This window comes from Urtica dioica, chromosome 8, assembly GCF_054948205.1.
Source record: "Urtica dioica subsp. dioica isolate 48M chromosome 8, U.dioica_male_clone48M_v1_H2, whole genome shotgun sequence".
In the NCBI taxonomy this organism is placed as follows: Eukaryota; Viridiplantae; Streptophyta; class Magnoliopsida; order Rosales; family Urticaceae; genus Urtica; species Urtica dioica.
In genome coordinates, this window is record NC_142763.1 from 36,611,178 (window position 1) to 36,683,266 (window position 72,089).

The window sequence follows — 72,089 nt, forward strand, 5'->3', positions numbered from 1 at the left end:
CCGACTACTAACTCAGATCATTTGCGATTCCTGAAGCGAACAAAGAGCATTGTCTAGTAGCAGATAATCGCTCAATATTGTCGCCACATCGAGAGCCTTCAAGGCACTCGGGCCTGATAAGAGACTGCACATAAACTTTCAACCAACATCCATTTTTTTTTTCTTTCTAATAAGCCTAACCTTTAACTGTTTAACTCTAACACAAAGAAAAAAAAAAGCTCATAAAGTAAACACATCTAAACATATAACACAAACTACAGTCAGAACTAATCCAACAACAAACCACAAATTGAAAGCCTAAACTGAACATCGAAACTAAAAAACTGAAATTAAAAACCTCACACAACCCCTCTCAATCCTACAACCAGTCCACTCCGGGGCGAGGCGCAGCGAAGCTGGGAAAGTCACCACATCAACACAACGGCGTAGAAAAGTCACCATCGGAGTCACTACCAATCGAATCCGTGACAGAACCACCAAGAGCATAATCCACGATCGATTCAACGCTCAGACCCATCGCCGGCGAAAAAGTCATATCCGAAACAAGTTATGCATGGGCACCGACCGAGAAATATTCGAAGCAGAGACACACTCTTCGAGCGCGCGGTGTAGAAACAGAGCTCGAGGTCAGAGCACTTCAACATAGCTCGGCAGAAGGAAAGCACCATGGGATTGTCTTCTAAAGTAATGTGACACGATGAGGACGCCAACGGAATGTAGTCCGACGCGTCTTGGTGGAAAAGAGGTAGAGTCTAGCTTTTGGAGTTGAGCGGAGTCAGACGAAAAAAACGCACCGGAAGAAAGTCGGCCTCTTAAATGCAGAACTGGAACACCCTTCGCGAAGGCATGCAAGAAACATCCTCATCCCAAGCCGGAGTCGTGCGAAACGACATCCATAGTTAATTTTCCCTTAAAAAGTGATAATTATTTTTATAATACGGTAGAAATTCTTGTTTTTGTTGATGTAACAGTAGTTCTTAATAAATATCATGATGTATCGCTATAGATTTTATTATTTCAGAGATAATTTTTTCGAGGGAAAACGTGATGATATAAATAAATTTTTAGCGTTGTCTGAATTATCCCACTTATTTTCATCTTGATTGTTTCAATGAATAATAATTTAATTTTCTTACAAATTCAATACCCAATAAAAATATAAATAAGTAACTATAGTGTAGGATACTTTTTTTTAGGTTAGTTAATTTTCCCTTAAAAAGTGATCATTATTTTTATAATACAGTAGAAATTCTAGTTTTTGTTGATGTAATAGCAGTTCCTAATAAATATAATGATGTATCGCCATAGATTTTATTATTTCAGAGATAATTTCAATTAAAAAAAAAGAAGTTAAGAGCCAATAGTTTACAACTTTACATTTACATCCAAAAATGTCAACAATGATTAAACTAATAAAGTTGTTTTTTTAGATATATCTTTACTCAAATAAAGCTAGTTCATTTCATTTGTATTTGACTTTCCTTTGTAATCTGTGAGAACCAATAGAAATAGTTCCTAGCTTTTATCATTCGATAAAATTGAGTCAAAGACTTATTTTACAATACACAAGACACGAGTGCTAAAAAAAAGCCTTTGTTAAATAAATATATAAAAGGGAGATTTGCGTCCATGTCACAAATTCGTTGGGTTTTTGCATTTGTGTCACAAAGTTGTCAAAATTGCATTTGTGTCACGTATTTACATTCGTGTCACATGTGCAAATTTCAAATTACTCTCTCTCATCATTTAATCTTTTTATTAGTTACTCAATGTCTTCCGAATTTTTACAATACCTCATTATAAATCACTTCATCTTTCATTAAAACTTTTTAAAATTTTTGCGTGTGACTTATTTGCAATTGGATTGCCAATTTGTGACATAAGATGCAAATACCACTATATAAAAAGCATTCGTTAAATCCCCCCACCCAAAAAAAAGCCTCGGTTTTTTTGCTGTGAAATCTCCTTCAATGTTTAAACTTTAATTTAAATTCTAAGAATAGTAAAATATCTTTACTATTGAAGTTTAAGAAAATTGTTTATAATCTATGCCTTAGTATCTAATATAATAAATTATATACTATATGTGTAAATATATGAATGAAAAAAAAAGTACTGACTTGCTTCATTCACTCCAAATGATTGACGCACACAAGTTTTTTATCATTTCATATTATATTTCCAAAATCTTTTTGTTTCTAGTGAGATAATTTTATTAATGATATCCACAACAATTAGCACTTGGCAATCAAATCCACGACAACTATAGTTGCATTCTTAATATTTGCTTTAATAACTTGATGAATTGGTTAACAAAAATCTGTCACAGAACAGAACACCCAAGTTCACATTACAATATTATTATTAAATAATGCCGTCTAGTTTTGTAATAAGAATCTCTATCTTTAACTATAAGATATGGTTTACATTCATTCTCATTAGACACCAAACCCATCACATAATGATTCTTGAAAGTAGTCGCAATTTTTAAATTCGCAAAAAGTCTTTAGCTTATTTTATAAACTTAATTTATCTAAACCCAAGTCTCTTAATAAAATATCGCTTACGAGTTCTGCTCCAAATTAATAAAATAAAAATAAAAATAAAATAAAATCCTTTTCAACATCTCAAATTCTCAACTTGACAGAAAATACCAAAAGAAAAAAAAAATCAATAGCACGAGTATATAAACAAATCCCTGAAATTCGAGATTCTCTCTCTAAAGTCTTCCATGGAAGAGAACGAGCTAAAAAACCGCCGCGAACCGGAGCTTAACGGATTTCACACGCCGGAGATTCGTTTCAGGCGAAAAGCGCGGTCGTACGGCTACACGAGCCTGAGGGATTTACTTCCGTCGTCGTCGGAGACGACGGCGATGATTGCGTCGTCGTCTTCTCCAGCGGCTTCGTCGAGCTGGAACGAGGTTCCGATCAAGAATCACCTCGTGAAGCACGCGGCTATGGCGTATCTCCAGCCGATGTCGGCTCAGGCGGCGCCGGGCGGAAAGAGCCTCCTAGCCAGGCTCAGGGGCACGTGTTGCGGCGCCGGAGACGGAGCCGGCGAGGATCTCGGATGTGCGTCGTGGCTCTGCGACGCCGTTTCTAGGGTTTCCAGATGGCTGTTTGGCTCTGGAAAAAGCGACGACGAAGAAGAAGACGACGACGGTGAAGTTGAGAACGACGATACAGAGATTGATGACGTCGTAAATAAGTTGGGTGAGAATTAGAGAGGGAAGGGTATTTTTGGAAGTCACAGTTTTGACTGGTAGATTTGGATTTGCTGTTTGGATAGGTACAGGATTTTTTTTTTTCCACCTTTTAATTTACACATATTTTTCGGTTTTGGTTTTCACGGTCTGTAAATAGATAACTCAGCGCTATGCAGTGTCACACAAGCACAATCAATCACATTCACAATAATTCTTTGCTTGTGAATAGATTCTTTTTTATTTCTCGTTCGTCTGTTTTTTTTTACATGAAAAACACGTGATTTATAGAATTTGGCTGTTTCTCAGATTTCCCCTACTCTATTTTTTTAAAAAAAATTTATTTATGGAATTTCGAAACACCTTTTTAGGGAGTTAGGTAATATTCGTCTAACAAATGCAGTAGTTAGTTACTCCGACCAAAGATAAAAAATAACAAAGAAATGCAGTAATTTTTTTTTTAAAGGCAAGAAATGCAGTAATTAATTAGTTACAATATCGCGCGATAATCAAATAATTGTTTAGATTTATTTGTTTTACCATTACCATTATTCTAAAGACGGAGTAGGCATTTAGTTCAAACAGTCCCCTGTTTTAATTATAATCCAATTATTAACATATTAATGAAAATAGCTAATTTGTTATAATAACATTCCAATATTTCAATAATACCCTTAAGAGTTGTTATTATTAACTGTCAGAGTAAATAATATTAACGGCAACAAGAAAAATAATAAATCTCATTAACTGTAACAAAAACAACAGTAAATCTTATTAACTGTAACAAGAAGAACAATAAATTTTATTAACTTTCATCTCCGCCATCTCCGGCGCCGGAATCCGAGTTTTCATTAAAGTTTCAATTGACGAAATCTCAACCCTACTTTCAAACGGTTGGATCTGTGCAGTCGCAGGACTCGTTGATGTTCGAGATCGTTCCGGAGGAGGATCGTCACGGTTAATCGAATTAACCTTCATAGTAAATCTGATTAACTATCACAGATTATGCAGAACTGACCTTGCAACATTCGAACGGCCGGATTGGTGCAACCGCGAGACTCGCCAATTTTCAAAATCATTTTCGGAAGAAGTTCGTCGCAGTTAATCAGATTAACTGTGACAGTTAATCCGATTAACTGTCGAACGAAAACCCTAAAATCTGAAATCGCACCTCCACCACCACGTGCGGAGGCCCTACCTCCGCCGCCTTCGAGTTCGACATGCGATTTAACTCCGAATTCGGCGACCCGAGCGACAGCCACGTCGGAATCAACCTCGAAATCATCAGTGCGGAGAACCGATGGGAGCTTCTCCGAAAGGGACTACAAGAGGCGATGGCGATCGAGTCCGAAGCTCCTTCTTCGGCGCCGATGACAGTGAGTCTCCGACGAAGATTCGGTGGATCGCAGAAGAAGATTGTAGTGTGGTGTTTGAGTTTGGGTGTGGTGTTTGGGTGTTTGGGTATGTGAGAGAATGGTATTTTTGAGATTTTAATCAATGTTGGCTATGTTTTAAAATAAATTGATAGTTTAGCTACTATTTTAATCTCATATCTTAATAGAGACTAGATACTAATAAATCTCTTATTCTAATGCTCATTCATCGATCTTCAATTAGCAAGAAAAACTGACAATTCAAAACAAAAATAAAGAGAATCGTTAACAACTAAACCACTTAAAACATATTAATTTTATTATAACCAACGTTTAGTTAATAATTGATAATTAGCCAAATTGATGATGTGGCGAGTGAAACCACTTATTTGTACCGAATATACCCTTATTAGTTAATTAATAAAATTGATTTTCGTATTAAAAAAATATCATTATTCTTTGAATTCCTTAATTATAGGATCTGGATTTTATGATTTCAAAATAAACTTAAAAAAAAACCGTTATACAAAGGACAAGTTTCATTTTTATGTTTTTCTTCAAATTTTTGCAGTAATAATTAGTAATATATAACAGTTAATAATCAATAATAATCGTTAATAACGTACTGGTCTCAAGATTATATGTTCTTCACAGTAAATAATCGTTAATTTTTGTTAATAAGCGTTTGTTTATCTCTTTTCGTCAATATTTTTATGGTTTTGTTCAGAATTAATTATTGTTAATTATCATTGATACGTGGCTTTTATCTTCTCCAAGAGCTTTTTTCTGCGATTTTAATGTGTTGAATGGCTTATATGTTTTGGTTTTCTTTTTTAAATTGTGTAATTGGTTACGTGTACCATTAAATATGCCTTATTAATCGCATCATTAATTTTTTTATCTTTATTTTCGTTTTTTCATTATGAATTAATGCGCTGGACAAAATTTAAATTAAAGAGTAATTCAGTCTATATCTGATAGGAAATAATGTTGTGTGGCTAATAAATAATAATTATCTAAACGGTGGCTATTTTGCAATTTCAAGTTTGAAAATGGCCATAAATCTACACTGCCCAAAAATAAATTAGCAAAATCTATTTGTAAAGGTCATTTCATTTTGCTCAACACAAAAATATGAGCAAAACAGTTACAGATTGGTTGGTGAAGTAAAAAAAAAAAAAAAAGGTAACACTATTATCAGTTTTTGTCTAATCCCATAACCAAAAAATTTTATAAAAAAAATGACCAAAATGAAACCACGAAAGAATCGCTGGACATCACGATACAAATAGAAAGAAAGGAACCATATTATAAACCCTTCCATAAAATCTGGCTACACCCTTGAACACACTCAAGTGAAAATAACTAATATATCTAAATTTTAAATAATAGCCACGACTTACAAAACAAACACAAAGTGATTACAAAAGTACAACAAGGCAATGCCAAGAGTTCATCAATGGTTTACTACCATAATCTTTGTTCATCAATAGTATTTCCATAGCGTCTCATACTTCATCTGGCACTAGTCATTTTTTCGACACTACTTTTCAAGAATTACATTCTCTAACCTGTCCTCGCCACTAATACCGAATAGTTATTGGGCAAGGGAGTTAGTGACATCGATGGAGCAAATCGTATGGACTTCGTTAGGATATCTCATCGCCTTGAAGATGTTGAAGCTAAAGATGTTTCCATCAAACTCCATCGAGAGGGTTCCGCTATTGTCACGACCCGCGAGCGTCAGCTCACCCACGAGCCGCGACTGATAAACTCCAATCATACAAATCTCATATCATATTTACACATTAACCCATCGTTTATCAAACGTTTAGCGGAATATTATTTATAAAAGTAGTTTATCAAAAATCCGGGAAAAAGTTTCGCTTTTAATAAAAGCTTAGAGTCTTACAGCGACTCATATACATATACCTCTCGGAACGTTTTGACGAATAAATCAAATCCCCGGTTCGTAGACCCCATAGCCCATAAGTCAAGGCGATACGCGCTCGGTCTCGCACTTCAGAAGTATAGTAATAATTCTAAATTGGTAGTGTATGAGTAGAATCCTGGGTAGGATACTTAAAAGTCATACCTTATCCATACTCAGTGACGGAGCCAGAAAAGCCCATCAGGGGGGGGGGGGGGGGGCTAATTTGAAAAAAAAAAATTCGCGGGGGGGGGGGGGGGGGCTTGATTGTAAAAAATTTATAAAAATTGGGCCAAAAGTATAAATTTTCAAGGGAAAAAAATGTAATTTTTTTTAAAAATGGGCAAAAAGTGCAAATTTTTTTTAAGGGGGGCTTAAGCCCCTGGGCTTATACTGGCTCCGTCACTGTCCACACTCATATAAGTTTGAATGAATAATATCCGTACCTTACTTATTATCCATTTATTCGGTTAAGATTTACTTATGACGGATAGAGTCTTGCAGATACGTGAGTAAACTTTTCATTATAGTCGTGATCGTATTTGATGAAAATGAAAAGAAATAGTCTATAAATAGTAATTTAACATTGTGATTTATTATATATATATATATATATATTCACCTCCTGTAATTCCTTCATTTAAATTATTTTCCATCAATATTTTGTTTCGCTTGGAATTTTGAGTGATCAAGAAAAGTTGTGAAGACTAGGGGGAGGGTTGTTATCAGTGTTGCAATAATGCATGTTATAATCATGGTGTGTACGCTTATATAGAAATATAATCTTTAATGCAATATAATTATTGCAAATATATAAGTGCTATGAAATGAAACTACCAACTCATTTATGAGCTATGCGTAGGAAATATCATCCACATTCCACTAACATTTGTATGTCTGTGAGAGAAAGAGTGTGTAATGTATATCTTTGAAATTATATATAAATAAAATAATAGAAAGAAAGAAAGAAATATACACAACCTGTTACTTCAAAACATTGAGTGCTTATTTGCAAGTTTTGGATAAAACCATTCACTGTCACTGACGGAGCTGTCATAAAGCCCCGTCAATTTGTTTGCCAGTTTTGGACTATCACTGACGGAGCTGTCATAAAGCCCCGTCAATTGTTTTGTTCACAAACCCATTTAAAACGGTAAACAAGCATAATTTAGTTACTAATTTTACGATACTTTTATAGTGCAGGATGTGAGTTCAATTCACAATTGCAGCAAAGTTGTCCTTAAAAAAATGGCATTATAGATTTGTAACAAAAAATAAGTTATAAAATTGGAACGTAGCCAACATTTGTAAATTTTTAGGAAAATAGTCAATAATAATTATATTTGACTTAAATATCCTCATTAAACATGCTCTAATTAACAAAAAAATGTAAATAATTTAAAATTCGAAAATTAATGACAATTGATCTATTTTTGAAGCTCTCCTCGCAACGAATCCGTATATTTGGAATCACTCAACTTCGAGCTCATATAAGGAAAATATGAATTTTTGAAATTTTGATGATGAAAAGAAAAAACTGTATGAAAGAGTGTGTATGTGTGAGACAAAAAAAAAAAACTGTTGTAAATAAATAACAAAATGGAAAATTCAAATGGATTATTCAAGTGTCACATCATCTGTTTGACTATTTTTCCTAAAATTTCCAAACGTTAGCTATATGACTATTTTTCCTAAAATTTCAAAACGTTAGCTATATCTCAAATGTTAAGTTTATAATGGCTTAGTTAGTTATAAATTAAAAAAAAAACCATTTAATTTTATTTTATAGAAAAAAAAGATCGTATGAAATAATTAGATGGTTTAAATTAAACATTTTCAATTAAACTTATAATCTGATTATATTAATATAAAAATATAATATTATTCATGTTTATATTTATCGTATTATGATATATACGTCTTATCTTAGTTTGAGTTATTTTTTAATTATTAAATAAAAAATTTAACGAAAATAGACGCCTAACTCTCCTATACAAATAATTATTCATATAGGTAAATTTATATAATCTCCTTAAAAGATACTTCAATTTAAGCTAACCCTAAAAAAAAAGTTCATTCTGTCAGTGTTCACTATGAGTCATAGTGAACACTTACAGAAGGATCCTTTTTTAGATACTCCATAGTCTACGTATAATTATATTATAGACGACGACTTGATAAAAAGATATATACAAAATCTTTTGACGAGGTGCCTTGATCAACTTGACTAGTCATACACTTTTTTTTGTAACATGACGGTCATTCAACTTTAAGAATGTTGAGCCTCCTCTTTTCCTTCTTTAATCTGCCGTCTCCAAAATTTGACCTGCGTTTACGACTTTCGTTATTTTTTTTTTATTTTTTTTTCATATATGCAATTCAGGTGACCTTATTTTAAGAGTAAAATAATTAGTAGTTAAATTTGAGAATAACATTGTATGAACTGACACTTTTACCAAAAACAGCAAAATAGAATAGGTTACATATTTGTGATTTCATTTAGACCAACTCCACCGGAACTGGATAAGTATGATTTGGTGTTCTCATTCACTCCAACCGAACGTTATATACAATGCCAATATAGCGTGAACTGATTTTCATAATTGTTTTGCGCTATATATGGTGCATTACTATTCATCACGCTAAAAACACTTTTTACTTGTTATTTAGTTCTTACAAATTTTGTTATTTACTCAATTATCATTGTTTTATAAAAGTATTTCATATTTATCTCAAAAATTATTTATATATATTAAATATTTTAAAAGACCACAATATTTTAAAATACAACATTGACATTTGAAGTTTGAGAAAAACTAAAATGACATTAATATTAATACCGAAACGAAATAACATTACAACGACATCGAAATGCAAAACTAAAAAAAAAGACATTAAAAAAAACACAATACAACAAAATAAAATTACAATACATAAACTAATACTCGGGGAGATTAGCGTCGGATCCTCCAAGACCGGTGAAATATTGCGAATATGAATCGGAATTAGGAAGTGGTGTTTGAGATTGTTGTTGTTCGGCTCTATTTTGTAAAACATTGGCTTGTTCAGCTTCCCAAAATGCACGAACATGAGGATCTGATACTCTATTTAAATCCATTTTCATTATTTTATTTTCTTCTCTTATTGTTTTCAAATTATTAGCCTTATCTATACTTTCCAAGAGGCGTTCCCTCATATCACTTGTCTTCTTCAGCTGCTCAAGAAGTAGTTTATTTCCTTCATCAAGCTTGCTGATGGAAGACGCTACTTTGTCATCCGTTTTCATTTTTAGTTTGGCTTTTTTCACTCCAATCGGTCGCTCAGAAGGAGATGGTTGTCTAACAGACTCAAGAGTTTGTTGTTCGGACTCCAAAAAAGAACACGAACCTCGAGATGTTTGTCTGGCACTTGAGGCTCCGTCTTGAAATTTTTCAAAATTCTTAATGATGTTCCACACATGACCAAACTTCCAACCTTTCTTGAATTTTTCATCATCTGCCAGCAACAATTTAGCTTGATCCATCTGCAAGTCGATATAACCAATTACAATTACGTAAATTTAAAAAAGAAGATAAAAATAGCTAAAATACTCACAATATCTTCAGCTGAAGCACCGCTTGGGTGTCTATTCTCAATTTGCCGAATGCATGCATGCATTTTCCTTGTAGCTTTCTCAATTAATTGGATTTGGGACTGGATTGATCGCTTTGAACGCATCTTCGAAGTTGGTTTTCTTGTATTGTTGTAGTTATCTTCAACACGACTCCAAAAATTATCAGATGATTGGTATATACCAATGATATGGTCTTGAGAAATCTCCATGTAAACTCGACAAAGAAGTCGGTCTTCTTCATGAGAGTATCCAGAAGCTCGACTAGTCATTTTCGTGTAATGTATCTTACTCGGAAATTTGTTGGATGAAAACACAACTTATGGAAGATACTATTTATAGCAAATTTTCTCACTGCAAAACTCATACAGATGTGACCACTCAATGCCATCACTCTTACAAGATTCTCAAGCTTCCCGAACCGGGTCTGACGTGACCACTCAATGCCATCACTCATCAAGTTTCTCACGCTTCTTGACCCGGCTCTGACGTGATGTGACCACTCAATGCCATCACTCATCAAGATTCTAACGCTTCCCGAACCGGGTCTGACGTGATGTTACCACTCAATGCCATCACTCATCAAGGCTCTCACGCTTCTCGACCTGGCTCTGACGTGATGTGACCACTCAATGCCATCACTCATCAAGTTTCTCACGCTTCCCGAACCGGGTCTGACGTGATGTGATCACTCAATGCCATCACTCATCAAGGCTTTCACGCTTCCCGAACCGCCTCCAACACTCAATACCCCATAAATAGTAGTTCAAATGAGCTTTAATTCACATTCTCTCAACACACTTAATCTCTCATCACTCATATCTCAAAAAGAATTTTAATTCATCTTCTTCCTCTGATGACGATATTCTACTTCAAATGGCTCAAATTGATGAGCAAGAGGATGCTATATGTCATCAAATTATCCAAAATAATCTCACGATCATGCAAATTCTTAATCAACATGCTGCCAACCAAATCACCAAGCGCAACATAGGAGGCTCGATTCCAGGACATGTTTTCATCAATCGGGATCGACAGAGTGCAGACCGAAGATTGTTCAACGATTACTTCTCAGAGGCCCCGTTGTACAATGAGACTATGTTCCGTCGGAGGTATCGAATGTCTCGCTCTTTATTCATACGAATAGTGGATGCCGTTAAAAGTCACGACAACTATTTTGTACAACGGGTGGATCGCGCTGGCAGACTTGGGTTGTCACCACTTCAAAAAATAACTGTTGTATTTCGGATGCTGGCATATGGCCTTTCAGCAGATGCCACAGATGAGTACTGCAAAATAGCAGAATCGACGACAATTGAAAGCTTGAAGAGGTTTTTCCGAGCAATGGTGGAGGTATTTTCTGAGCAATATTTAAGATCACCAACTCTTAATGACGTTGCTAGACTTCTCCATATAGGTCAACAACGTGGCTTTCCAGGAATGTTGGGCAGTTTGGATTGTATGCATTGGAAATGGAAAAATTGTCCTACCGCGTGGGCCGGACAATATAGGGGTCGTAACGGAAAACCTACAATTATTCTAGAAGTTGTGGCTGATTATGATCTTTGGATATGGCACGCTTATTTTGGCATGCTGGAAAGCAACAATGACATCAACGTGTTAGAGTCTTCTCACCTATTTTCCAATCTCACTCAAGGTACTGCTCCTCCCGCTCATTATGTCATACAGGGAAATGAGTATAATATGGGTTATTATTTGGCTGATAATATATATCCAAAATGGTCTACTATTGTTCAAATTATTCGAGAACCCCGTGGCCCCAAAAAACAGTATTTTGAAATGAGGCAAGAATCCTGTAGAAAAGACGTAGAACGTGCATTTGGAGTTCTCCAAGAACGGTTTGCAATTGTGGCGGGATCATCAAGATTTTGGAGAAAAGATTTCTTAAAAAGATATAATGACTACGTGCATAATTATGCATAACATGATAATAGAGGATGAGCGTGATCTTAGCGTGCCCATTGAAGTTAACAGAGAAACGTCACAATTGGGGGTTGAATTAGAGGAGAATGATGATACACGATTTCAAGAGTTTTTCACTCGCTACAGAAAAATAAGAGACATAGATGCACATATCGCGCTTCGAAATGCATTGATCGACCATTTGTAGGAGGGATATTCTAATTCGGATGTGTAATTGTACTTTTTATTTTATTTTATGTTATTTGTTTTGTATTGTATTTTGTGTTTAATAAATATTAAGTTTACTTTGTGTTAATTTGTATTTTGAATAATTTTATGGAGTAATACTTTATTATTAAATAATGAATAAGTGGTATAATTGAAAGATATTAAATAAATATAAGGGTATAGAAATAAATAAGAGAAAGTTGAATATAAAATTAATATTTTAATTTGGTGTAAAAAATAAAGTTCGGTTGGAAATGAGGTAGTGTTTGATATGACATGTACCGTAAAATAGAGTAGAAAATGGTGTTATCAGGTGGTGGGGTTGGTCTTATAATTGATGGAAATTAGACAGAGGAATCATCATGCCAAATTTTCAAAACTTACCAAATGTTAGTGAATATATATATATATATATATATATATATATATGGTTAATATCCTGTGACTTTGTACGTTTTACTTTTACCAACTTTGAATCACCAATAATCAGCACAAGAGCAAATCCCAGCTGTGAATCGATGAAAAACATTGGAATCCCCAACAATGATATCTCTGTTCGTCACCTCGGAAATCCTCTTCAGAGCCACATGACAAACTCCACACACTCTCGTGTTCTTCCGTACAACCACCGGTTTCCCAATCTCCGTCGAGATCAACCCGAAAGAGACCGCCAGTCTCACGCTGTGACTCTCCACAGCGGAGTACGCTCTCTTCCCGCTCTTGAAACCCTTCAAAACAATGCGCAACGCGTCGTAGATCACGCTGCTCCGCACGTGCGATCTGTCCCCATTGGTGAACCCGTGAGGCTCACCGACACTACTCTGAACAAAACTACACCCGATCGTTCTCTCCATCCCACGCCCCGCCATGATCGATCTCGTCCGTTCAAACCCGTCCCACATCTCCGCTCCCGCGTAGAGATTCGAGAGCAGGACGAAACTGCCCGTGTCGTCGAGGTCGTGATCGAGGGCCGAGATCTTCTCGGCCGCGAATTCGGCGGTTGCGATGTCTCCGTTGTTCCTCGCTGCAGCGAGCAGCGAGCCCCAGATCCGGCCCGTGGGCTTCAACGGCATTTGATCGATGAAGCGCTTTGAGCGATCGAGATCTCCCGACCGTCCGATCAGATCGAGGACGCAGCCGTAGTGCTCGATCCCGGGTTCGACGCCGAAGTCCCTCTTCATCGACTCGAAGAACTTGAAACACTCGTCGGCCAATCCCGAGACGCTGCAAGAAGTGAGGAGCGAGACGAACGTGGATCGGTTGGGCTGGAATCCGGCGCTTCTCATCTCGCCGAAGAGCCTGATCGCGTCTCTACCGAGGCCGTGGATCGCGTAGGCCATGATCGCCGTGTTCCACGAGCTCGCGTCTCTGATTTCGATCCCGAGATCGAAGATCTTCCGAGCCGTTTCCAATTCGCCGTTCTTCGCGTACGAGTTCACCAGGGAATTCGATACGAAAGTGTTTGTCGAATAGAGGCCTGATTTCGTGACGAGGCCGTGGATCTGCTTCAGCTCGCGGATTGAACGACACGCTGGCAATACGCTCGCGAACGTGATCGAGTCCGGTTTCGAGGGTTCGTTCATCAGAAGCTCGAGGAAGAGTCTCAACGCCTCGCCGTTCATTCGACTCGCGGTGTAAGAGGAAATCATCGAGTTCCAAGTGATCAAGCTCTTCTCTCTCATCTGATCGAAGATCCGCTCCGCTGATCTCGGCTTCCCTAACACTCCATAGGAATCGATCAGAGCGGTCTCTAACAATAGAACTCGATTGGGCACAAACCCTTTTCGAAACGCGAAGCCGTGAACGCTTTTAAGGCCCGATAACGATCCAATCTGAGCACAAGAGGGCAATAAATTCAAGAGGGTGACCGGGTCAGGGATCAAACGGTGGGCTTCTTGCATCGTTCTCAAGCAATCGAACGACTCAGAGGACCTCAAATTCGAGCTGTAAGCTCCGATCATCGCGTTCCAAACCACAACGCTATTTTTTGGAGAGATTCCAAGAAAGAGCCTCTCCGAGTATTCAACATTGCCGCACTTTCCGTACATGTCGAGAAGCGAGGTTGTGAGTTTGATGTCCCAATCAGACTTTACAATCTGGCAGTGAAGCTCTTTGCCGGTCCGGAGAAGAAGCTCGACGGAGCAAGCTTTGATAGCTCCGACAAAGCTGAACCGATCCGGCTTCATTCCGGATGAAATCATGTCGGAAAAACACTCCAGCGAGGCTATCCCATCGGCGTCCAAAACGTGTCCTGTTATCAATGAGTTCCACGAAACGAGGTTTCTTTCAGGCATTTCGTCGAACACCCTCACTGCGCTACCGACACAGCCAAGCTTCATGTACATGGAGATCAGAGAATTTCCGACACAGACAACCGAATCCAAGCCCGCTTTGAACACCTTCGCGTGAATTATTTCTGCGTCGGTCAACGACGACAAAACCCCACAAGCCTTTAGAACTACAGGAAAAGTGAACTCATCGGCTCGAATCCCTTGGATCGCCATTCGACGATAGAAAATCAGAGCTTCCGAGAAAAGGTCGTTATCGACGAGTCCTCTGATCACAACATTCCAAACGTACGCCCCGGAACGATGCTTATCGGACATTTTGTCGAACACCTGCAGTGCTTCCCTCATATGCCCTGATTCTACGCGTCCCTGAAGTTCCCGAACCAGCGACAAATATCCCGAATTTTCGACCGACTTATTTCTCGGGGTTCTCGACAGCCTCGAAGCAGTAACGTTGGGCTTGAAAGCCCTCGGACAAGTTGCGGAGAGCTTTATTGAGTTATGGTAGTAACAGAGGTGACACGATGTTGTCACGGCCATTTTTTTTCTTTTACCGTTCTCTATTTCCTCCCAGAGAGTCTCGGGGTTCTAGAGTCAAGACTTGGTGGTCAAAGCCATTTTTTATGTAATTAAGCTCGTGTTTGGATATCCAGGGTTTAGGGTATTGAGATTAAATAGGTTATTTTTATTCAGGGAAATTTTGTATTGATTCTCGATTGCATGGCAGACACGTTTGCCGAAGCGTTTTGTAGGACAATGACAATCCCAATGTGCTGACATCTATAGGGAAGAAATTTCATAATTTTTTTTTTGAAAAATGCGAAGTTTCATAATGATATATCGAGAATTTTTCTCGTGGAGCTAATGATGCGCTTGTTACATATTTCATAAAGATGGACTTGTTATTTCAAAAATATTTAAAATTAAAATTTTAATTTATTTTTAGACTAAAATATTAATTTCGATGAATTTTGAATTTTTTTATTTATAAATTAACGAAATTCAATATTTTTTTTTTCAAAAATAGATTTTAAAATAAAATAAAGTTAATTTTTTAAAATTAATTTCGCGCGTGTTTGTTGGAGAACGTTGGAGATCATCGGAGATTGTCATAATGAAGGCCGACTATCCATGATGATTTCTGATGATCAACGTGTAAAATCTTAAAAAATTATTTTTTCGATTTTTACTTTATCATTTTTCGTTGCTGCTGAAAATTTTAATTTATATACGATTATTTGTAATGAAATTCGATATTTTATGCACTGATATAGTCAAAATTAAAAAAAAATGGTTGTTTACAATTTCGCGAGTGTTCATTAGAGATTGTCAGAGATCATCGAAAGTCATTGGAATAGTGATGAACGAGAGAGACAGTGTCGAAATCACAGTGACGTGTGAGTCGATATGCCAAATGAAAAACTCTTCACGTTGACGAGCCACTCGTCTTTCCACATTACCACTAGCCCACAACTTTTTCCTCTACTATCCACCGGCAAACAATGGGAGAATCCCACCAAACCACCAATGTCGCATGCTTTCTGGTCAGAGAGATGCGTTTCGCACACAAAAACCAATCTCGGAGATAGTTGTTGAAGCATCTTTCGAAGCTTCAAGAATGACTCAAGGCTCCCGAAACCCCGACCATTTCAAACAACATAATTCATTGGTCCTGGCGGGGCTGGGTGACAGCCTCTGCCGATACCATGGTGGAAGCATCATCCACAATCTTCCTTTGTTTTCCTTTTTGCATCATAATCAATGGTACTCTCTTTTCTTTTAGCCACGGTAGTGAAAGAGCTCGCGATCGAGGGTGGGCTCGGAGCCACCACACGTACCCTCTTCTTTCAGGTCGTCTTTCGCACTTTTCTGAGCCCGTGAAAAGAGCCAACCACAAACAGCGGAGGAGAAGGAAGGCCGCCAGTGGTTGAAACAATCTCAGGGACAGAAGAAGCAGACCCAAAGGGGCTAGGGTTTCTAGCATACTAGGATTTTCATTCAAAACCCGGAGGGACGTTGGGTCTGGCCGAAGAATTTTCAAAACCATATCCAATCAAATTATGGTTGTGGATCGGGTCCTGACGTGGCTTTTGAACCGAAGGGAGATTTGGTTTTAAATGGGATATTTTTGAAATTTGAGAATCCCAAAAAATCAGCAAGGGATTCGACACGTCTCCCATCACACGTGCTTTCCCCTAGAAATCCGAGGGAGTTCATTGCTGGGATGCAAAAATCTTGAGAGTGCTTGAATTCTTGTTGCTGAAATCACGTTCTTTAGCCGACAACATGGGAGCTTACGGCGTATCAAAGGAAGTCGCTACCGTCAAACGAGAGGAATCGCCGGAGGTCACCGACGGAGGCAAGGATGGAGACGATATTGTTACTTTTGAGGCAGACAAAGTCTTTGTAGCCGAAGGCATCGATTATGATGACGTGGGAGACCCTGTTGGTTTGAGTCCGATGTGAGAGGGTCTGGATGGAGGGACACGTTTAGTATTCCCAACTCTGAAATTGGAACCACACAGGTATGCGCCAAAAGGAAAATTTTAATTATTCTTTAAATCTGGTGCAAAAGAGGAAGTAGATTCCTTGACAAGGTGGGTAAGCATACACAAACAAAACAAATCGTCCACCTATTTGACCTCACCCTTAGACCCTAGTCTGACCTTAGTCCCTAGTTTCAAAGGAAAACGCACATCAAACTGAACCCATACACGGAGGAAGCGTCCAATACAATGACCCTTTTTATGCACGACGATCTCCAAAACCTCCTCGATCTGATTCCTGATGTAGCGACCAATGGCATCTATCATTGCAAAGATGGGGAGGGAATGGATCTGAACCCACAACTTAGTGAATCGGAAGACATCCGACTCTACTCCATGGTCCGTCTGCTTCAAAATTAACAGCGCCTTGTCGAAATGCCAGGGTTCATTTGCGAGAACCCAAAGCTTGTTTGATTCGTTGCTGAAATTGAGCAGAAATTTGTCTGCCTCCACTTGGAAGATGTCGAGCCGGCCTTTTGGATTCAAGAGAAAGGCTACAAGGTCCTTGAAAAAATTTAGCTGTACCGGTTTAGCTGTGAGAATTTTCCCCAAGAGGCTGCACCGGACCTCATATAATTGCATCTTCTGCAATAGAGAGACGCCTTGCAGTTTTCCTATCATAACATCCATGGTATGTGAGAATACATGACGACAAGAGAGCCTACTACGGTGGTGGGAAGCAAAACGCTCGTAGAGTTCAAAGAGAGAAAAAAAATAGACTCAACGCGAATGTTTATTCTTGTATTTTTATTTTCATTCAATTTTATTTCTTATATATTGGGTCATGTTTAATGAAATAGTATAAATTTGTTATTCCAAGAATTGTATAATAATTTATGGCTTTGCAGTGGTAGTTTGTAAATCTTTTGCTTTGATGATACTAATTAGCTAGAGTAGAGCGCCCTAAATAATTAATAATGTTGACTAACAAGAAAATATGCACAAGATATATTTGCCACAAACTTTATTAATGTTGTCTCATCTAATACTCTATTTAATGCAAGGTTTTAAATGCCGATTAAAAATGAAAATTCAATTAACTTAGGTTAACCTTTAACCGAAAATTTAGGTTAAAGGTTAACCGTTTAACCGATTTTTTTTATTAGGTTAACCGAAATTAACCGAATTATTTTAATATATTTTATTTAATATTTAAATTTATTTAAGAAATTAATGCCTTTAATTTCATTATAATTAAATTAATTAGTAAATTGATATAATTAATTTTTTAAAAATTATTATAAATTCGTATATAAATTTTAATAAATTTCAGTTTAACTAAATTAAATTTTGTTAATAGATATTATTAATTATAATTAAAGTTAAATTAATTAATTTAATTTGAAAAATAATATATTTTATTTTTTATTTAATAAGTCTTATAATCTAGGTTAACCTAGGTTAACCGAAAATTAACCGGTTAAAATTAACCGAACGGTTAATTTTAACCGAAATGCGGTTAAAATTAACCGTTCGGTTAATTTTAACCGGTTAATTTAGGTTAAAAAATAAATCAAAAAGATTAGTTTAATCGAATTTGCATCTTTAATGCCGATGAAGTCGCTGCTTGAGCTAAAATAGTCGATGAAGACATGTTTTGTCATTTCGCCATTGAATTTCGCTCGAAAATCTGCGAAACGATATGCCGTTCGGCTGAAAAATGATCGACCAAAATTGTTTCATTTAAAGCATAAAATCTTCATTCTTTTGTCGAGTTTTATGGGCTTACAGAGACAAGGGCAGAGTTGGGTGATTTTCGGGGGCTGTGGATTCGTCCAGGTGAGCATTGCATTTTCAAATTTTTTTACCCATATTTAAATAATTTGATTTTGGTAATTTTTTTATTATTTATTTTAATATAATTTCGTTCATTAATGTTTTTTTTTTTATCTTGTGACGATCTACATGATATATTGTTTTTCATATTTTTTTAGACTTTCGACGATCACCACTTTTTCAGAGAACCTCCGTTTTTCAGGGTTTTTCGACGACTCAAAAACATAATAAAACTGTACCATAGTTGGCTAGCAAAAATGGAGACACATTAGTTAAGTCATGATGTAAACTGAAGAAAGCGATACATGGAAAAATGATGAAGAAGAAGAGAATTCTCTGATTGAAAGATTGAGAGAAATTCAAATATTATTTCGTGAATGGTTAAAGGAAAAATACACTTAACCAACCGCATTTATACAACTGTAAAGTAAAGACTAAAAAAGGTCCACACTAGCATACGCATAAGAAAAAAAAGAAAAAGAAAAAAGAAAAAAAAAAGAGTTGACCGGAGTTGAAGACTAATACTCAATGATAACTCTGCTTAAAGCAACTACAAATAAAAACTATACAACAAACAAAGGACCACAATAAGTCAGGGTACTTTTGTGTGTGTATTTATATGAACAAACGGATACTTAACTTTAGTTTATCATGGTGTGTTTGGTTTGAGATAATGGAATGTAATCACATTCCTGAGAATCTCATTAAAGTGGTCACATTATCAGGAATGTAAGATCAGTGTTTGGTTGTCAAATTCAATCTTTTAACATTTCTGTGAATTTTACTGTGTTTGATCTCATAAAATAACATTACGTTCAAATAAAAAAATAATTGTTTGAAAAAAATAATTTTTACTAATCATTTGAAAAACATATATTAAATGTGGGTAAAAAAAATATAAAACATAGAGAGAAAAAAAAATTGACATATAAAACTTGAAAAACAATATAATACATGTATAAAAATATAGTATATAGTTAGTAATATATATATATATATATATATGTAGACTTAACTAACAATATAATATATATGTAATTAATATATATTTATATATATATGTAATTAGTAATGTATTTATGAATATATTTAAAATATATATATATATCCATGTGTGTGTGTATATATATATATATAAATACGTATCTATAGATTTTTTTTTAGTAGAATACGTATCTATTAAGGCTATTAAGTGACGTGGATGTTTCCTGCTATCTTACTGGTGTATTTTGGTTTAGTAGTGTGTCCTGCGTGACACTTTATTTCTACTGTTGAAGGCTCAAGTATATAAGCCTGACTCACTCTGTATTTTGAATTAATTCAGTTCTTTGAATCCAAACACTCCTTTCGTTCTCTCTCAAACTTCAGTAGTATCTATAGATATATAATATATATAATTATCTATATTTATATATATGATTTCAGTAATTCATATATATGTTTATAACTATCTACGTACATAAAATTTCAGTTAATAATATATATATAGTTAGTAATATACCTCTATCTAGGTACTTATTTTATACATGTAAATACATATAATATATATATACTGCTTTAAAAAAATCATGTACTGCCAATATAGATAAACCTTTATTTAAATGGTTTAAAGTTGATACTAAGCCCCATTTGGCTTTATTTAATGTTTTCTTATTCTTAATTAAGGCTGTCTATCTAGTTTTAGAGCTTTTGATAATCGTTGTAAGGCACTGAAAGCTCTCAAACCCCTTCCCCAAATAAATTAATAAGGATTCCCATGAAGTGATAATCTCAATAACACTTTTATGGTGGTATTTGAATTACCCCATTTCAAGGTAATCTCATTACCTAGTTAATCATATTTTTTAGAATCTTTTTTAACATTAATACACACCCAAAAAAACGTAATCTTTAAGATTTTCAGGAATGTGATTAACATTAACCTCAACCAAACACACCTCTAAGAACCTAGTGATAATAATCTACAGGTTTACAAATATATAAATACTATTATAGCTTGAATATAATATATTTTACAAGTTTACAAATTTATTTTAAAAGAGAAAAAATCATCCCAAATTTATATATTATGAAATAATATATATTACATATAAAACTATATCATTAATATCATATCTTTTACAAGTTTAAAAATTGAAAAGATACATATATATATATATATATATATATATATATATTTATATTTAACATATTAGTTAACATTATTTTCGTTCGGTTTTTCGATCGGCATGTTTGTTTCTCATTGAAAACAACATTTGAAAACAGCTTATCAATTACTCTTTTTCACATTTTTTTTGTTCGATTTTCCGTCGACGTGTCGATTTTCCGTAAATCAAGAGGCTCGAAACGGCGTCTAAAACGACATTTCGAACATTGATTTAATGCCCTAAATTCATATTTGCATCAAGCAAATCCAATTTTTTAATACTCTAAATTCATTAGCATTAAGCAAATCCAATTTGACGTAGCTGGTAAATAAAATTAAGAAAGAAAAACGACAAACTATACATTTGGTTAAAATGAACTTATTAATAAGCAATAATAATAAAAATTTACAACGACTACAAATAAATTTAGTGCTTTAAATTCATTCACATCTAGCCAATCCTATTTAACCTAGCTGGTAAGAAACAAACCGAACACATTAAATAAAACTGAAAGAAGAAGAAGAAGAGACAAACACTATATGGTCAAAATGAACTCATAAACCAAGAAATAACAATAATTTACAAAACCACACACAATAATATTTTAAAAAAATATATCAGCAGCTCATGTTCACACCCACAAGAATCAAGATGTATGTACGTCATCATGATCAAAACTCTTCAGGGATGCTTTGAAGAACCGGGCTCCATGGACAGCCTCGTGGCCGAGCTTCCCTCGCTCTTAGAAGTTGCTTCTTTCGCAAGAAACCTATCCGTTGCTCGAGCGAGATGGTCGGAGCCGATTTGTTTTGAAGATGATCAGTGTTATTATAATTCACGACCAGTCTCTTGTTTCCTATGCTTTCGAGCATTTGCTCCAAGTCTTCTTTCCTCACCAAGATTGTAACCCTCATAACCCCATCTTTCTCTTCTTCTCTATCGATGGCGTTGAAATGATGGCTTCTTTGAGCGTTGTTATTGTTCCGAGCCTTGAGAGGCCTGGATTTGCTATGTTGTTGATCTTTCTTTGGCGAGGATTTTCCTTTTGAAAAAAACTTGATCTCCATGACGATATCTCTGTATGTGTTGTTGTGTTTGCTACTGATATCTTTTCAAAAAGTTATGATGTACGTAGAATCACCAAGCATTATATATAGTGATTTCTCATGATACCATGTTCGGGTGGTTGAACGATTCATGATTTCCAACTGAAAATCAACGATAATCTAATAGCAGTTGACCATGTCGACAATGTTGCTACATTGTCAATTTTGCCCTTTTGTCACTTTGCTAGTGAAGTTATTGTTGGGTGAATTTTTCCAAGTCGAAAGGGATTATAGTGTCTAGTTCTTACAGATTTTTCTTGAATATATGTAAAAACTTCAATTTATTATTGAAACTAAATTTAAAAACATGGCTACCTAACAACGTTTTTTGTCAACCGAGTCTGAATAATATTCATAGCTCAATTATTTGACGGTCCAAATATATATGTTGGCGTGTAACAAGAAGAAAAATATAGTATTAATGCATATTCGAACCTACTCAATATCACATGCAAATACCTATTATCGCGGTTCTAGTGAAAGCGACCGCTTAACCCTAACACGTCACAACAACAAAACTAATAATTATATGCTAGGGAGAAATATTATTGGCAGCATTAATTCTCTAGATTTGTTTTTCTATTTTTTTTTTTCTATGTAAACCCTTTTATATTAAGGGCGGGATTCATTTTAAGAGGGAATAGTAGGGTACGTAGTAACTAGTACCTCTTGTGGACCAAATATTATAGTCATAATGATGTGGTGGCTATTATTTTTTAGTTTATAGTATGTGGCTAATACTTTATTTATAAATTATAATCAAGAATGTCAAATTTGTGAGCTGTGAAATAGTCTGTCTTTCTAATCATGATTCTCTTCCTACTAACCCCTAAACTCCCAATTCTCGTGGCCGTCTAAAATGTCTTCTGTTATATATTTGTAATACAGGATGTATAGTATTTAATTTTGATTGGACCTCTTAGCAATCCAAATTAGAACGCTTAACATTTCAATCTTTTTCTCATATGTATGCTTCGCTGCGACTAGAAGTTGGTGAGAAAATTAATAGTCCGAATTTCTGTATTAGGAGTTTTGTTATGAATTAGTATTCATAACTAATTAGCATGTTTATATGTAGGCTAAATAATCGGGTGTGTTAACGTGTGGAAATTTTTTAGGATAAATGTACCATTAATTGAAACATTTGTTTTGTTAAACGTACTACATAGTACATCAACTAGGCTATGCTGTGTGGACCTCCACTCTATTTCAAAGATAAATTTTCAAAACTCTGTACAATACAGATACTGTTTTTTGGAGATTACACGATAATATATTAGCACATGAAATTCCAGATCTACTGTATGAACTATTTGTAAGGTGTTGTAGCAGACAGTAGTAACACCTGTAAAGACACCACACAATAATAGAAAAAGAACACACACAGAATGGTAACCCAGTTCGACCTTAACAGCCTACTCCGGAGGGATGAGAATCCCGGTGAAAAGAGCAACTTCACTAACGGAAAATGAGTATAATCGGAATACAATGAATGATAACCTTTCACTATTCCTAACTCCCAGTGAACCGTAGCTTGATGCTAGTCTAGGCTCCCCCTAAACTTGAGCTCCCCTCGCTTTTCACCCTTACAATCACTCAGTGTATTAGTGTGTTGTTCTTCGCCTTGGAAAACAAAACTCACCCAATGGAGAATACACAAAAACCTTTTTGGCACACTCAGGTTTTTCGGCGTGAAAGTGTGTCACCCGACCTAGGGTTTCGCATTGTCTTATATACGAGACAAACAAAACGAATGACCTCTGATCCAAGACAGAGACAGATGGCACGCATCCAGCGAGCCCAAAAATAAAGCTGTCAACGAGACCTCTCCGCGAGCTGACAACTTTAACCAAGAGATGTTCTTTGAGATGTTAGAACCACCACGAGAGACAAATAGCAAGCCTGAATCAAATGGCCAACCTTCAAGGAGCACTATCGCCACACACACAGCACAACAGAACATCTAACTGTGAAATCACTCTTGTCACAGTGACTGACAGAGGAGACAACAAAATATATCCATAAAGTGGAGGTTCAGAAGTTACAGACATATAACCAAATAACCAAGTTTTAGAAGTGACTTTTTGACTCCCCTTTTTGCCAAGCAAAGACAAAAAGGAAGTAAAAAAAAACTAACCAGTGCATGAGCCACGCAAAAAAAAACTTGAAGAAAAAAAAGTTTAGGTACTTGGGAGAATACGAACTAAAGCATCTTCAAGGGCCATCTTGCGCTCAGTAGAGGTAGCAATCACTGTCTCCAGATGCTTGATCTCATCAATAAGGGAAAGAGCTATCAGTTTCCTGACGTCAACTGACATGGGAGGAACAGCCGGAGCATCATCATCATTGAAGCGAGCGTGAGGTAGGCTGGGCTGGGGAGGCTTCTTGATGTCTGCCACATGATGCTTCTGAAAAAGTTTGTAGCTGAAGGAGATCTTCCATGGAGTCGAGCTACAAGCTTTCATCTCTTCTGGTGACAGAATATCCGGTTGTTGATGCAAAATGATCCCAGTGATCATGGCAGGATAAGGGATAGGAAGCTTTATAGCTGCAGAGCCAGCATGCTTGATGATTTGGGAGTAGAAGAGTTTCCCAACGTCAACCGAACGACCTGTGCCAATCATGAAGATAAATTGAGCAAGGGCGAGAGAAACACCTGTGGAGTGAGCAGTAGGGATCCAGTTCTTGACTCCAATTTTGTGAAGAACAGAGTACTTAGAACTGAGAAGAGAAGCACGGTACAGCCCAGACTCAGGCCACCATTTCTTGTCTTTCCCTCAAGTGAGTTCAGAAACCAGCTCAATTCTTGAAGGCGCTTGATCCTCAGAAGTGGGAGCATTTGAACCCATGAACTCATGGATGACCTTGGGAGAGAAGTCAATGATTTTGTTCCTGACCACCACCTTTTGAAAATGAGGGGAAGTGGCATCATCGACTTGATCAGGAAGATTGACAATGAACTCCCTCACAAGCTGAGCGTGGTAGGAGCCCACTGAGGTCACTGTGGAGAGAAGCCCGGTGCTCTTGAGTAGTTCAATGACATCAGTGCATTCCATGGCTTCATCAGAGAGCACATGTTCAGGAGCAATACTCCGAAGAATGACGTACTTCCATCGGTTGGCATTCTGAAGGGTGTGAAAAGATATTCCTATGATTGGAACATCAGGAACATCCTGTCTAGACGACTTCTTCTTCTTGTCGCGAGACCTTGCTTCCTCCACAGCTTCTTCATCTTTGACGATGTTAGTGACATGGTCTCTGACATCCTCCACCACAATCTCCTCCTGAGGATTAATGGCATTCGCTTCAGTGGTCTCCACTCTGCTCTTCTTCCTCCTAGCAGATTTCTTGACTTTCTCCGCAATGGAGGACTTCTCAGCAGCCTTCTTGGAGGTCCTCTTAGTCTTCTTTCTGGGCATGTCTCCTGGGGGAACCACATCTGAGTCTGGTTGAAAACCCTCATCCATGATTCGGTCAAAGTCTTCACGGGAGATCAGCTCTCTGCGGTTCTCTCTTAAAACATCCTCATCCGACCTAGAACCTTGACCCTTAAGTTCTATGGTCATCTCAGCCAGAGTGGGATTGTCCACTTCATCAGTCTCCTGAGCTTGAGGATTAGGGGGATTAGATTTATCACCAAATCTGGGAGAACTAGGGTTGTCCGTGGAGGTGTTCTCGACATTTCCATCTCCTAAGTTTCTTAGAGTCATCATGGCCTCTACTATGGGGCTCATGGTTTCCCTCTCAGAACCGATAGGCTCAGAGGGAACATCCACATGCATGCTTTCTTGGTTAGAAATTGAGGAAGGAACAGGGTGAGGGAGAACTGTCGCTGATACCTGAGGAAAAGTAGGGAGAAGACCACGAAGGTCAGTAGCCTCAGCCCTAGACGAAGAGTCTCCGGCCTCACCATCGACTCTGACGGGCTGAGGTTTCCTGATTCTTACACCGTACTTGTTCACTTGAATGCTCTCCGTCTTGGACGAAGAGAGACCCTTGGCCTTTCCTTTCACCGTGGACTTGGAGGCGTTCACTGTACCTCTTCTCGTGGACACCATGATTATGAAGAAAACTGAGTTTTTCAAGAACTGAAGAGATGGGATTAAAGAGAGATGCAATAAGAGGCAAAGATCTGCGAAAATGATGATAGCAGTTGGAAAAATCGTACTCATTCTTGGGAAATAGACCGTCACGTTGTAATTCAAATGAATTACTCTAAACGCTGCGTTTTGAGAGAGAGTGGGAACAACATTTTCCCAATTGGGCCTTCTATGCGCCAAAGTCATAGCCCATAAATGACTTCGCCAGCCCAATAATTGCTATAAGTCAGGTATACACACTCCCAAGGCAGAACAGAGCTTCTCAAATTTCACCATATCCAGAGGTTTTGTGAAGATATCAGCCAGTTGATCCTCCGTATTGACATGCTCTAGAGAGAGAATTTTGTAATTCACAAGATCTCTGATATAGTGATGCCGAATCTCAATATGCTTAGTCTTGTTGTGCTGAACAGGATTCTTTGCAATGTTGATGGCACTGGTGTTGTCACAGAACAAGGTGACAACATCTTGAGGAATATCATACTCTTCAAGCATAGATTTGAGATAAACCAGCTCTATGCTACCTTCCCCCGCAGCAATGTACTAAGCTTCAGCAGTGGATAAAGATATACAATTCTGTTTCTTGTTGAACCAGGAAATCAGATTATTCCCGAGAAAGAAACATCCACCCGAGGTGCTCTTTCGGTCATCAGAATTGCATCCCCAATCTACATCAGAAAAACCAACCAGACACGAGTTCGTGTCAAAAGAGTACAAGATACCATGGTCAGCAGTACCGTGAATGTACTTGATAATCCTTTTGACATAACTAAGATGAGTTGTGGTGGGTTGAGACTGAAATCTAGCACAAACCCCCACTGAAAACGAGATATCAGGTCTGCTAGCGGTTAAGTATAGCAGACTCCCGATCATGCTTCTATACAGCTTGGTGTCAACTGCCTCACCATCATCATCTTTAGATAGTTTGACTGTAGTAGAAGCAGGGGTTCTCTTTGGTTTTCCTGACTCTAGCCCGAATTTCTTGACCAACTCTTTAGCATATTTTCTCTGTGACAGGAATATTCCTCCTTTAAATTGCTTAATATGGAAACCAAGGAAAAAGGAGAGTTCTCCAACCATACTCATCTCAAACTCTGATTGCATCTGTTCCACAAAGTGATCCACCATCTTCTGGGACATTCCTCTAAAGACAATATCATCCACATAGATCTGAGCAAACATCATCTCCGATCCACTATTTCTAATGAACAGAGTTTGATCCTTAACACCCCTGACGTATCCCTTTTTGGACAGATATTCAGCCAGTCTCTCATACCAGGCTCGAGGCGCCTGCTTCAATCCATACAAGGCCTTATGCAGCTTGTACACATGGTTTGGAAATTTAGGATCAACAAAACCCTTTGGTTGCTCCACATAGACTTCCTCGTTTAGGAATCCATTCAAGAGGGCACTTTTGACATCCATTTGATAGAGTTTGAACTTCTTCAGACAGGAGATCCCTAGAAGTAGATGAATGGCTTCATGCCTAGCAACAGGGGCAAACGTTTCTTCAAAATCCATACCTTCAATCTGAGAGTAGCCCTGAGCAACCAGTCTAGCTTTGTTTCTGGTGACATTTCCAAGAGCATCTGACTTATTCTTGAAAATCCACTTGGTACCAATAACATTGACATCTTCAGGTCGGGGAACAAGTTTCCAGACTTCATTTCTTTCAAATTGCACCAATTATTCTTGCATAGCATTCATCCATAACTCGTCACTGACAACTTCTGTGACATTTTTGGGCTCGATTCTGGAAGTGAAGCACACATTACTAATCATTTCTCTGTAGTTTACTGGCTCTTTCCTCATGGTGACGACTCCTTCATTTAGTTCTCCAATAATGGCATCGGAGGGATGATTCTTTTTTATCCTACTAGAGACTTTCTTGACAATAGCCGTTGAATCAAGTGCGGGATTCTCTTCATTGACAACGGAAACTTCTTCAGTGTCTGAGACATCTTCAGGAACACTGGGGAGAATTTCAGATGAGACTCCCGTCTCATCTTCCTCTGACTGCTTGTCTTCATCATCCACAATGACATTCCTCGATTCCATGACACATTTTGTCCGCTTGTTGAAGACTCTGAACGCAGCACCACTAGAGGAATACCCCAGGAAAATAGCTTCATCACTCTTGGCATCCAACTTCTTTCTCGGCTCCCTATCAGCAAGCACAAAGCATGTACTGCCGAAGATATGGAAATATTTGACACTAGGCTTTCTCCCCCTCCAAATTTCATAGCTGGTGCAGGACATACCGGGGCGTATAGAGACACGGTTGAGGATGTGACAAGCAGTGTGAACTGCTTCTGCCCAAAAGCGATATGGGAGAGACTTAGCATGGAGCATGACACGCGTCATTTCTTGAATAGTCATGTTCTTGCGTTCTACAATCCCATTTTGCTGAGGGGTGATTGGAGCAGAAAACTCATGCTTGATCCCTTGGGAGCTGCAAAAATCAAGGAACTTCCCATTCTCGAACTCCTTACCATGATCACTCCGAATTTTCATTATTTTTCCTGAAGAGTTTTCTTTCTCACGTTGAAGTCTCAAGGTCAAGGATTGAAAAGCTTCAAAAGCATCAGACTTTTCCCGTAGGAAATCAACCCAGGTGTACCTGGAGTAGTCATCAACAACCACAAGGATATATCGTCGACCACCAAGACTTTCTACTTGCATCGGTCCCATAAGATCCATGTGGAGGAGTTCCAACACCCGAGAAGTGGTGAGATAGTCAACCTTTTTGTGAGAGGCACAGACTTGTTTCCCAACTTGACATTGCCCACAGATCTTGCCTTCTTTGATCTTGAGATAAGGTAGACCTCGAACAGCCTCCTTGGAGACCAAATTACCCAGGCTTCTCAGATTCAAGTGACCAAGCCTCTTGTGCCATAAATCAGTCGCATCTGTTTGGCTCAGGAGACATGAAGCAGAAGTCATAGACGGTCCAGACCACAAATAGCAATTGTCTGGAGACCTCAACCCCTTCATAAACACCGAGTTATCTTCTCGTGTTACTTTGCAGTCATTTTTAGTGAAGGTGACAGTGAGATCCTGATCACATAGTTGACTGATGCTTATAAGATTTGCTTTGAGCCCATCAACAAGGAGAATATTTTCCAGAACCGGCAAACCAGATACATTCAACTTCCCTTTTCCGACAACAGTACCAGTAGATCCTCCTCCAAACGTGACATGTCCCTTGGAACATCTCTTAACATTGTTGAGGAAAGAGCCTTCTCCAGTCATGTGTCTTGAGCAGCCACTGTCGAAATACCAGTCCTCTCTCGCTGTAGCTTTCAAGGAAGTATAGGCGACCTGTGCCCTTAGATCCTGCTTGATTCTCCACACAAGGTGAGATCTTTCTCCCAGATCAACCCTTTTCTTGGGAAATCTGCTTTGAGCACCCAGAACCTTTTGACCAATATTTTTCCTCTCAAGAAATCTTCCATACAGAGAGAAGCAGAATGGACGAATATGTCCCCTTTTTCCACAGAAGTGGCATTTCCAGTCTGGTCTTGTGTGATGCTGTGGAAAAATTTGATCAGATGTTGCAGGAGGTGTGTGTGACACCTTTTCTGCTGAACGAGGTTTTTGCTGGGAAGCAGGAATAAACACAGTCTTCTTAGAGGGAAGAGACCCAGAACAATACCCAAGTCCTCTGTGGTCGGAGGAGGATCGACCAATCTTGAGTATCTCATTCAGACTTGAGGTCCCTGAGTTCAACATTTGAACAGATTTGGTCATGCTAGCAAGCTCGCCATTCAGTCTTGCGATGTCCTTCTTTAGACTTCCAATGACCTCCAGCAGACGAGATTTTTCTTCTAGAAGAGATTCAATCCTGATCTTCATCTCCTCAGTAGAGTCCTTTTTCATCTCAGCGATTTCTTCCAGGAGACTAGATTGCATCAACTCAAGTTCTTCTATTTTAGCCTTTTGATTGAGAAAGGCATTAGACTCATCTGCCTATTCTACAAAGAGAGTCTTGTAAGCTTCTAAGAGTACTTCATCACTGAGTTCCTCTTCTGTCTCTTCTCTAAGACTCCCCGAGCAGTTCGATGCTTCAGTCTGAGACATGATAACTTCGTATGCATGGAGTAGAAATTCATCGCTTAGTTCTTCACTGCTAGCAGACTTGAACTCATTAGAACCCTCAGAAGGAGCCAGGGCATTCCCTTTATTCTCCTCCGAGGTGACCTCACTAGATTCAGTGTTCCTAGTCATGAATGCCAAGAAATTGTTTCATCCTTCTTCTCCACCATCACTCCCGGAAACACTCTCATCATCACTGAGAGTAGTATTGAAGTTCTTCTGATGGCGTCTCAAGTAATTTGGGCATTCAGCTTGGATATGACCAAAACCCTCGCACTCTCTGCACTGAATTCCCTTGGCTTTAGGTCCAAACGGGTTGCTTCTATCCTCTCTCCCTTTCTTGTTGAAACTCCCTGGCTTGTAGTTCCGAGGAGTCTTTTCTCGGTTGTGAAAGGGATTAGACTGACTTGGTGTGTTTGAAGATCTCCTCTCAAACCTCTTCATGAGCTTCCCATAGTTTTTGACCATCAGGGCAAGGGATTCGTCGTACGATTCTGAGGATCCTTCCATTTTCGGAGATTCAGGCTCAGCTGACGTGGTCTTGAGAGCTAAACCCCTGTGCTTCTTCTCTGATGAGTCAGTGAAAGACATTTCATAAGTGAGAAGAGACCCAATGAGTTCATCAACTTTCATTTCCGATGTATCACGGACTTCATCAATCGTAGTCACCTTGATCTTGAATCTCTCTGGGAGAGACCTCAAGATTTTCTTCACCAGCTTAGCGTCCGACATGGGTTCTCCGAGAGCATGAGACTTATTGGACAAGTCTCTAATTCTTACATAGAACTCACTGATTGTCTCTTCCTCATACATCTTCATGTTCTCAAACTTGGTAGTAACAAGCTGGAGACAAGAGTTCTTGACCTTGTCAGTGCCCTCATAAGTAGTTTCCAGAATGTCCCAAGCCTCCTTAGCGCTTTCACATGTATTGATCAGTCTGAAGACATTACTGTCAACACCATTGTAAATGGCATTGAGGGCTTTTGAGTTGTACAGGGCTGCTTCATCTTCTGTGGGACTCCACTCATCTTCTGGCTTCTTCACAGAGGTGGTGCCATCACTTAGCACCTTTTTGGGTGCTTCCCAACCTGTGACAACAGACTTCCATGTTTTGTGATCAATAGACTTAATGAACGCACCCATCTTGGCTTTCCAGTACGCGTAGTTCTGCCCATCAAGAAGTGGTGCTCGTGAGATGGAACCTCCTTCCCTGAACGTGTCCATCTCGGTCAACAACAGCTAGATCTAACGGATCTCACCCAGTAACTTTGGGTGCCTGCTCTGATACCACTTGAAATTCCAGATCTACTGTATGAACTATTTGTAAGGTGTTGTATCAGACAGTAGTAACACCTGTAAAGACACCACACAATAATAGAAAAAGAACACACACAGAATGGTAACCCAGTTCGGCCTTAACAGCCTACTCTGGAGGGATGAGAATCCCAGTGAAAAGAACAACTTCACTAACGGAAAATGAGTTTAATCGGAATACAATGAATGATAACCTTTCACTATTCCTAACTCCCAGTGAACCGTAGCTTGATGCTAGTCTAGGCTCCCTCTAAACTTGAGCTCCCCTCGCTTTTCACCCTTACAATCACTCAGTGTATTAGTGTGTTATTCTTCGCCCTGGAAAACAAAAATCACCCAATGGAGAATACACAAAAACCTTTTTGGCACACTCAGGTTTTTCGGCGTGAAAGTGTGTCACCCTACCTAGGGTTTCGCATTGTCTTATATACGAGACAAACAAAACGAATGACCTCTGATCCAAGACAGAGACAGATGGCACGCATCCAGCGAGCCCAGAAATAAAGCTGTCAGCGAGACCTCTCCGCGAGCTGACAACTTTAACCAAGAGATGTTCTTTGAGATGTTAGAACCACCACGAGAGACAAATAGCAAGCCTGAATCAAATGGCCAACTTCTTGTAACAACATCACAAATTATATACAAGTATATATACGAAATTTGTAGCTAAACATACCTGTTTGGACTAGAAGAAACCGAAATATAACATCTGGCGGAAAATATTAAATCTACTTTCAGTTCAGTGGTTGGAACCGAATGTGAATGATACAGAAGAAATACGTGTGCTTCGGTTGTTCCTTTAGCAAAGCAAAAGAAAAAAAAATAAAAAATATTAAAGGAATACGTTTTCTATATGTTCGAGATTCAACGGCTAAAAAAAACGGAGTCATTTTTTAGTGTTGGAAGGTCTAATAAACCGAGAACCACATGTGTGGACTAATGGGTGCACGGGTCTCCGCTGGTCCAAATGAAACAAAAAAAATTAATAGATATAAATCTATAATTGTTATAAAGAAAAAATAATTATACATTAATAATAAATATAAGTTAACAACTAGACATAAAATTGGTGTCGTTTAGTTGGTTGGTTTACATTTCTTGGGAAATAATTTCAAGGGTGGGACTAGAGATTGAATCTCATCCCTAGCGAAATTTAACTTTTTAAGTTCACTTTTATTATAAACAATAAAACTGGATATTTTTTACTTACTAATCATAATTTTTTTTTATTGAGTTGGATGATCTTATTATATACTTTGTACCATTAATTTTGCTAAAAAAATTTGTTTCCCCCCTGAATTATGTTTCAGGCTCTGCCACTGAGTGAACTTTTAAATATTTCTCTGTTAATAAATACACCTTTATTTTATCATTTTTTGTCTTTACAACTCAAACATTTAATATTGATATGAACTCGCCAGAGGGATTGATCGGAGTTTAAATTTGAGTGAACCGTTTATCGAAAAGTTCGGAAGTTCGGATATAGACAAAGTTTTCGTGCTCAAAACCTTTGAATTATGATGGATCGAATGATTCCACGATGAGTTGCGGAATCTCCATTGATAAATCGGACGAACGCAACAAAAATTTTGAGCACAAATTATTGATAAGTTATAGATGAAGAGAACCCACTATAAATACACAAACACACTTTTTTATGTTTTTCAAATTTGATCATATACTTGAGCTTAGAAACTTATTTATAGAGAAGATACTCTAAAAATTACCATACATATTCCAATTAAAAAAATATAACCACAAATTAAATAACAAAATAAAAGCCTCCATGTAATCGGAAACCACCGTACGTATAGCCCCCCACCCAAAAGTAAATGGAAAGCTAATGTATAGGAGATTGCACATTAAGTTAAGAGAAATTGCCTCATTTTCCACCAATTTTATAACATTTTCCCACTTTCCACCAAAAGACTAATTTGACCCAAAATATGCCACCATCTATGTCAACAATGTTGACATCTATTTTTGACATTCACTATTAGATATCAATATTGTTGACATAGATGTCAATATTGTTGACATAGATGTCAACATTGTTGACATATCGTTGTTGACATATCGGTGACATTTTGGGTCAGATTAGTCTTTTGGTGGAAAGTGAGAAAATGTTATGAAATTGGTGGCAAATGGGGCTATTTCTCTAAAGTTAAAGAAAAGCATACCAAAAGACAAAAAAAGTAAATAAATAAATAAATAGATTTGAAGTGAAATAAACGTCCAGATTTATTGAGTGCTGCTATGGCCATTCATCTTCAACTTAGATGGAGGTTACACATTAAGTTGAAGAAAAAACATACCAAAGGACAAAAAAAAAAAAAAGATTTGAAGAAGATAAAGGTCCACATTTATTGAGTGCTGCCTATGGTCTTTCATCTTCAACTTATATGGAGGTTTGCACATTAAGTTAAAGAAAAGCATACCAAAGGTCAAAAAAGGAAAGAAAGAAATAAATAGATTTGAAGCAAATAAACGTCCACATTGAGTGATGCCTATGATCTTTCGTCTTCAGGTTAATGTCTACTTTGGATGTCCTCATCAAAAATCTCTCAAATTCTCAACCCCCTTCTTCTCAAAATCTCTCATCCTCTAAATTCACTTTAATATATAATTTTGATGTATAGCTATAGTATGCGGTTTTATTATATTATAATATAATCTCTTACTTTTATTATATAGTTCAATTTAATAGACATGTCTCATTGAAGTTATTTTTTTTATCCCACCAATTTAACAGATTTCCATCACAACATAACACCCTTACACAAATTCCATCGCCACAACAAGATTCTTGCAAACAAATTTTCTCAAAACTTGTTAGATTTGTCTCGAATTGTTTATTTCGAAAACACTGAATATGACTTGACTCAAGAACCCACCACAAGCTATGAGCCTCCAACATTCAATACATCTCTCTCTATTTGTTCCAATATCCCTTTTTGTTCAACCCTAATTTTCAAGTCTTTTTCGATAATTCTCCCACAAATGAACATATTTTTCGCAGTAGTAAGGATTTCAACAACAATATTTTTCATGGCCAACGCCTCAAGATCCCGATGATCAAGATCCCAATCAAGCATATGAAGATCAATATCAATGATTTCAGAACTAAGATTATCAACAACAACAACAACAACAACAACAACAACAACAACAACACGACGACGACCAAGAGGAGGAACAAGAACCACTAAAATAAGAAGACGTGCCTCCAACCCAAGTTCCACGTTAACAACATTAACAACCCAACTCCATAAGGCAAGACATTCATGATATCTTAGTGTGGTGGAAGCAACACTGAAACATGTTTCCTATATTGTCAACTACAGCTCGTGACATACTTACTCTCCCCGTATCAAATGTTTCATCTGAAGCCGTATTTAGTAGCTTATGACACATTATTGATGATAGGCATCATAGTTTAAACTCCAAAATGGTCAAGGCTTTAGTAGCAGTACACAGAAATTAAATTCTTCTTCATGACGAACTCAAGAGACATTCGTCAACATTGGCCTCATGTATGATTTTGATATCATTTTGTCAAAGGTAAACCTTAATGATTAATTTTTTTGTAGCGTGTTTGAACTTTGAAAAGTCTTCGGATTATGATTACAGCCCCATCTCCTTGATCTTGAAAGAATGTGCAGGAGCAACCACACATATGCTCAAAGAAAATGTCTCTAGATTTGTGTGTGGACACAAGTGAAACAACTGACTAGAAATTAGTTTTCTTAGTCAGATGGCTACTTGGAATCTCGACCAATTTATGAATAAGAATATAGGTCGAGTGCCTTTTTAAAAAATAAAGAAGCAATGCTTTTGGTGTTGGGATAACAACTCAAGTCCCACATCGGAAGAATATGCAAAGATTGTCTTGGATATAAGTATTCCACCTACTCCATTAGTATGAGGTCTTTTGGGAAGAAGTCCAAAAAAACCATACGGCATTGGGCTCAAAACGGACAATATCACATTAATGTGAAGTTATGGTGAGGTGGCAGCCTAACAAAGTGGAAGAATGGGGGCCCTACGAATGGTATCAGAGCCAAAGGTTCAGAATCACTGGTAGATAGGGCTGCGTTTGCGATGTGGAAGGAGAAGCCCTTAATGTGACGACCTCGCGATGGGAGTGCCTTGTGTCGAAAGTCTTCCTGACAATGTTGGTGGCCAGGCAGCGTGTCCCGCTGTTGGCTGACGCCGGTCCAAGATGATTTCGCTAGAAGGGAGGCTTATGTGGTCTTTGGTTTAAGGGGATGATTGTTGAGATACCAAACCAAGTCTCACATTGGAAGAATATGCAAGGATTGCCTAGGATGTAAGTGTTCAATCAACTCCATTAGTATGAGAGCTTTTAGAAAGGAGCCCAAAAACAAAATCATGCGAGCTTGGGCCCAAAGCGGACAATATCATACTAATGTGGAGTTATGAAGAGGTGACAGCCCAACAAAGTGGAAGAATAGAGGCCCTACATTTGGTGTGTTTTGACAGTAGTATGTATTATTATTATAATCTCATTTGCTGTAATAGTGATTGACAACATTAATTCCAAAAAGGGTATTTTAGGAATTATATAAATATTTATGGCAATGTTGTTTATTTGTTGCTAGATCAAGTAAATAACTTATTATTTATTGTTGGACAAGTAAATAAGTGTTTAATGGGCTTAAATCTATTGGGCCTTGAAAAAGCAAAAAATCGCCTACCCCTACGGTGTTGGACGTTTTTTGCACCGGTATGGTAACCAGTATTTTTTCTGTTTTTCTGTTCCTAAAATATAGGAGAATAAATAGGAGATATATTTTCCTATATTCTCTCATACTATTAGGCTAAATATTAGGAGGATATTTAGGAGAATATCTAGGAGAATATATTTTCCTAGATTTTCTCAACAACAAAATATTTTATATTGTTGTATAAAATAAAATCCTAGATGCTGATCTGACAGATGAGAGAAAAAATAGGATTCACTTGTTGAGATCCAAGGGCTGAGATTTAATCCACTAGTGTGAACACAATAAAAGGAAATAATATCTTTTAGAATATTCTATAAAGATACCTTATAAACTGCTATAAATAGAGGGCTGATGTGAAGCAAAATTTAACAGAAATAGCCAAGAAATTTCGTGGCCTCTCTCTCACCTTGAGTTGGCCGACTTTTCCTCATCTTCTTCCCCTTGGAATTGCTTCAATTCCATTATTAGAAATAAGAGAGAAAGATCAGAAACACCCTGTTTCCAGATCTAGTGAGATATAACGAAGCCCACTCTTTTGTCTTATCTTCCTCGAAGATTACGTTTTTGAATACTTTGGTGTCATCACATCGAGTCCTTGAAGGAGCAGTTCTAGATCTGATCGTGTGGAGGCTTGTACGTACAAGCCGAAGATGAATTGTGAAAGCTTTCGGTTCGTGAGCCGAAAACTATAAGTTTTCTTAAACTCGTCTTTTATCTTATATGGTTGCTTGATGAAGTTTCTTATGATTAATTAATTAAGTTATCTAGATCTTGTTTAATAACTATGTTAATAATTAGCTCTTGTAAGCGTAATTATTATTTTCCGTATTTAATTGGTTATTTAAGGTGCATTAATCACCAACAAGTAGTATCAAAGCCAGGTTGATTACTTAATTAATCGTTTCGTTCTAGTAATTAATTTTAATATGGTTTTTATGAATTTATATTATGATATGTTATTCATTCAATTCAGTATGATATGATATGTGAATTGTGATTCGTGGTTGATCGTAGATTTTTTTATTCTCGCTTTTTTCTAGAATTGTCGTGAAATTCAGAGGGCTGACTACCCACTGCGAGATGAGATGACGATCCGAAGCACAGCCCGATCGGAGTTCCAGAGATCCACCTTTGACGAAGAAGACGAATTTTGTGACATCCTTGTCACAAAATTCCGCCTACCCCTTAGATAGGAGTCTCGGAGCCCCCTTGGCTCTTGATCCGAGCTAACTTGTTGAGCCCTAACTTGGCAAGTAGGCTCAAGGATTCGACCGGGTCAAAGCCCGTTAGCTCGGTTGGGCCCAAAAGGCCTAAACCGATTTTTATTAAAAAAAAAATTAATTTTTTGATGTTTTATTTAAGGGTTATTAAGCTTTATAGCCACACGGATATAGTGGATTGAGATATAGCCCACCTTTAGTTAATTTCTTGTAAATAGCCAAGTAAACTTATTAACAGATTAATAAAAGACTTATTTAACACAGTCAAACATATATTTTAGGTAGTTAATAGGGTGCCACATATGCAAGTTGGCTATTTACAAAGTATTTACCAAAGGTTGGCTAATTTACAATTCCTATAGTTTAGGTGGCTTATGTAACCAATTTTTTGTTTATTTAAATTAATTATATGGGCTGGGCCCTAATAAATTTTATTTAAAACATGAAAAATAAATGATCAAGGACATCGATTTATTTTTTCAAAGGCCAATTGTATTGGGCCTTAATCATTTAATTAATTTTTTTGACAACTATTGAAAAATAAATAATCTTTGACATTGATTTATTTTTCACTTGAGACATAGAATGTGCTCAACAAGAATCCATGAACTAATGTGATTGAGTTCATCAAGTTAGATTTATAAGAATCAATTAGGATACGATCAATCCGAATCAAAACTATATATGTTTTTTCATGCTTGTTTAATTAATTGCTTTGCCATTTATGATATATCTTGAAAAATTGTTTTGTGGGTTATAATTTATTATATGTAATTTATCTAATATGATTAGAATAGTTTTTAATAAATGAGTTGAACGGATCTGAGAAGCTTTGTCACCAATCCGATAAGAGGCTAAGCTTGTGGGTTAATAAAAGACTATGTCTTCCCTCATTGCTGGAAGCTTTTTCTGTGAAGGGATGCTATTAGGATAATCAAGACTAGATGTCACAATACTCCTAATCACTAAGCTATATCGAAATTTAATTGTTTTTAAGGGTAGCTTAGAAACACTCGAGTTTTTAATATTATTAGATAATTCGAGTGGATCATCTAGATGAAAGTGAATGCTAGGAGATAAAACAAAAAATAATAATACTGAAAGTATATTGAGTCGTAGACCTCCAACATTGCCACAACACCGTGAGGATGAAAGATCCCGGCTTGATCGGCGGTCTTTTAGACATGGTGATCTGCTCCTAAGGACAAGCTTTTCTGATTCCAATAACAAGGTTGTGTCTCTAGCGATAGGTGGTGGAGTTGAGTTCGGCATGTACTGGCTAAATCAGTACGTTCGGGTGATACTCTTTCTGCTGAAATGTTGGGTTGACTCATGTGTAAATCCAACCGGTGGTTGCTCATGTGATCAAAGATTCCTTATTAATTGGTAGTTAGTGAAGATAGTTATGATGTGTCATGAACCACGATTGTTCACTAATCTGAGATGGTTCTCGATTTTCACTAGGTGCACTCCGTTACGCCACCATAGTGGGACGGACTGTGGCTATTGGTGGATTACCGTGGAATATAAAAACTGGGTTCTTATTTTTAGTATTTTATCCCGTTCTTGGTTGCATTATGTCTTTATTTTCCTAAATCTTATTAATAGCTTGTTTATTTTCTTATTGCTAATATTTATGTGCTTTTATATTTTTGTAATTATGTCGAACCCTATTATGGCCCTATTGTCGAAAGACGTCCTGACTGGTGAGAACTTCCCGAAATGGACGTCTAACCTGAATATTGTGCTGGTGAGTGAAAGCATTCGCTTTATCCTCACTGAAGAGAGACCTCCTTTTCCGACATCAAATTCATCCCGCTCACAGAAGGATGATTTTGACAGGTGGACTGTGGCTAACAACAAAGCCATAGCCTACATGCTCGCAAGCATATCTGATGCATTGCGAACAAAGTTGGAAGGTAAGGAGACTGCCGTGGAGATCCTTGACTCGCTGCAGGAAATGTTTGGGATGCAAAGCAAGCAAGCCCGTATTGAACTCACCCGTAAGTGTACTAGCACTAGGATGATTGTGGGAACTCCTGTGAGGGATCATGTCATGAAAATGATTAATTACTTCATAGAAGCTGAACTCCATGGGACTTTGATGGATGAGGTCACTCAGGTGGAAATTATCCTGAATTCCCTTTCGAGTGATTTCATACAGCTCACGTCGAATTATATCATGAATAAGTTGACTTATGGACTGCCTCAACTATTGAATGAGTTACAGACTTTCGAGTCTATCACTCGTCAAGGAAAGAACAAAGGATCCGCTTTGTATGCTGACAAAAGTTCTTTGCCGAATTACTGAGAAGCTCATGCTCCAGCTCAAGATCTAAAATTTCCCGCTACTTTTATTACTTTCATTTTTGGATTTATTTTTGAACATAAGAGTTGTGTCACAAATAATCCGAGGGTTTCTAGACTGTAGTCTTTTATGACTATTCCAGATAGGATGAATCTTTTCTTTCGTTATGTTTTATTACATTAATTATGAACATATGAATGTGTCATTAAATATTTCTCTACTCATATATGAATTGCCTTAAATTGCCTTTATGATATTTGAATATGCATAAATGCTTAAGCCTTAATTAAATATAGAATATGAAGGACCGTGTTTCCGTTCATTAACTATATAGGTGCACAATATTATATTATCTGAGTTAGTAATCTTTGTTAGAATTTTAATTAGCTTTTATTGCTTTATTAAAATTGCTATTATAAATATGCTTTATGAAATAATAAGAACTATTTAAAACTCTGGTAGTGTCTAAATAATAATCTCATATCGACAAATGATTTGTGTGATTAAGAGATAATAAGATAACACAACTTGAAATTAGTGTTGATGATACATTGATTGAGTGAGAGGATCTTTATAAGAACCTAGACACTCTAGTTCAATAACTAAGTGGGAGCTTCCTTGAATGGAACCTAGTCACTAGAATTGATTAAGTGGGAACATCCTTTAGTGGATCCTAGTCACTAGAATCATATTATTGAGTGGGAGTCCTTTAAAGGATTCTAGCCACGACTGTTCATTGAATTTAATGAGAGCATCTTTATAAGAATCTCGCTGTTGTCGCTGTTTTTCGGACAACTATTTAGGAGCCAAAGACGGTTAGACCCAAGGCCGGACCAAGTGGTCTCGTCTTGACTCGAGCGTGTCGGACCCGGTGTCCCGGGTCGTCCCTTAGCTGTGGATGTCCCTTGAGTTCGTCAAAGTACCTGAAAAGGAGTAGAGAACACGTGAACTACAAAGGGGAAACAGCGGGGGTGCCCCTGTTTACCTCTCCGACGCTCAACATTAGTGTGATTGAGGTGGAGTATAGAGGTTTTAGGGGTGTTTAGAGGCCAAAGCTTGAGAGAAACGAGCGAGGTACGAGTTCGGCAGCGTTTCAGTACTCAAGAATCGATTACCTGGACCAAGGGGGGTGCCTTGGTATTTATAGGCAGCCAAGGGGTGGTTGGGAGCCCCCTTGGCCGAGTGAGAATGTTTGGGTCGGCCTTGGAGGAGGCTGGGTCGGCCAATGGCCGAGTGAACATGGTGGTGAGGTTCACTCGGCCATTGGCCGAGTGAAGGTCTTGGGCCGGCTGAGGTTCACTCGGCCATTGGCCGAGTGAACTGCTGGAAGGTTCACTCGGCCAATGGCCGAGTGAACTGCAGGGGCAGTTGGAAGGTTCACTCGGCCATTGGCCGAGTGAACTGCTGGAAGGTTCACTCGGCCAATGGCCGAGTGAACTGCCTTGGCGGCTGGAAGGTTCACTCGGCCATTGGCCGAGTGAACTGCTGGAAGGTTCACTCGGCCAATGGCCGAGTGAACTGCCCAATGGCCGAGTGAGCCATTTGACCTAGCCAATGGCCGGGTGAGCCATTGACTCGGCCCATGGCCGGGTTTTGACTTGGCCATTGGTTTGGGCCGGCTCCTGGTTGAGTCAGGGTTTCGCCGCCCAAGATCTCGTACCAGCCATGTGGGTCGAAGAGATGCCCTTGTTCCCGTTGGCCCTAGACGGGCCAACAACACTCGCCATTATTGAAAAATATAATGAAAGCAATGTCCTTCACAGGATTGTTACCATCATTTATGATGAAATCCTTTGATATGGATTAATATTGATATCATGACAATAATATGAATGGAAGTGTAATTAATTATTGACTTCTTTAATTAGAATCTTGCCGCTATTGAACGAACTTAAAATAGCTTAATCATTCATAGGATTTTATGCATCATTTATGATGAGATTCTTAAATGAATCTAATAAGCGCTATTAAATCGTACGATAAATGGAAGTATGCATTACTTGTCATTCAACAGAATCTTTCATTAAATTAAAGTATTGATCTTTAATAATGAAGATCAAGCTAACTTGTTTTAAGTCAATAAACCCTTATTTAGAAAATCAACCTGTCAAGCTATTACCTTAAAGGATTCGAGAGATCTATAAATTGAACAATGAATGTGTTCAAACAAGCGGATTGGTACTTAAGTGATTGAGCCCTTAAGAAGAGACATTGGCAACAATGTTACTCTTCTCTCTGATACCACGAACCAGTTCATTTGGGATCTTATTTAAAATAAGATGAATTGTCCTTTGGGGAAAATGTTCTATTGACTTTGGATCTAAGTAGTTAGATACTACTCTACCTTTTATTAAAAGGTAGATCTTTAAAAACGAACAAATAATCATGATGACTCTTGGATTTTTGTTATAATTGATATTCTTGGAATGATCGATATGTGTTATTATTATACACGTGTCATTGAGAAAGTTATTGCCGTTGTTTAATAGACTTAATGATCACACGATTGACTGAGCTAAAACAATTTATGAAACTTGAGGTTTAAAACGACAAGCTCGTTCCATAAATATCTCAAACATACTTATTGTGATAAGCATGATTTGAAATTCCGGGGAAACCTGACGGAAACCAGTCCGGAAACCGTTTTTTCAAAGTCCCGGTACCGGTATGTACAAAACCGTTCACTTTCCGTTTTTTCTTGGATTCCGAGGAAACCGTTCCGGTTTCCGGGGAAACCGTCCACTTTCCGGTTGTCCTTAGGCAATTTTTACGCATTCCGACGGAAACTTACCGGTAAGTGGTCAAATACCGACAATTCTTAAAATCTGATGATATTTAGTGTTCTTCATGAAATTTGTCGTTAGTTTTTTATGATAAATTCTAACTTCATTATTGTATTTAATTGGAGTTTGTATCCAATATTTTTCAATTTTTTGGTTACATTAGAAAATAGGATTTAGATTTGAATGTGTCTTCCAGTTACAACCAGGACTACTATCCACCAACAACTCTAGCTCATGGTGCAACCATTTCCATGTTATCCCCTCCACACCATGTCTGTTACTGCAACTCAATATGAGTACGACTATCACTTGGACATGTACTTTCGTGCACATTCTCATTACATGAGTTTGTATGATTACTGTATGACCGCTGCATACGGTCGCTATCCAGAGTAGTCTTTTTATTTCTTTTATGTTGAATTTAAACTATGATATTTGGTGGATTGTGTTGAACTTCATCATTTTGGTTTGTACTTTAATTTTTGTAGTGTTTGTAATTTGGAAATGTATAGAAACATTTTACACTATTTTTAATTTATGAATTTTATCCTACGTACTTTGTATGTTTTTTTGTATATTTCTTTTTGTTGTCAATGGTGCCCACAAGAAGAGTTGTGTGTATGTACATTTGATGTTATATAGTCTTACGAAGACTCTTGCTTGTAACTGCTTATTTATTAATAAAAGTTGAAACGTTCATTCAATCTTCCTTTTCTGAAGCTTTATGATAAAACCTTAGTCTTTTAGTCCATAAACAAACTAAACAACTTACGAAGAGACAAATGTAGATTTGCATGAACAAACTCTTCGTAGTTTGCTTAAAATGATATATTCGCAATCTAAGGGTCAAAGGACTATTGACCCCAGTATGATTGTTAGAAGAATCTATGATGTCTGGTTATGAGGCATTGAGAGTTGGAGACTCTATAGTTCTTCTAGGTATCTTCCGAATGTACTGAATTGACCAGTGCACTTCTAGAGACAAGATAAGAACAAACCATTTAACCTCTTATATTCTGAACCAAGTTCCATCCAAAACGGTTTCTGGTACTCCTTATGAACGATGGACTGGCCGTAAAGTAAATCTGGGTCTTATCCGAATTGGGGGTTGCCCTGCACACGTGCTAAGGCAAAAGACTAGCAAGTTGGCTAGTAGGTCAGAATTGTGCTTGTTTGTGGGATATCCAAATGAAACCAAGGGTTTCATCTTCTATAGTCCCGAGGACGATAAGACTTTCGTTAGCACGAATGCTCGTTTCCTTGAGGAGGACATTATGAAGGATGCAAAACCTAGAAGCAAAATTGTGCTGGAAGAAAAGTTGGGTGAGGAAGCTTCTACCTCATCTGTAAGAACTGTTCTTACCCCAACTGAAACACAACCTAACTCATCAGAATCTCGTCAAGTAGTACTTCGACATAGTGGGAGGGCTACTCAAAAGCTTGACAGGTACATGTCTTATGGAGACTCTCTAGTAGCCGTCTCCGACATGGATGATCCTGTTTCCTATAGCCAAGCGATGGCTTGTTCTGAATCAAACCTTTGGCTTGACGCCATGAAATTTGAGATGCATTCAATGTATGTCAACAAAGTCTGGAAACTTGTAGACCTTCCCGAAGGGATTAAACCCGTAGGGTGTAAGTGGATATACAAGAAGAAAATGGCACCTGATGGGAACGTCGAGACGTTCAAAGCACGACTTGTGGCTAAGGGTTATACCCAACAAGAAGGGATTGACTATGAAGAAACCTCCTCGCCAGTCGCGATGCTTAAATCCATCCGCATACTCTATCCATAGCTGCAGCTCTCGACTATGAGATCTGGCAAATGGATGTCAAGACAGCCTTCCTGAATGGCAATCTTGACGAGCGCATTTACATGGCTCAACCAGACGGTTTCATGGAAAAAGGTCAAGAGACCAAGGTTTGTGAGTTACTTAAGTCCATTTATGGACTCAAGCAAGCATCTAGGTCATGGAATATTAGATTCGATGAAACTGTGAAAAGCTTCGGCTTTGAACAGTCAATAGATGAGCCTTGTGTTTACAAGTTAATACACGAAGACAAAGTTGTGTTTCTGGCAAGGAACTAAATGCCGCCGAATTTCCAGGAATTTCGGCTGGAAATTCCATTTCGGTGGGTCAACGGTCGACGAAGAGCAAGTTTTTCGTTTCGTCGTCGTTTTTCGCTTTTGTCGTTTTTTCGCCGAAATGTCGTTTAATAAATAAGCAAAATTTGAGTGACATCTGGGATTCGAACTCAGGAGCTTCAATGCATATGTCCAGACGTTTACCACCACACCAGACAACACCTTTGACTATATTATGTAGATTTAATATATAATATGTATCTCATATATATTAGAGATATATATACATATGTATATAAACATTTATATAATTATATATATATCGGTATAAATACGTTGAAATTAATATTAATGAGAGTTTTTGATATTATGTTTGTGTAAAAATATTAAATATTAAAAATTATAATGTATGGTTAGTATAAATTTTAAAATTTGATACAACTATATATATTTGATATAAATATAATTACAAATTATAGAGAGATATAAATATGTATATACATATTTATACCATTATATTTATATATGTATTTGATATAAATAATTAAATATAATTACGTTGAGATTGAATTTAATAAATGTATTTGACATTATATTTGTGCAAAATAAATTAAATATTAAATATTATAAAATATAGTTAAAAATTGAATATATATATATATATATATATATAAATAACATATTATGCAACATTTTTTCCGTTCGGTTTTCCATCGGCACGTCGGTGTTCCATGGAAAACGGCATTTCACTTGCCCTTTGCCACATTTTTTCCGTTCGATTTTCCATCGGCATGACGATTTTCCGTAAATCAGGGGCCTCGAAACGGCAACGAAAACGGCATTTTTTTCCTTGGTTTCTGGTACTATATGTCGATGATATATTACTCATTGGTAATGACGTGGGTAAGTTATCTGAGGTTAAGGTCTGGCTGGCAAAGCAATTCGATATGAAGGATCTAGGAGAAGCCGCGTACATTCTGGGGATCCAAATCTTTCGAGATAGGAAAAACCGGACACTGTCGCTCTCTCAAGCATCTTATATTGATAAGGTAATCGATCGCTTCTCGATGCAAGACTCCAAGAAGGGCCAAACACTCTTTAGGCATGAAGTCTCACTCTCTAAGGACCAGTCTCCCAAGACTGCACAAGAGATTGAAGACATGAGGAAAATTCCTTACGCCTCTGCCGTAGGAAGCCTCATGTATGCTATGCTTTGCACTAGACCTGATATATGTTTCGTCGTTGGCGTAGTTAGCCGTTTCCAATCCAACCCTAGACCCGAGCACTGGATTTCTGTTAAGCATGTTCTTAAGTATCTTCGAAGAACTAGGAACTTGATGCTTACATACTTAGGTACTGACCTGACTATGACGGGATATACCGACTCCGATTTTCAAGCGGATAAGGATTCCAGGAAATCCACTTCGGGATCTGTGTTCATCCTTAATGGTGGAGCTGTTGTGTGGAGAAGTATTAAGCAATCTTGCATTGCTGACTCCACAATGGAAGCAGAATATGTGGCTGCTTGTGAAGCATCCAAAGAGGCTGTATGGCTTAGAAAATTCCTAAGTATTTGGAAGTTGTTCCAAACGTCGACGAGCCCATGACCCTTTATTGTGATAATAGTGGGGCTGTCGCTAACTCAAAGGAACATCGAAGCCATAAGCGCTCTAAACATATTGAGAGGAAATACCATTTGATTCGAGAGATCGCGCAGCGCGGAGACGTAGAGGTGAAATAGATCTCTGGCAAATCCATTCACCAAGGCCCTAGCGAACAAGGTCTTCGACCAACATCGAGAGGGATTAGGCATGAACGACTACACACATCTTCTTTGAGTCAAGTGGGGGTTTGTTGTCAATGGTGCCCACAAGAAGAGTTGTAGTGTGTATTTATGTACATTTGATATCATATAGTCTTACGAAGACTCTTGCTTGTAACTGCTTATTTATTAATAAAAGTTGAAACGTTCATTCAATCTTCCTTGTCTGAAGCTTTATGATAAAACCTTAGTCTTTTAGTCCATAAACAAACTAAACAACTTACGAAGAGACAAATGTAGATTTGCATGAACAAACTCTTCGTAGTTTGCTTAAAACGATATATTCGCAATCTAAGGGTCAAAGGACTATTGACCCCAGTATGATTGTTAGAAGAATCTATGATGTCTGGTTATGAGGCATTGAGAGTTGGAGACTCTATAGTTCTTCTAGGTATCTTCCGAATGTACTGAATTGACCAGTGCACTTCTAGAGACAAGATAAGAACAAACCATTTAACCTCTTATGTCTCGAAGTCACTACGTATGAATTGCATCATGCTTACCTTAATCCTGAAATGAGACATGTCATTTCACACCTTAGTATTCTCATTTGAGAAAGTCAGAGTTCGGACTCACTATGTGATTCCGAACAAGGCCTATTGGTGAAGTACTAAGTTGTGAGAATGTCATGAGTAACTTTGTGAAGATCTCATAGATATGGAATTCATGTACAAGATTGCTGAAATGCAATGTATATCACCTCATGCTTTGTTCCTTGGAGTGTGAATAAATGAACTGGCCAGTGTCCAAATTGAGTCTTGACTCTTTTGGATGAAACAATGTGACTTATTAGCTCATCGTCAATACATTGTTTCTAACTTATTCACAAGCGACAAATGAGTTGAGGAAATAACAGCTAGAAGGGTAAAATAGTAATTTTGTAAATCCCGACTAGCTGATGATATTCATGAAGGGTAAACACTGATAATATTCTATGGATCCACTCATTACAATTAGGTTGAGTTCTTGAGTAGAAAATAAATTCATTTGAACCGAGAGATTTTCAGTGTCAACTCTTTAGTGGAGTCAGTTGACATTAAGCTAAACTTGGAAAAGGTTTGTGAACTTTTGAGTCCAAGTATTTTAGCTCAAGCTTTGTTCATTTGGATCCATGAGGTCACTGTCACTATTCACATCGAGTAGGAATAGTTAAACTGGAAGCTAAGTCAAAACAAGAACGAAAATTGTCAAAATGGTATTTTTGTCTTTTGAAACATAGGATGAAATGAATGTCAATAAATTTTTTGACAAGGTCATTTAATGACATGTTTCACTCGGCCAATATTAGTCTTATTGGGCCTTGTGGATTAATTTCATTTCATAATAAAATTCTTAATTGGCCTTTTTCATGTTGTCATGAACAAATGGAAAAGCTTCTAGAAGCCTTTTCTAGATGAAATAGGCGCCCAACATACCCAAGAGAAAGAGATAATATTTTGTGCATAAATGTATCAAGATACTTGCCAAAAGAAAAAGAGGAAACAAATTTGCATGAGGATGCTTAAGGGAATTCGGCCAAGAGAGAGTCAAAGGCAAGGCATGGAACAAAATAGGAAACAAATCCAAGGCTTAATGAAGCCTATGTTGGCCGAGTGTCTCAAGAGAAAAAAGGGGAAATTGGCTCATGAATATGTGATATTCTATAGAAGAGGAAACTACCTTATTGAATGTGAGACCTCTCCTATAAATAGGAGCCTCATTCCACACATTTCATTCATCCAAAGTTTTAGAGATTGAGAGCTTCTCTCTCTAGACTTGGCCGCCCCTCTCCTCTCTCTCTAGTCAATTTCGTTTTATTGTTTTGGCACCTAGGTCCTCATTTGACCTAGTGTTTAGCTCTGCGACTTCAAGACTCGTTCTTAAGTCGTAGTGTTTAAACGTGCCCACACACTAATTCCTTTTATTTCGAGTGATTTAGTGATAGAAACTTTCGTGGTTGCTCGAGTTGCCGAGGAAAGAAAGAGAGACGTGCTGCGAGGGAGACGAACGTTTTCAACCTTCCAAAAAGGCTCATCAACGTTCAAGCTTCAAAAGAGGTTAGTAAATTTATTATGCTCATATTAGTTTTATTTACATGTGCTTGCACTTTGTCTAGGTTAGTAAAAACTTTTTTTTACTTGAAAAATAAAAGTTTTAAAATTCCGTCGCTTACCGAAGCGTTAAACTTTTTCTTAAAGCCTAAATCAATTCCAACACTTTTCTTGATTCATCTCGGTAAATACGGTATTTGACGGTATTCCTCAACGGTAACTGTAAGTTCAACGGTACCGGTTTCCTTTTTATTTCTTACTTTCCCCGGTATTCCTTTACGGTATTAGCGGTTACCTTCTGAACTTCGGAACGGTAACGGTAACGGTATTTAAATCCTTGGTGATAAGGTATGAGCTCAAAGTTGATGCTAAGGACATTGTCAATAAGTGGACTATAAATTAGCCCTTTTTACAACATCAAATTTCCGAGAATACTAACGAGTGTTTTAAAACACTGTAATATTCTGGAAATAGTGAGATACTTAATTATTTAATTGTAAATCCTTAATGTCATGTATATTGAATGTGACTTGACCAACAAGGATGCACAATAAATAACTAAGTAATGGAAGAAGTCAATAAATTTCTTATTGAAACATATTTAATCATACTATGGTTAGTGGTGATGAGATCTGAGCATGATGGTACAAATTGTTGAAGACACCAATAGATGTACATCAATGAATAGGGTAACTTTGTATCTTTATATATGAAGTCTGGTGTATAGTCTGAAACATGCAAAGTGTTAGAATGTTCTAAAGTAAATTTATTTACTAAGAATAAAATGACTTGACCTTAAGAGGTAAGTCAAGAATAGTTGCATGTTACCATGGACTGTGGATATATATTTGGGATATAAGTCGAATCGACATAACTTGTGGAGTATGATAAAATTGAGAATCCATGGGAATCTCAATCATGGGTCAAAACTTCTGAAACTATCTTTACGATGGCTACTAATAAATTGGCTCATGGTAACTTATCTTCTCTTGTCAAAGTGGGAGATTGTTAGGAATATTGCCCACTAGAAGATGATGATCACTAAATAAGATAAGAAGTTACTTTATTAGCATCGTATGATTAGTGGGTTGAGGTCTGATAACATTCAGAATCAATAACAACTATCATCCATAGTCTCTGTATCAAACTGAATCGCATGCTGGTCATCTGAGATCGGACGGTGAACTAAAACTTGGTCGATGACTGATATGTGCCTGGAAAGCCTTATCTAAAATCATAAATGTGGAACACAAGTGAAGGTTGATCACTTAGTGGGAGCATTCTGCACTTGTGGTAAGTGTACGAGCCGGACATACCTTGCATGTAGATGTGTCGTTTAAGGACCGTTACGACACACTAGCCAGGGTCACAAATGATGGTCACAGTGACGCTTGATCTTAATCCTGAAGTGATCATGGACTTCTAGGTCGTGTTACCGGGTTCTTTTATTCATCACGTTAAAGGCCAATGAAGGTTGAATAAATGGATGTTTTGGGAACTCGGGACATGATCGTAGAAGAGAAGTGTTTTACAGATACGGAATCCAACATTCCTAAAAGAAGGTTAATGTTCTCTCACCTAAGGGTTGATTCTAGAACCGATTGATTGTGCACACTTCCGAAGTTGGCTTACGTTCGGTTGAATCTTTCGCTGGGGAAGCAACGATGCTTAGGGCTTATATGTAACGAGAAATGTATAACGGAACAAATTGACCTATCTCGATACGGCAGAACTTGAAGGGTCATGATCACGTACTGACTAAATCAGTGGACACTCGTCACGATGAGTAAATATAATTCTAGTATTCAAGGAGAATGCAGTCTTAGCTTACACGGTGGAGTATTGACTAAGATTAGACAAATTGATAGAAAAAGAGAAATGACTATTTCCTCTTTTTGATCGGATTTGTTAAGCTTCAACTACTAGGTCCATCGTTCCTGATTCAGCTTCGATAAAGGCGGATAAGAACGTTAATATAATGGGCTTAAATCTATTGGGCATTGAAAAAGCAAAAACGTCCAACATCATAGAGGGTAGGCGATTTTTTGCACTGGTATGGTAACAGTATTTTTTTCTGTTTTTCTGTTCCAAAAATATAGGAGAATAAATAAGAGATATATTTTCCTATATTCTCTCCTAATATTTAGGCTAAATATTAGGAAGATAATTAGGAAAATATCTAGGAGAATATATTTTCCTAGATTTTCTGAACAACAAAATAATTTATATTGTTCTATAAAATAAAATCTTAGAAGTTGATCTGACAGATGAGAGAAAAAATAGGATTCACTTGTTGAGATCAAATGGCTGAGATTTAATCCACTAATGTGAAAACAATAAAAGGAAATAATATCTTTCAGAATATTATGGAATATTCTATAAAGATACCTTTTAAACTGCTATAAATAGAGGGCTGATGTGAAGAAAAATTTAACAGAAATAGCCAAGAAATTTCGTGGCCTCTCTCTCTCCTTGAGTTGGCCGACTTTTCCTCATCTTCCTCCCCTCGGAATTCCTTCAATTCCATTCTTAGAAATAAGAGAGAAAGATCGGAACCACCCCGTTTCCAGATCTAGTGAGATATAACGAAGCTCACTCTTTTGTCTTATCTTCCTCGAAGATTACGTTTCGAAAGACTTTGGTGTCATCACATCGAGTCCTTGAAGGAAGAGTTCCAGATCTGATAGTGTGGAGGCTTGTACGTACAAGACGAAGACGGATTGTGAAAACTTTCGGTTCGTGAGCCAAAAACTGTAAGTTTTCTTAAAATCGTCTTTTATCTGATATGGTTGCTTGATGAAGTTTCTTATGATTAATTAATTAAGTAATCTAGATCTTGTTTAATAACCATGTTAATAATTAGCTCTTGTAAGTGTAATTATTCTTTTCCGCATTTAATTGGTTATTTAAGGTGCATTAATCACCAACAAGATCCGGGTTCGTTGCGTTACATTATGAGTATAGAGGTGGCTTTCTCCCCAAATGGCTACCTTCTACCTCAGTCAAAGTATATATCAGATCTTTTTTAGCGCGATCATCTCACTGACAATAAGACCATTGATACTCCTCTTAAAACTAATGCTCGCTACTCTCTATCTGACGAGTCTCTTATGCCCGATCCTAACCTATACCGCACGGTGGTAGGGAGCTTGGTTTATCTCACAGTTACTCGTCCCCAGGGGCGAACCCACATAGTCTACGGGGGTGGCCCGGGCCACTCCCACTTTTCAGAAATTAATAATTTTTTAATTAGTTAAAAATTAAATATAAATAAAAAAAATAATTATAATACACTAATAATAATAAAAAGACCAAAAAATCGGAGTCAGTTCGACTCGCTATTTAAATGAGAAAAAACCCTATTCTTTGATTGTTTTTATTAAGAATCAATTTCTTTTTTAATCTTCATGCGTCACACAACTCCCTCCCGCAGTGCTCTGCCCTTCTAAAGTCTGCCGCCCTGTCCTTCTCTGTTCTTCTAAAGCCTGCAGCAAATCAGACGTAATTTTTTTTCTTTTACTGATTTAAATCTTTGTATACTATATTGCTTGATTAAAAAAATAAAGAAAAGTGTTGGTGAGTCAATACTTCATACTTGCGTACACTACCAGGTGAAGCAATTCACTTTATTTTTATCTATTCATCTATTGTACTTTTTTTTGCTTTTTGGGTTGTTTGTTGAACAAATTAGTCATGCAAAGCAATTGCTTTTATGTATCCTGACATAATATTATTTTTTTTATTTCTCTTAGCTTCAAGCGAATTTGATGATATGTACATGTGTATATTATTTTTTATTCAATATAATTTTTCTAATTCATTATTTTGTATTCAATATATATTTTTTTAATTCATTATTTATTTTTCCGAATGAAAACACCCACAATTCATTCGTTCTTCAAAAGAAAAAATATTGAATCTTCATCTTCAGATAGTCAATTACAGTCTGAGGATCATGCTTCAAAATTACAAAGAGTTGAAGTTGTTGCCGAATTTGATATCGATAAATTAGAACGTGATCCAGGTTTACGACCACAAATATGGAAGTATCCATTCGATAAGCGTGACGAAGTTCGAAGAGCTTATATTAAGAATGGACCATATCAACCTATACTTTCTATGTATCCAAAATCAGGTGAAAAACATTCTCGAAGTTTTCAGCCATCTATGTTTACCCGCTTTTCACCATGGTTGGAATGTTCTCCTGGAATAGATGCTATATTTTGTCTACCGTGCTTCTTATTTCATAAAGAAGATGGACCATCAGGATCCAATGCTTTCACTGTTAATGGGTTTCGGACGTGGAGTAAAGTGGGAGGGAAAAATTGTTCACTGGTGGCACATGTTGGAAATGATCATAATTCTCCTCATCAAAAGGCACAACATGCCTTGTCAGATCTCTTGAATCAATGTGCTCATATTCCAAACAGATTTGAGAATTTTATATCTCAAGATATAATAGATAATAGACTTCGTCTTAAAATCTCCATTGAAGTAGCTAAGTGGCTTGCATACCAGGCATGCACATTTAGAGGTCATGATGAGTCTAGCACATCAAGAAATCGCGGAAACTTTTTAGAATTGTTGAGATATTCTGCAGCTTTAAATGAATGATGTAGCAAAGGTTTTGGATAAAGCTTCACAAAACGCGTCGTATACATCACCGAAGATACAAAAGCAAATATTACATGTCTTGGCAAGTAAAGCAAAAAAGTATATCCGGGAAGAGATTGATTGTGCGAAGTATTGTATAATTGTGGACGAAGCTAGAGATGAATCTAAAAGGGAGCAAATGTCACTTGTATTGAGATTTGTTGGCAATGATGGTTGCATAAAAAAGCGCTTTTTTGGTTTACTTCATGTCAAAGATACTAAAGCATTGACTTTGAAAGATGGTATTTTCTCGATGCTCACTCGTTATGGTCTTGATGTGCAATCTATACGAGGGCAAGGTTATGATGGTGCAAGTAACATGCGTGGAGAATGGAATGGTTTGCAAGTCTTAGTTTCAAATCAATGCCCGTATGCTTATTATGTTCATTGTTTTGCCCGTCGCCTGCAATTATCACTAGTTGCGGCGTCCAAGGAAGTTTATCATGTGAGTTTTTTCTTTACTAAGCTTAATTTTATTGTCAATGTTCTGAGTGCATCATGTAAGCGTAACGATCAACTTAAAGATGCTCATGCCTCAAATATTGCCTATTTGCTTAATATTAAGGAGCTTGAAAGTGGGAAAGGCATTAACCAGATAGGTTCTTTGCAAAGGCCGGGTGATACACGTTGGACTTCTCACTTTAAATCAATTTCTAGTATGATTAAAATGTTTAGTGCAACATGTGAAGTGTTATTAAACATCATTGATGATGGAACTACTCATAACCAAAGTGGTGAAGCAGGTTCAGCTTACGAGACAATGACTTCTTATTACTTTGTCTTCATTATGCATCTGATGAGAGAAATTCTAGAGATCACTAGCATGCTTTGCAATGCTTTGCAGATTCAATATCAAGATATTTTAAATGCAATGCAGCTTGTTTCCTCAACTAAGTCACTCCTTCAGAATCTTAGAGATGATGGATGGAGCAATTTGGTTGAAAAAGTGAGATCGTTTTGTGGAAGTGTCAATATAGAAGTGACTAATTTTAGTGCTTTTCATGTTGCACGGAGGGGAATGGCTCGTGACATTACAGTGGAGCATTATTATAAAGCTGATATATTCTATACAGTGATAGACTCTCAGCTGCAAGAATTGAATAACAGATTTAATGATAATACAGTGGAGTTAATGATTCTCAGTTCAGCTTCAGATCCGAAAGAGATGCGCGCATCATTAAGAGGTGATGATATATGTAAGCTTGTGCAGAAATTTTACTCAGAAGATTTTGCGGAATATGTAAGCTTCAACATTTTGATCAGGTTCGACAACTTCCAGATTTCATATCATTGACAACGATTTCTGATCTATGTCAATGGTTGGTGAAAACAAGAAAATCAGAAATATTTCCTTTGGTGTATAAAGTGATAACTCTTATTCTCACACTTCCAGTTTCTACCGCTACTACTGAACGTTCTTTTTCAGCGATGAAGATAGTGAAGACTGCACTTCGTAACAAGATGGAAGATGATTTCTTGTCGGATTGTTTGCTCATTAATATTGAGAAAGAAATTGTTGAGATGTTTAGCATAGATTCAATAATAGATGATTTTCATGATATGGAATCAAGACGCTCTTTATTTTAATTAAATTATGTATTAGGATACATTTTTTTATGATATTTAATTTATATAATTTTTTTTCTTGGCCACCCTCAACTTCAATTCCTAGTTCCGCCCCTGCTCGTCCCGACATTGCACATGTTGTTCATATTGTCAGTCAGTTCGTCACTGCTACCATATTTCATTGGGCTGCCGTTCTTCGCATTCTCATGTATCTTCGTGGTACTCAGTTTTAGAGTCTACTATTTCCTTCCTCGTCTTCGTTAGAGTTGCGCACCTACTCTAATGTCGATTAGGCTGGTGATCCTACGAATCGCAAGTCCACCACTGGATACTGTGTTTTTTTTTTTGTGGAAATTCACTCATCTCTTAGACGAGCAAGAAGCAGTATGTTATTTTTCGCTATTCCACTGAAGTTGAGTATCGCGCTATGACAACGACTACGTGAGCTTGTTTGTTTACGCTAGTTACTTGCTGATCTGGGTATCACTCTCCATCATCTTACGCCGCTATATTATGATAATCAGAGTGCCATTAGATTGCTCGTAACTCAGTCTTTCATGAGCGAACTAAACATGTTGAGATTGATTGTCATTACACCCGCCATCATTTGCAGCTTGGTATTATCACATTGCCCTATGTTCCATCTTCTCTTCCGATTGCTGATTTATTCACGAAAGCTCACTCCACTTCGCGCTTCCGCTTCTTATCTAACAAACTCTCAGTGATTATTGTTGTAGCATCGTGAGTTTGATGATGGATATTAGCATATATATATATATATATATATATATATATATATATATATTATATTATATTTATTTAGGAATATTTCACTTTTCGTTTCTTTTCTTTTTTTGTTGTATTAGGGTTATATATACCCAGATTATTGTATTTCTCTTTTAACGCATTAGCATTCAGACTATCTCTTCTTTTTCGTAACATCATGGTGTCAAAACCTTGTCCATTCTAGGGGTGAAATCGGTTCGGTTCGGTTTTGGACCAATTTGAAAACCGAAATCGAATTTTCGGTTTTGAAAATTTTGGACCAATGACCGAACCGAATTGGTCCAAAACCGAAAATCGGTTAACCGAAAATTCGGTTAACCGGTTTTATAACCGTTTTAAAACCGGTTAACCGGTTTGAAACCGGTTAACCGATTTCAAAACTGCTTAACCAGTTTTAAAGATGTTACAATTATCCAAATCGGTTATCCGGTTCAAATCGGTTAACCGATTAAAATCGGCTATCCGGTTTTAAAACTGGTTATCCGGGTTCAAAATTGGATTAAAAAAATCGGTTAAATAACCGATAACCGAATTTTTGGATTTTCAAAACCGATAACCGAACCGATTCTTAAATTCGGTTTCGGTTAACCAAACCGAATTTTCGGTTTGATGACGTGGCACCGAATTTCGGTTCCGGATCGGTTCGGTTATCGGTTTAACCAATTTTCGGTCAATTTTTGTACACCCCTCCATTCACACAACTTGAATTTGGCCCGACCCACGTGAAGCGTGAGGGAAATTGTTATTCGGTCTGGTCTGGTCACACTACGTGTAAAGGGACGTATTGAAGTGAGATAGTCCGACATTAGCTGTATGTGTGAACAGACATGTGTTTATATATCAGTTTAGCATCTCCACTTAATACCAATTGGTTTTGAGTTGGAATTTATCAATAAGAAGCAAATCAACTTATATAAACAACTTCTACTTAGCGTACCATAAAACAAGGACCAAAGCTTAAAAAATTTCAAAGCTTAAGATACTGTTAGCAGCTTCTCTTTACCACAAACGAGATCTCAATTTCTTCACCACCACCGTATGAATATACATACATAAAAAAAAAAAAAAAAATAACTGACCTTTGAGGCGGAGAGAGATGAGGAGACCAAAGAGAGAGAAAAAGAGAGACCCGTTTGAACGGGAAAAAGACTTTTTTTTTTTTCGTTTCTACGTGAGAATGTCCTTCTGCTTGGTCATGGGTCTGGGTTGCTTGTTTCCGTGGGGGAGAAGAGCGAGAGACCACTTTAGGGGTAGGGATGGCATTTTTACCCGAAACCCGTTAGCCCGTCCGTTACCCGGTCTTAACGGGTCGGGTAATACCCGTTCAAAATGAGTTAACGGGCTAACGGGTATTACCCGTTAGTATTTTAGCGGGTACGGGTCGGGTAGCGAAAATGTTAAACCCGCCCCGTTAACCCGCTAACCCGCCCGTTAATTATTTTTATGGAAAAAAAACTAGATATTTTTTTTTTAGAAAACATTAGATTACATCATAATGAGTAGGTTGTTGTTTTGATTCTTATTAAAAAAAAATTATTTTTTTTTAAACGGGTTAGCGGGTGCTCAATTTTGGCACCCGTCACCCGACGGGTATACCCGTTACCCGCCCCGTTGGGAAAACCGGGTTAACGGGTACGGGTTAACGGGTATTTTAATAGGCGGGTACGGGTACCGGTATTGGTGTACCCACTAAAACCCGTACCCGTTGCCATTCCTATTTAGGGGTTTTGTTTTTTATTTTTCTTTTTCTTAAAAAGAAAATGTTAATTGATGAGTATATATGTATTTTCCAGTTTTGTTGCTAATGTGAGCTGAAAAAATAACAAAAAAAATTAGATAATTAGCCAATTAAAACATTTGAGATTTGTTATATAATCAACGTTTCGTAAATTTTAGATAAATAGTTATAAAGATAACGTGTCACTTCTTATTTGTTTTTTTATTGAAATAAAATGATAATATATTCACGTCAATTTACACACGTAAATATATAAACGTGACTATTTACTTAAAATTTACGAAACATAAATTCTATAGGTAAATACTATATACTTAATTGACCCAAAAATTAAATAAAAAAGAAAAGAAAAATGATTGAGCTAAATTTTTCTATACAATAGCCACCAGTTTTGTTCCAAATTCCGCGAGGTGAAAGCCCTAAACTCCTGCAATCTTGAAAGACAAAGATCGAAATCCAAAAATTAATCTCAGGTTTGACGATTAACCACTCAATGTTCGTTCTCTTTCTTCTTACGTTTCGATACGAACTATTTCAGACTCTGAATCTGACTTTACGGTTCTTTTCCTTGCTCCTAGTAAAATTGTATGCAGTACCGTCGATTTCTGTGTTTAATAATCCATAATTGAAACCGAAGCTCGAGTTTGTTCGCCACACACAATTTCAGTCTAAGGTTTATTTATTTATTTTTTATAAATACGGTTTCTAAAAAATATAATATGCTTGTTATGTGCGTGTTCGTTTGTGGGTGGTTTCTTCATTATATGATTCGTCCAAAAGAGAAGCTTGTTAGTTTGGACGGTGCTATCTGTGTCGATTATCCATTGGGATCTTAGCTTTTCAGTCACTCATCAGATGTGAACAACAACAAAAAAAACTACCTTTTGTCACACAGAGCATGTTGTTATTGGAATATCGAACTGGTTTTAAGTGTGGTGTGCTTTTTCAGGCTGTTTGTGTAGGGATAAATTGGAGGTTTGAGTTTTTGACTTGTGAAGCCATGTCTGGACAAGTGAGAGCTTACCCGGATTGCAGAAACTCGTCCAATCCTTACCATGAATGCAGCGAGTACTGCGTCCAAATTATAGCCGCGACGAAGGCTCGCTTGGATAAGTATAAATCAGGTTAGTTTTTTTTTTTTTTTTTTTTTTTTTGGGTCCCTATGTAATGTCGTTGTTGTCTTGTTAGTCGTTTGAAGTGTTAAGACTCTTCGTTGTAACCCAAGTCCCCATTGCGTGTATTATATAATGAGTCAGACCCGGAGTTTTATAATTCCCAGAATCTCGCATTTTGGTTGTTTGTGACGAGCTTGGATTAGTGTAGGTTTATTATGTAGTCTCGGATTTTACATTGCTTCAATCCAAGTATTTATAAAATCTCAGGAATATCTTCAATTTTCCTTCGATAAAAGCAGGCGAAAGCAAGTAAATTAGTTTCCTTGCTGGTTTTTGTCTAATATCCCTGGAAAATCCAGCGACTTTCTGGCGAATTTCAAGGTTTCTTCTAATGGAATTTCCATAGAAAACCAGCAAAATTCTGTGGATAACTGACCCAAAAACAAATATAGACGTTAAAAAATCAGTTTGCATTAGGATATGGAGCTAAATACACCCTTCTGTTTCCATGCATTAGAGATTGCAAAGCTAAGCGGTGAATCCGACTCAAGAGCTACTCGTAAGGAGGAAAATGTAGTCGCCGAAATACCGGATGTTGAGGAGGAACATTCCGAAAGTGATGAAGAACCTGTTGAAGAGCAGATCACAGAAGAAGACTTCCAAAAGTTGACCGGGAGGAAGAAGAAATTGTGGGAGCTGAAGCAGAAGATGGTATAATGATCCCAACTATAAGCTGTATATACGAGATTGATGCAAAACTGTTATTGTGATTATTCGAATCGACATGGACTATAATTTGGCCTTTCTTTTATGCAGAATAAAGCTCGGAAAGACAACCAAAGTGATATTGCAGCCGAAAGGAAGCGAATGGTAGCGCCTACAGAGTCGAGAGGCATTTCCAAACAAAAATGGCTTGACGACAGAAAGAAGAAAATCGGGAAACTTCTCGATGCAAACGGCCTGGATATGAAAAAGGCGTACATGCTTGACACAGAAGAGGCAGCCTCCGCAAAATATAAAAAATGGGAAAAAGATCCCGCTCCGTCCGGTTGGGATGGTGGGTTCAGATCTTCGGTTTATTTATTTTTATTTTTATTTTTTATCATAATTTATTTTGTCATGTTTATAACCCAGAAAGTATAAAACATGAATCTGGTTTCCTTTCAGTTTTCAACCAGAAAACTCTCTATGACGCATACAAAAAGAGGACCAAAACCATCGAGGTGGATTTGGAAGAGTATAACCGGATGAAAGAAGCTGACCCAGAATTCTACCGCGAAGCTTCGAGTCTTCAATATGGCAAGGTAGTATCCTTTTTTTTTTTTTTTTTAAATCCGCTTCTGTCCTTAACACGCTCTGATCATTTATTCCTTTTAAATTTAATATCGGGCAGGCTACGAAGGTGTCAGAGGATAAGATTGATAAGATGGTGAAAGAACTCAATGACCGAGACGTGAAGCGCAACTCCTTCAGCCGGCGGAGAAGGTTCCACGAGGAGAAGGATATCGACTCCATCAACGATCGCAACGAACACTTCAACAAGAAAATCGAGCGCGCCTTTGGTAAATACACTTTGGAGATTAAGAACAACCTTGAGCGCGGTACTGCACTGCCAGACTAGTTTAACGAATAGAAAAAAAAAAATCCCTTCTGTTTTCCATATATTTCCCATCTTTCGAAATGGTCCCCAGTATCGGGCCATTTCGAAAGATTTGATGCGGGGAAAGATATTCGCAGCTTTTGAAAACAAAATTCATATTGCTGTCATATTATTTGCGTTCCAATATGGTGATCTTGTAATGTTCCCGCTGATGTTAGAAACGGTTTTGGTATGTTTAACTGGGAGTGAGTACAGAAATTCTCTTTTATGGAAACCCTTTTGCTTGGAAGAGGACTTGACTTGAGTTTATTATCTGTTATGGCATACAGTTATGGGCTATAAAAACTGAAAAACTACACTTATATTATTTTATATGGTCCCTCAAAATTGAGCTTGAAATTGATGTTTGCATGTGAGGAAGCTGTGGAGATAGTGCTCTGGACAGAATTATGGTGATACTCTTTTCTTGTGGTCCAATCCTATTAGGGCTAGCTATTTAGTCTCGATTCCCAGCTGCTTACCCTACTAACGGTCCATCAATCCATATTTCTCCCGTTTTATTATGTTTCAAAACTAAAAACAAAAAAGGTTAAATGTCTATCTCATACACCTACTTTTGAAAAGCGATATACATTATTTTTTTTTATGATTTATATGAGCAGTGTAAGTTATTAAGGTTTATCCAAGCAATCAATGGTTGTAAGCTTTTGAAAAAAATATCACATGTAATGTACTACTTTCGAAAATGGACCGCAACAGGATTATTTCTATGGAGGGGTCATATATAAGTACCCCCATTATTATTGTGGTACTACAGTGGATTTACTTGAGATTGTTCGGTAAGAAAGAAGCAAGGCTGTACTGATCATATCTTACCTGTGGTTTTCATTAATTAATGTTCAAATATGACATATATATGATAAAGTTACTTTCTCATGCCCCAATCTTACGTCTAACAACAATTCGATACAAGGTGTTCATACTACTAGGGCCTCTTTGAAATGAAAAATGGGCGGATGTATTAGCATTTATAAACTTATTTTTCATAATCAATCAAAATGATAATTTGATCAATTTTATAGCGGACTCAATGTGTAATTACGTTTTTACCCTCACTTTATTTTTTTTTCTTTCTTTCTCGCATCTCTTTACCATTCACCATAAACTCTCTCGTCTTCGACCCCAACACTCGCTCTCTAGCCATAATGCACACTTACTCCTCGTTCTCTCTCTGCCTCTCCCTCTCTCTCCTCTATCGCCTTCGCTTCTTCCTCATCATCGAACTGTAATTCCACCGCCGTCCTCGTCTTCGTGTTTAGTCTCGATACAAAGCTCTGACTCCTCTGGTTCTCTACCTCTCTTTGTCGTTGCTGGTCCGTACGGTGGAGGCTCGAAATTTGCGTCCGGTTCTTCGCGGACCTATAACAATAATAGCCCATTGACTCGCATTATTCTAGAACCAACCTTGACAAACTGGCATTCAAGAATAAAGGTTTGTTTTTCCATCCAATCTAGCATTGGATGTTGTCCCAGCTAGATACTAGATATTAGAGCTCATTTGGCAGTTCCACAAAATCCGACTTTTCGATCCGGTCCTGTTTCGCAGTGGTCGCAAAGAACTTGCTCTTTGTTCTAATATGCCATTACCAGCGGCTCCAAAAAAACTCGTTCAGAGCGTTAACGATTGGCCGGTCTCCCGGTCAATTCGTTCGTCCATGACGTTGTTCAGCTCCATGGCCATGTGGTGGTAGATATAGCAGATACCCTCCGGAACGAACCTCATATTTTTGGCCTCGCCCCAGACGAGGAGGATTGGACTTGCGGCCAAGGAAGGAGCACCACTGCGTGTAGTTCTAATGGAGCTTGCAGCGAGCACGGCGGGGTCGAGGGAGTCCGGCGAAGCACAACGATGGGTCCTACTCCACGAACGAAGTTGGAGACCGAAGTTGTCGAAGTTCATCTTTTTAATTTTTTTGTCTTTCGGTTTCAAGTTTTGAAAGAGAAAGAGTTGAGTGAGGAAGAACTCACACTGATAACTCAGCTACACTACCTTACTAAATGGCAAGACCGTTGTTTCTTATTTGGAGTTGTTTTTCTCTGGAAATTCGGTGTTAAGTAGTAAAAAATTAGTTTTGTTTTTTTTTTTTTGGTCATTGAGAAAAACAATGATGAACTTTCCGAAAAACAACTCAGAATTGAATCATACCTTATGTTTCTTTTATCTATTTGTTTTATGGATATTGAGTAGTATGATACTCGGAATGGTCATCCTGAGTTTTCATTGTTTGATTCTTGATTATATATTGATAAGCTATGTTTAGTTTGATTGTAGAGATTTAATCTACTATTTTGGATCACTTACATAGTGTAGTTGTTTTTATGACTCGGGATGACACGATCCTTGCCCATCAAAATTGCACGACTTTCTTGTGAAAATAGACGTTGCCAAAATCATCTATTCGCAATGATGATGAGTGCGATTTACTGATATGAAATATAACTCTTTTACGCGAAAACCAAAGCTAGTCCTTAGGTTACTTGATAGTTTTTTTTATTTTTATTTTTAGTCTTTGAAATTTTTTGTGGTTTAAGGTTCAAGAGAGCATAGGAGGGTTTTGGTGCGTAAATAGGCAGAAACCGAGTTTAATAGCTTAAGAAACGAGCCCCAAAAGCTAAAGTCAAAGCTGCAGAAGAAGTCAACACAGCCTCGCGCATCGCGCAAGACTTAGAGCGCGACGCCCTGGAGGTTTCAGTATAGCACAATGCGCGAAGTCTCAACGCGTCGCGTAGGCATTCATATCGAGGCACCCAAAGTTACTGAGTCTAGCGCGTTGGCTGGGCAAATTGTGACGCAACGGGTGCAACAGCCACGCTACACGCCCAAAACCTTACGCATCGTGCAAGGTGATGGACCAAATTTTTAAAGAGCTCTATTTTGAGCTAATGAGGACCCTTGGATCTCATTCAATGGTCTAGGATGCTCCAAAATTAGAGAATCCAATAACATAAGTTCTTAATATGGTCCAAATACAAGACGAGGACCTATTAGCAGAAAAACCAAGTTTTGAGACTTTTGAGAGCCATTGAAGGAGAAAGAGCTTGAGTTTGGAGAAGAAGAAGAAGAAGAAGAAGAAGAAGAAGAAGAAGAAGAAGAAGAAGAAGAAGAAGAAGAAGAAGAAGAAAGAGCAAGTGATACTTTCATTCTTGCTACTTTTACTTGCTCTCTAAGATTCTTGTTGTTTTGGTATTTTTGGAGATTTGATACTTAATTTAAATTTTGCTTTGAGTTGCTTATTTGAGCTAGATGTCTTTTTACTTAATTGCTTTGTTGATTACTCTTGTAACTATATTGATTTTCTTGTTCTTTACTATGAGTAGCTAAATCTAGAATAGGGACATAATGTAATTGGTGAATGGGTGTGTGTGTTGGCTCTTGGCTTAGGATAAAAGTGTTCTTCAAGAGAGAAAAGCCAAAAAAAAAAGAGTTTTGTGGATTGTGAGTGTTTTTCATTCTACTAGTTAGTTTAGCTACCTAATTAGTGAGTGTTGTTTCGTGTTTTGAGACCGAGAAGTAAAAGATGTTAGAGAACTACCCAATCCACCATTAGTTCACCTAGATCTATAGAAAGACTAAGGGAGTAATGTAATCGTTTGAGCAATTTCAACACTTATTATTTCTAGTTAGGATAGCTTCTAACTTCATTTCATGCTTGTTTTAGCTAGGATCCTTTGTATAGTCTTGTTTTCTTACTTGAGGACAAGCAACGGTTCAAGTTTGGGGGTATCTGATGAGTGCGATTCACTCATATGAAATATAACTCTTTTACGCAAAAGCCAAAGCTAGTCCTTAGATTATTTGATAGTTTTTGGTAGTTTTCGATGGTTTTCAAGTTCAAGAGAGTATATGAGGGTTTTGGTGTGAAAGTATGTAGAAACCGAGCTTAACGGCACAAGAAACGATCCCAGGAAGCTAAAGTCAAAGTTGGAGAAGAAGTCAACACAACCTCGCGCTTCGCACAAAACTTAGAGCGCGATGCCCTGGAGTTTTCAGCATAGCACGAGGCATGAAGTTCGTACACGTTGCACAACCATTCATTTCGAGGCACCCAAAGGAACTGAGTCTAGCGTGTTGGCTGCGTAGATTAGGACGCGACGCGTGCAATAGCCACGAGATGCGCCTAAGACCTTGCGCATCGCGTAAGTGACGGACTAGATTTTTAAAGAGCTTGATTTTGAGCTAATGAGGACCCTTAGATCTCATTCAATGGTCTAGGAGGCCTCCGAAATTAGGGAATCCAATGACTTAAGTTCCTAATCTGGTCCAAATACAAGAAGAGGACCCATTAGCAAAAAAAACCAAGTTTTGAGAGCGCCATTGAAGGAGAGAGAGCTTGAGTTTGGAGAGAAAGAAAAATAAGAAGAAGAAAGAGGAAGAAGTGACAGCCTCATCTTACTTCCATCTTTGAGTTATCTCTCCATCTCCATTTTTTCTACTTTCATTCTTGCTACTTTGACTTGCCTCTAAGATTCTTGTGGTTTTGGTATTTTTGGAGATTTGATACTTGATTTAAGTTTTTCCTTGAATTGCTTATTTGAGATGTCTTTTTTACTTACTAGCTTTGTTGATTACTCTTGTAACTATATTGATTTGCTTGTTCTTTACTATGAGTAGCTAAATCTAGAGTAGGGACATTATGTATAGTCGGTGAATGTGTGTATGTGTTGGTTCATGGCTTAGGATTGAAGTGTTCTCCAAGAGAGAAAAGTTAAAAGAGGACTTCCATGGGTTGTGGGTGTTTTCATTCTCCTGGTTAGCTTAGTCGGTGAATGTGTGTATGTGTTTGTTCCATGTTTTGAGAACGAGAGGTAATAAAAGATGTGAGAGAACTACCTAATCCATCATTAGTCCACGTACATCTATAGAAAGACTAGCGGACTGGTGTAATCGTTTGAGCCGCGGTCTTAGTGTGGTATGTTGTTTTGATAGAGCCCCAACCAATAGGTGTAAGCTCTCAATCTATTAGGTACCAAGAGATTCAAGAGAGGTTAGCGGATAAAACCGAGAAGTGAGATTAGAACCCTTAACTTTTTCTTTTATCATTTGCGCTCAATAACCAACCACATGTTGAAACCAACGAAATTGTGTCCCTCGTCTTTAATATTATTTGAATACCGTTTTAATTTCACTTTCTTGATACTTTTAAAATCCAACAATCGAAAACTCCCCATCCATTTACTTAATTGTCTGAAAATTGTTTGAAAATCCGTCGATAGTAGAAATTGATAAAATCTATGGTTCGAATTAAATAGTCACCGTGGATCGATACTCGTGCGTAGCACACTTTACTACTTGATAGGTTCATACACTTCCGTTCCGATGTTTGGTGTAAGGAAATCCAATCATCAAACGAAACCAATCGTTTCCATTTTAATTCAATGTATGGGTCTTTGTGTTAACCACATTTTAGTTTACTTGATAAAAATATTTTAAAGGTTTTGAAAAAAAAAATTAAAGATGTGAATCGTATCATTTGTTTGTGTATGTCAACAAATTATGTCATTTGTTGATATAATATATATATATATATATATATATATATATGTCAACAAATCGTGTTGTTTATTGACATATATGTCAACAAAGTTTTAATCACTCACAAATTTAGACTACATGAATTAAAAATATCATATATAATGCACAAGTCAGGTGAAAGCTTGTTGCTCGAGCTTTATGAAATATACGAAATGAATATGTTAAATCATGAATATTATGTCAACAAATCGTGTCATCTGTTGACATATATATCAACAAATTGTGTCATTAGTTGATATATATATATATATATATATATATATATATGGGTTATTAAGCTATATAGCCACACGGATATAGTGGATTGAGATATAGTCCACCTTTAGTTAATTTCTTGTAAATAGCCAAGTAAACTTATTAACAGATTAATAAAAGACTTATTTAACACAGTCAAACATATATTTTAGGTAGTTAATAGGCTGGCACATATGCAAGTTGGCTAATTACAAAGTATTTACCAAATGTTGGCTAATTTACAATTCATATAGTTTAGGTGGCTTATGTAGCCAATTTTTTGTGTATATATATATAATAACAAATAATCAAATAAGCTCAGATTTGTTGACATATATGAAACTCGGAGAAAAAAAATAGAGTAAAAAAAAAGTAAAATTATACCCAATATATTCTCTCTCTTGAATTTACTAATAAAATTGTCCAAATCATGATTTTGGTTGTTTATGGGAAATGAGTTTGCAAATGCTGATAAATCTATCTATTTCCCCCTTGAAATTAATTACAGACAACTTTTCCTACATTTATTTATTTCCTGAGCTTTTGAAACCCATTTTGCTTTAAGATCATTTATGGTGGTTTAATGGTTTTTATCTGTTCCATTTTTTTAGAGAGAAATACTCTTCAAGTGCACACGAATGCAGTAATGATGAGTTATTAGGCAATAAGCATTTGGTATACATTGCCACAATTTGTGTCGTCAAATGGGTTCTAAACTTTAATAAAATATAATAAAAAAAATCAATTTCATTCTAAAAAAAGACGTGAGCTCAGTAAAAATTAAAAAAATAGATTATAAACTATATCTTAGTGGTTATAAATATCCTAATGTACGGTTGAGTTTAATCATTACAACTTTGGTTAACTGAAATCAATTAGGATATATAAACATAGAATAATTAATTAAGACCAGCTTTTCACGCAAAAAAAAAAAAAAGGATATATAAAAGAGTACCATCATATTGTTTTATTCAAATTCTATTTTTTTTTCTATTTCATAAATTACTTTGCATGTTAAAGTCGATCACATATTCACATTCATTTACCATCATCCGCTTTTAACTTATGTCGTTTTGTAAATTTGTCAAAATCTATCCGTTATTCCACATTTTGTTTGCTTTTTTGCATATTAATTAGCAAACAAAAAAAATATCTAACAAAGTTATATTGCAACATAATATCTACTTCTATAATAACGTCATTTTGAGTACGATTACAAAAAAAAAAAGTCAATAATAATCTATAAAAATATAATTTTATAACAGTTAAGAAAACATAAGATTATTTTAATAAAAAAAATTAAAAATAGCTAATTTAGATGTTTGACATCGTTAAATATGCAACGTTTAATATATGAAAATAGTTATTTATTTAAAATTTAGATCTGAAAGTGACTATTTATCTAAAATTTATAAAAGGTTAACTATTTAGCAGTATAAAACATTTAAGTTGATTATTTTTTTTTAATGGATCATATTTTAATTGGGTGTATAATTGTGATGGAGTTTAATTATAGAGTTTGAATAAAATATTTGATAAACCGTGAAGAAGAATATGGATATAAGCGATAACCATATTTTCCGGGAATAGATGTTAAAAGTAAAGGTCAACCAAAAATTACGTATTTCCTCTGAAAATTATGCTAAAGATATTCTTTTGCATCAGTAATTATTAGCGAAGATAAACACGAAACAAATCCACAAAGTCACAAACCAACCTTGTCACAAACACATGCGTGCTATTATAATAGATATATATTTTAGTAGGTCATTGAAGCCTAGAAGGTAGCGTTAGTTTATTGTGAATAAAGATAAATTAAACTAAATTGTGAGACCACAAAATCCAATCCAATGCTGATCTGGCAATGGCATAGTAGCAATTCTCGTGAGAGCACAGAGCAGAGACAGCCCTATCAATATCATATTCATAATCATGCCTAAAAACCTAACCACACTCCAATGCCAGCCTGCGTTTTTTGTTGACCCTTTTCTCTCTCTCTCTCCTCTGGACCACATCCACACAAATACTCTCTCTCTCTCTCTCTCCGTACTCACCAGTGAAACGACCCCATCTTGAAAAGACGAGACCATGCTCTCTCATAAAAAGAAGAACAGTGAATTTTATTGTAATTTTGTGATTGGTGACGAGAGCATAAAGAAACAAAACAGACCTTGTAATGCTTCATTGGCCCACGTGATTGCCATGACTGTTAGGGACACGTGTCACAATACTAATGATCAACCTTCAAACACTCTTTCTTTTTTCTTTCTCTTTTTTTCCTCCCTTTTCTTAGCTCAACTTTCCATTTCTTTATTTTATCTTTTTCATTTTTGAAATAGTAGTTATGATGAATTATTAAATATTACACTAGTGACTCGAAAAGAAATTAAAATATTACACTGTTTGCTGAGTCCCATTGTTTGGACTGTAGTGTCCTAGCTAGAGTACGCCAAAAGATATGTCAAGTCGTTCCTGCCAGCATTTGCAAGGAAGGTTAAAGAGCCTTCCAGATGGGTTATTTATTTATTTTTTATTTATCAAAACCTTTCAGATGGGTTATTAATAACTTATCATTAGGTTTTATATATATTAAAATATAAATATGACTTTCACATTTTCTTATAAATATTTATAGAAAAATGTCAATAATTTGTTTTAGTCCTAATATAGGATTTTTAACTGTCTAATATTATTCTTTAATCGTATTTTATCGAAAACAATTTTATTTCACATATATTTCGTGTAGATATATATATATATATATATATATATATATATTACATTTTTTTATCTAATAATAGAAAATTTTACTTCAATTATGAAAATTAAGAAGTTTCTTTATCAATCACGAGAAAGAGACAACAATACCCCTAACAGAATTTATGGTTTTCCCATACTGCGTGGGGCCCACAAAGATTTATGTCTTCTCTTTAACATTTTATAAAAATGAAATCATAGCCACATGGCTGTTGGCCATCAAGTGGGGTCATATTTCAATTGAATCTTCATAGCCTTTGGAGCTATACTTTTTTTCTTCGTCTATGGAGTGAAGTAACATCACAACAACTCAATAATACATTAAAAATTAACGAAGATATTAGGGAGGAAGAAAATATGAGAAAAAAATAAGATAGAAACATCACCACTACTCATGAACAATAATACACAGATGGTCCACAAGCTAACAACAAAATGAGATTCAATATAGATCATAATAAATAAAAATAAAACGATTAGAATCAAAAAAGAAAAAGAAAAAACGGCCATCATGGAAGAATGCCCACAACAAATGATATCATGAACAAGCATCATCATATTTCTTTCCTTTCTTTCTTTCTTTCCATACACACTCAAGTCCAACAAACTGAACAAATCAAGATCTTCCTTTTCTTTTTTCTTCTCTCTAGTTGGTTGGGTTGCTGCGGAAAGATCCCAAGGCCTTGATGGCACCAGCCCTCAATATGAACTGGTGGTAAATCGCCGCGGCCAATGCCCCAACCATGGGTCCCACCCAGAAAATCCACTGCAATTATATTCATTACCAATCATTAATTACGAGTATATCAAACAAAACAGATCATTAGCTAGAAATTAATTAGTCATAATAATATTACGTGTTTGTTCCATGAGCCGTGGACGACCGCGGAACCGAAGCTCCGGGCCGGGTTGATTCCGGTGCCGGTGATGGGAATGGTCGCCAAGTGAACCATGAACACGGCGAACCCAATTGGGAGTGGAGCCAAAACCTAAACAAACAAAGAAAAGTCTTTTTTGTTAGTGATGTTTTTGCTTTTTGCTATTTAAATGGGTTTTGGAGAGGGGTGGTTGTGCTTACGGGGACGTGGGAGTCACGCGCGCTTCTCTTGGGGTCGGTGGCGGAGAAGACGGTGTAGACGAGGACGAAGGTTCCGATGATCTCGGCTCCGAGGGCGGTTCCGATGTTGTAACCGTCGGCGACGGCGTTGGCTCCACCGCCGAGCCTGGTGAACTTGGTTGGCATGAAGGCCTTCACGAGCGCGACTCCGCAGATGGCTCCAACGCACTGAAAGATGATGTACGCCACGGCGCGGATCAGAGAAACCTTCCGAGCCAATAACAGACCGAAAGTCACCGCCGGGTTTATGTGCCCACCTGAGAGACGAGAACAAGAAACCCACTTCAGAAATCTTGTTCTTTTACGGGGTTCAGGTGGCGGAGGTGAAAAAGATGATTTTTTTACACGTGGGCTTGTTTATACCCACTTGGTGAGACTCAGAAACCAGAACCCACATCAGAAATGTTGTTCTATGATGGGATTCAAGTGGCGGAAGTGAAAAAAGATGAAATTTTTAAACGTGGGTATGTAATATATCTACATGTTGAGACTCAGAAACCAGAACCCAGTTATGAAATGTTGTTTTAAGACCTGTTTCAGGAGACTGGAGTGAAAAAAAGCGAGTTTTTGACTTGTGGGTTAGTTGGAGAACTGTAGAGAGAGAGAGAGAGAGAGAGTTACCGGAGATTCCAGCGGTGCAGTAGACGAGGATGAAGATCATGCCACCGAAAGCCCAGGCGATGCCGAGAAGTCCGACGCCGCTGCAAGCATCGGTCTGAGCTTTGTGGCCGATGACGGTGGCGACGGAGACGTAAAGGAAGAGGAGGGTCGCGATGAACTCGGCGATGAGAGCTCTGTAGAAAGACCAGCTCTTCAGCTCGCCGATGTCGAACAGCGGCGCCGGCGGTGGATCCACGTAGTCCTTCCCGCTGTGATGGACATCTTCGCTCACTTCTTTCGACATCCTTCTTTCTCTCTCTTTCAATATCTGTGGTCTGCAAATGAAAGCTTTTCTGTCTCACTGCTTCTAGGGTTGAGTCCTTTTATGGATAAGAAAAAGGGTAGTTTCGGAATTGAAATTCTGCTTTTATTATATTGTTATTTAAAGAAAGTTTTTATAATCATGAATCATGATGCAGAGTTATTTACACATAATTTCTGAGTGGTCCCTATAATTTGAGGAGTTTTCAATTCGGTCGGTCGCTCGTAATGCTTTAATTGTTACGTGGATGTTTTATGTGGAACTTAAACTACACAAATTTTGTATATATATTGAATTGATGAACCATTGTAGATAGATCTAAAAATAAAACAAAAAATACATATTCATTTATGAAGAGTAAACTAGGCATGATTTTGACATTCGAGATAGATAAATTTAGCCTTAGATTCTGGAGAGTAACATTATGTTAATACTGCTAAATAGCACGTTGAATTATACAATGTATGTCAATGTTACTATTCATTTCACGCAACTTTTTTAGAGAAGTATTGTTTTCCTCAAGGGTAATTGATTATTTGTGAAAAGAAAATAGTGACTGGCTAGATATTGATTTAAAATCATTTGATGCATCATTAATTAAGCAAAAACATATTTTTGTGTGTCGTTTATTTAACCAAATATACAAACAAACGAAGTTCCTGGTTCCTACTATTACTCAAAAGTTATAACTACAATCAAACGCACGAGCATGTTCCTGATATTTGTACAGCTCTCTTTTTCAGGCAGATTTAAACTTGTCACGTCCTCAAAAACCTTAGGCAGTAATAGCATTTCTTGCATGAACTTGGTTTAATAACTTATGGTCCCATTCTTTTTTTTTTTTCTTTTTTTGCATCAAGAAGGACTTCATTCATTCAACATCAGACAACAAAAGAGAGTTTACAGGTGCAGGAGCATTTGCGGGGGGAAATGAGCCCTGAAAATACACATATTATGTGAGTGTGTGTGTGTGTGTTGCAAAGATGGAGGGGTCACAATGTACAGCGAGACCATGTGATGTGGGGTAAAAATGATGTGTTGCTTTATAATATCAATAGAAATAAGGATCATATATAGAGAGAGTTTGTATTTTAGGGTTTCACTGGTCAGCTAGCCTGGCCTCCACGCCAGCCACCAACGGTTACATGCTGTCTCTTTCACCTCTCTCTCTCTCTCTCTCTCTCTCACATATGATACACACTAATATTACATGGATAATCAAATATATATATATAATATATATATATATATATATATATATATATCATGAGCACATAATTGAAGAGAAATTTTAAAAACCACAAAATGGTGAATTTTTTTTTTTAAGGCAGCTTTGCTGCATTGGGGATTGAACCCACGACCTCCACACA

At 37.1% G+C, this 72,089-nt stretch overlaps 7 protein-coding genes across 9 annotated transcripts; 4 read left to right on the top strand and 3 right to left on the bottom strand.

The window, feature by feature from the left end:
* Nucleotides 1–2,563: 2,563 nt before the first annotated feature.
* LOC149389594 (uncharacterized) lies at nt 2,564–3,488 on the top strand. The gene has a single exon (XM_089624284.1). It carries the CDS (start codon nt 2,732–2,734, stop codon nt 3,224–3,226), a length of 495 nt encoding a protein of 164 aa, XP_089480410.1. The 5' UTR covers nt 2,564–2,731; the 3' UTR covers nt 3,227–3,488.
* Nucleotides 3,489–10,994: 7,506 nt separating this feature from the next.
* LOC149389595 (uncharacterized) lies at nt 10,995–12,249 on the top strand. Its single transcript, XM_089622673.1, has 2 exons — nt 10,995–11,775; nt 12,074–12,249. Exons 1-2 carry the CDS (start codon nt 10,995–10,997, stop codon nt 12,247–12,249), a joined length of 957 nt encoding a protein of 318 aa, XP_089478799.1.
* Nucleotides 12,250–12,614: 365 nt separating this feature from the next.
* Nucleotides 12,615–15,117, bottom strand: LOC149389596 (Tetratricopeptide repeat (TPR)-like superfamily protein). The gene has a single exon (XM_089621565.1). The coding sequence runs from the start codon at nt 15,095–15,097 to the stop codon at nt 12,746–12,748; it is 2,352 nt and encodes a 783-aa protein (XP_089477691.1). The 5' UTR covers nt 15,098–15,117; the 3' UTR covers nt 12,615–12,745.
* Nucleotides 15,118–30,477: 15,360 nt separating this feature from the next.
* Nucleotides 30,478–31,551, bottom strand: LOC149389597 (uncharacterized). Its single transcript, XM_089622675.1, has one exon. It carries the CDS (start codon nt 31,549–31,551, stop codon nt 30,478–30,480), a length of 1,074 nt encoding a protein of 357 aa, XP_089478801.1.
* A 21,693-nt stretch (nt 31,552–53,244) lies between these two features.
* On the top strand, nt 53,245–54,703 carry LOC149389598 (uncharacterized). Its single transcript, XM_089622676.1, has 3 exons — nt 53,245–53,605; nt 54,035–54,554; nt 54,685–54,703. The coding sequence occupies exons 1-3, from the start codon at nt 53,245–53,247 to the stop codon at nt 54,701–54,703; spliced, it is 900 nt and encodes a 299-aa protein (XP_089478802.1).
* A 3,017-nt stretch (nt 54,704–57,720) lies between these two features.
* On the top strand, nt 57,721–60,385 carry LOC149389599 (GCIP-interacting family protein). Of its 3 annotated transcripts, XM_089624364.1 has the most exons (7): nt 57,737–57,854; nt 57,960–58,054; nt 58,331–58,505; nt 59,014–59,207; nt 59,313–59,553; nt 59,664–59,800; nt 59,890–60,385. In XM_089624364.1, exons 3-7 carry the CDS (start codon nt 58,382–58,384, stop codon nt 60,115–60,117), a joined length of 924 nt encoding a protein of 307 aa, XP_089480490.1. In that variant the 5' UTR covers nt 57,737–57,854; nt 57,960–58,054; nt 58,331–58,381; the 3' UTR covers nt 60,118–60,385. The 3 variants fall into 3 exon arrangements, with proteins under 3 accessions (XP_089480488.1, XP_089480490.1, XP_089480489.1); XM_089624362.1 differs by lacking the exon at nt 57,960–58,054 and having other exon boundaries at nt 57,721–57,854; XM_089624363.1 differs by lacking the exon at nt 57,960–58,054 and having other exon boundaries at nt 57,737–57,876.
* Nucleotides 60,386–69,038: 8,653 nt separating this feature from the next.
* PIP2;8 (plasma membrane intrinsic protein 2;8) lies at nt 69,039–70,778 on the bottom strand. The gene is made up of 4 exons (XM_089621992.1): nt 70,419–70,778; nt 69,759–70,054; nt 69,538–69,669; nt 69,039–69,446 (listed from the first exon to the last, which is right to left on the bottom strand). Exons 1-4 carry the CDS (start codon nt 70,699–70,701, stop codon nt 69,327–69,329), a joined length of 831 nt encoding a protein of 276 aa, XP_089478118.1. The 5' UTR covers nt 70,702–70,778; the 3' UTR covers nt 69,039–69,326.
* Between the last annotated feature and the right edge of the window lie 1,311 nt (nt 70,779–72,089).

Excerpts from the sequence above, each read along its gene's own strand:
- LOC149389594 (XM_089624284.1), top strand. The coding sequence starts at position 2,732 with ATGGAAGAGAACGAGCTAAAAAACCGCCGCGAACCGGAGCTTAACGGA.
- LOC149389595 (XM_089622673.1), top strand. The coding sequence starts at position 10,995 with ATGGCTCAAATTGATGAGCAAGAGGATGCTATATGTCATCAAATTATC. Across the intron at positions 11,776-12,073 it reads ATTTTCCAATCTCACTCAAG|AGGATGAGCGTGATCTTAGC; the intron begins GTACTGCTCCTC and ends ACATGATAATAG.
- LOC149389596 (XM_089621565.1), bottom strand. The coding sequence starts at position 15,097 with ATGGCCGTGACAACATCGTGTCACCTCTGTTACTACCATAACTCAATA.
- LOC149389597 (XM_089622675.1), bottom strand. The coding sequence starts at position 31,551 with ATGGACACGTTCAGGGAAGGAGGTTCCATCTCACGAGCACCACTTCTT.
- LOC149389598 (XM_089622676.1), top strand. The coding sequence starts at position 53,245 with ATGAATGATGTAGCAAAGGTTTTGGATAAAGCTTCACAAAACGCGTCG. Across the intron at positions 53,606-54,034 it reads GCAAGGTTATGATGGTGCAA|GTTCAGCTTACGAGACAATG; the intron begins GTAACATGCGTG and ends GTGGTGAAGCAG.
- LOC149389599 (XM_089624362.1), top strand. The coding sequence starts at position 58,382 with ATGTCTGGACAAGTGAGAGCTTACCCGGATTGCAGAAACTCGTCCAAT. Across the intron at positions 58,506-59,013 it reads CTTGGATAAGTATAAATCAG|AGATTGCAAAGCTAAGCGGT; the intron begins GTTAGTTTTTTT and ends TCCATGCATTAG. Across the intron at positions 59,208-59,312 it reads GGGAGCTGAAGCAGAAGATG|AATAAAGCTCGGAAAGACAA; the intron begins GTATAATGATCC and ends TCTTTTATGCAG.